Source organism: Guyanagaster necrorhizus (assembly GCF_019112545.1).
Source record: "Guyanagaster necrorhizus MCA 3950 unplaced genomic scaffold BT62scaffold_21, whole genome shotgun sequence".
Classification (NCBI taxonomy): domain Eukaryota; kingdom Fungi; phylum Basidiomycota; class Agaricomycetes; order Agaricales; family Physalacriaceae; genus Guyanagaster; species Guyanagaster necrorhizus.
The window spans coordinates 225178-294243 of NW_025064900.1; the positions used below are offsets into that span (position 1 = coordinate 225178).

The window sequence follows — 69066 nt, forward strand, 5'->3', positions numbered from 1 at the left end:
GTGGACTTCATTTTAGCATACTTGAATAGTGTGACAAAAGAAGACATCTATATGCATCAGCTCTCAGGGTACATAGTCGAAGGACAAGAGGATAAGGTGTGCAAACTTGTCCATACTATTTATAGAACTATGCAGGATACCCATGATTGGTTCGAGACACTTGGAAAAACCTATGAAGATCTTGGATACTATGCATTGAAGGCAGACCCATGTGTATGCACTATTAGCAAGCCTGGAGATGAGTATACCATCACAGATACTTACACTGATGATGTGTGGGGAGCATCATTGACTACAGAGGAGGTGAGCTGACAGAAGAAGAAATTAGAGGAGAAATGAGAGCTCACCGATATAGGGGAGAACTGTTACTTTCTGGAGATGAAGATTGAACAAGATCTTGAGGCTGACACTATCACCTTCTCATAGCATCCATATTGGGAGAATATATTTTTGGACTTCAACCTTGGATACATACAATCACAGACCACCCCTCTACCTATTAGAATTGTACTCAATATGTCACAGTCTCTGAATACCCAAGCAGAAAAGGACACTATAGAAAGATTCCCATACCAATGACTGCTAGACCATGTTATATAGGGACAGCTTGCAACTCATCCTGACTTGTGCTTTCCTGTGAGCCTGCTCACTCACTTCCAGTCTAATCCAGAGATAGAGCACTAGAAAGCATTAATACATGTCCTTGGATATATAAAGGAGACAATGGACCTTGGTATCTCCTTCTCACATGAGCAGCCATTAACACCTGTTGGATTTGTAGATGTGGACTATAAGAGTTATAGAGACACAACTCATTCGATGTCCAGCTATGTTTTCACTATGGCAGGTGGTCTGATTTGCTGGAGCTGAAAGCATCAGGCTACTATTGCCCTGTCCACTGTTGAGGCTGAATACATTTCTCTTACTCGTGCGGTGCAACAGATGATGTGGATATTGTCTTGGATGGATGAGGTCCAACTACCTCAGCCTCACTCTGATATATTATACAGTGACAACCAGGGTGCTGTAGCATTAACAACAAACACATGGTTTCATCAGAAAGTCAAGCATATCTGCATTTGAGAGCATTTCATTAGGAAGCTCATGAAGGATGGTGAATTATGTGTCGAGTTTGTTCGAGGGAATGCAAACCCTGCAGATATGTTCACTAAGCCCTTGCCTTATGATATGCACAATGGTTACCTTGAGATGCTCAATGTTATCCCAGTAGATTGAATGGATATGGGGAAGTGTTGGAGAATATCCATATGTTTCATTTTATCTTACTTTTTGATCACTCACTCTATTTGCCTTATATATACTTACATCTCCTGTCATTTCCTGATCACCTATATAGTTCAGCCATTCCTATCTGTATGCCTCAGTCACTTCACCCATATTGTGTCCGACTGAGGTATGTATATCCCTACTGTGCTTATGACTATGATATTTACACTTGTTTATAGATACTCACATATATTCTTCTGTCAATAACTTAGGCTCAACAATTAGCTCAAAGCTCTCAGCTTCCCTTTCCTTATGTATAATAAGCACAAAGAAAACTAAATGCCACCTGCTCAGACAACAATCTCTGATCTAACAGATGACTTCTTTAAACTCTTAGCAGCCATTATTGATACACTTCTAGGGCTTCTAGTGATCATCCAGCTTTGTTGCAGATGCCAATCAGTTATAGCTCAGATAGTCAGACACTATCAGGTATTCCAACAAATTCAACAGATTTTACAAAATGTCATCCTAGACCTCCCCTTCCATAACACTCCAGCCTCTGCCTGAGTCTTCTTCCAGTCTCTGAATGGACCTCTACCTGAAGCTGAGCCTAGCAGCTCACATTCAGCTCACATTCAGAAAGAGGAGAAACACTGATACCCTCCTCAATCCTGTCAATCTGACAGCAGAAACAGAAACCATCACCTCACTGGCTTTAGAAACCCATAGATCCTGCCTCCCATCTCTAATCATAAGGACAAGGATCTCTCTAAGGACTTCTTTGATGACTTGCCATCCTCTAACCCTTTTACCACTCTAAGAGAGTCTGATATTGGAGACCACACTTGGGACTCCCTTGATGCCTCTAGGGTTCAGAATATGACTCTCTCTATACTATGCCAGCCAGAAGTCTCACTTTGTCAGTTCACATCAACTATAGTAGTCATGGGGCCATCAGTCTCTGAAGCAATGATGAAGAGCCACATGAGCCATGCAGTGAAAGGATCATGGCCAGACTTGATGAGAGTGGAAGGCTTTATGCCCAGCCTGCTCTGAGTGGAAGCCCTGAAAGTATTAACATTGACATACCAGAAAGCTATGTATCCCCTGCCACTCAAGCAGAGTGGGTCAGAGCAGAAGAAGAAGAATGAGAGCAGGCTTGAGAGGCCACCAAGAAAGTAGCTGATCAAGCTTTTACTCAGCATGAAGAAGAGCAGCATCTCTGTGAAGCTGCCATCTGGGGATCTGCCTCTCTGACTTGGTACAGTCTTGGAACCCCAGACTCTTCATTCCAGGAGCCCAGCACTCCCACTCAGAGTGAAACTGATCCCTAAGCAGGATCAGCCAAAGCAGTCACCACCAGTGAAGCCACCAGATGCACCCATTATTCCTCTCATCCCTGAACTGACAGTATTGCTAATACTGATACCATCCTCTCCCACACTGAATATGTGCTCAATGCCTATAGACTATGAGTCTCCAGTAATGCTTATATCTCTGACTACATCCTCTGGTAGTTCTTGGGAGAAAGAGTTGCAGCACTCTTTTTCAATCTCTGCTACTATCAAAACTTCTGTATCTATTGCTGAGAACTAGAGGAACACAGAGTGCATGGCAGCCACCATAGAAATATTGAAGTTGATGCTGACTGATCTATTGACCATTCTTCTTCTCACTCTATCAGCAATGAGGCTGGATCTAGTACTCAAGTCAATAACCAGTTCACTGGCCACCATCAAAGCCTCTGCCCAGTCAATCTATGACCAGCCAGAGAGCTTCCTCATCAAAAACAGTAAAGTTGAGAAGAGTGATAGGGATAAGAATGAGACAGACAATGAGAAAGGCCCCTATAGGCTGGAGGATTTCATGAAGTATGCAAATGACAAAACAGATGAAGAAGCACTGGAGGAGAAAATGCAAAGGGCCAGAGAGGGAGAGTATCAGGACTTATACAAAGAAGGAGTAATATTTTTATGTCAAGATGCTAAGTGGCTAGCATTGAGCATGAGATAAAGATATATTAATGCAGAACCATTGGAACAGTGAAGAGAATCTGAGTGCATGCAAGATGAAAATGGATACAGCAGAGTGCTATCCACTGACCACACTCACACCAACACACACATAAAACTCTTAGTTCATGGGAAGATTATAATGTGATAAAAGTAGTAATCAACAAATATAATTGTCTTTTTCAATGAATCCACAGTGCATGAACAGCAATAGTGCATGTACAACAGTCCTAGATCTCTCTAAGTCTCAAAGCTTTTATTTTATCAAAACAAGAGATGGCAACAGGTGTTGCTGGACCTCAAGGCAAAGAGTACTGCAGCTCAATACAATATATCAAAACACTCCCACAAAACTCTCAAAAGATCCTAAGCACAGCTCAGATCAACTCAAAATCCCTAACACACATAATACATGACTCAAAGCTTTACACTCTAAGCAAAAACCAATCACAAACATGTCCACAAGTGCCAAAGAGCACAGATTTCTGTTCACAAGTTTCCAAACTGATCATAGACCCACAGGATTCAAACCTATATGATCCAGAGACATAAAACAGAATAAAATGCTGTCTGACAGACCAAAGAGTTTGAATCTCTGCCAATCTGCAGAAATAACACAAAAAGCGCACACTAATCAAGCCAAAGGATTTGAATCTCTGCTACCTGTAGTGTCACATATCACAAATACCTCAAAAACTCAAGATAATGCCCTTCAGATACTGCTCTCTTATTCTCAGGTTAGAATGCAATTCAAAACCTCTTATCAAATCAGGATCAAGTCTTTTGCAAGTTTTGATGTCTTGCTCAGTTCTCAAAGCTCTCTCAATGATATTCAATAATGAGTTTATTCTCTTGCCCAAAGTTACAAACACAAACCCAGAGCTAGAGTGCAAGGCTTTCTGTGCCTAATACACTGCAACTGTGAGGGTTGGAAAACTTGCTTTTCTACTCATATAATGTGGTATTTGAATGCTCTATTGTGGTACTTACTAATACAATCTTACTATAGTATCTTCAAAGCATGAGACTTCATGTCAGATCCTGCAGGTATTATTTGCATGCATATCACAGTTGCCATGCTTATTCTCTTCTGGACCAGGACTGCCCACTGTTTTCTCACTAACTGATATTGGCTAGCTGGTCTAGCCAGGTCTGCTCACTTTCTTATTTCTCCAGTGACATATCCCTGACAGCAGTAAACTGTTCCAGACCTCTGAGGTTATCTCTCATGTCTGGAGTCAGCCACAATGGTTATGTTCTCTTTTCCAGTGTCTCAACATTTCATCCAGCTCACAATATGCACTGCTTCTGGCCTGACATGCATCAATTAACCCACCCAATAGGTATGTGTCATACTTTGGTATGATGTAGAGTCTCTTACTGTGTTATATGCACTAAGGTACTATAGGTATGCATGCAAGTCTCTGAGCAGTACATATGCTATTCATCCCTGAGGGTAGTATTTCTCTATCTATTCCTTTGTTGCTATCATTTCATTTCTCTGTTCAACACTCAATTATTCAGATACCTTTCTTTGGGTCTCAGTTCTCTGTTCTAAAGCATGTTCCATCAGTGCATCAATGGCTGTGCATTCTTGATCAATGTGATCAGAATTGCCAATCATATTTTGATCATATTCTTTTTATTTTTAGCATGTCTCCTTGTAATGGTATTGGTGCATTTAGGGCCAAGTGCTGGAATCTCATATGCAGTCTAACCCCTCTGGTATTAGTCTGCTACTAGGCCATGCACTCTGCTCATTGTTACTTCAGTTTAGCCTTATGATGGCTAGGTTTCTGTGTGCTCTTATCCTATTCTCAGTTACATGCTTACTGGACTGAGATGCAGTCCATGTATTTACAATTTTTGCAAATTTACACACTTGAACATGGAGAAGATGTGTCAATGGCAGGATATTTTACAATATCCTGCCACTAAACATGTTATTACTGTTTATAATGGAAGACACTCTGAGGATCAACTTAATGACTTGCCAAAATACCAATCAAAGTTCAATATACAGCTGATGCCATGGACTCCATCCACTGCTCTGAAGCAAGCTGTCTATACAGCTCCATCAATCTGAACCATCAGGAGCTGATACTCCTACTCAATGCCATTAATTCAATCCTCAGCAACTCAGTTCTCCTGCTCCTGATCTCAGCTGACCACTCAGCCCACTGGATTCTGCAATCCTTGGACTGGTAAAGAAAGTCAGCTTCTTGGTGAGCAACCACCACCAGATGAGGCTGAAGGCAGTGAAAAGGAACTGATCAAGAATGACTCAGAAGCCATCAAACTTGGCTTTACAATCTAAAATGGAGTAATCATGTCTAAGAAAGCCATGCCCATAGGAGGCCCCATCACCAATAATGATTTCCTCCACTCATTCTCTGCTCTGCCAATTGAATGGTGGTGACTGCCCTTCAACCAGTGGCCCAATCCTATGGGCACACTACTGGAAAATGCCACCATCCTTCAGTGCAAACCCAACCTGCTCCACAAGCCACATTCCTTTAAGAGCACATCAGATAATATCAATTGGTTCCTAATCAATTGCAAAACAGTACTTTAAAGTATATATTGCCTACCTAGGGACCAACATGAATAAGATAGTATTTGTCTCTTCCTATCTCAAGAATAAGACCAAGACTTGGTGAATACTCATTTCTCCAAACTTTTACTTGACCATCTGACAGCACCATTGACTGCTATTGTGGCCTATCTTCAAGTAGATGCTCAATGATAAATTTATTGATCTAGCTGTACAAGAAGTACATAAAGCAAAGATTAAGAAATTCAAAATGGGTGACAAGGTGGCTATAGAGTACTTCGACAAGCTAGAACAGCTCACCAAGCTTGCTGAGATATGGGATGATACTGCCAATGATGGAAGAATGGTGGAAGCACTCAAATGAGAGACTCCACCTTCTTACATTAAGATGATCTCAGATATCAGCAAGTTCATCCTGAAGAGATATGATGAATGGAAGAAACATGTTATCAAAATATACAAGGAGAGGCAATGATGGAAGGCAGAGAAAGCCAATCTACAGGAGTACCAGAAGCTGAATCAGTCCTTGAATCAGAAGACTGGCAGTCAGATCAGTGCTTCTAAGACAGAAACTTCATCAATGACTAGCACTCCTGTGTATAGAACTCAGAAGATGGGGACAGACACAATATACACTAGGTCTGAGAAGCTCATAGACATTGATCAACTCAAGAAGGAGGAGAAATGCTTTAATTTCAGTCAGAAAGAACACATATTGCAGGATTGTCTGAAGAAGAAGTGGATCTGCAAAGATAGCTGGGCACAAATTGCTGAACTGCAGAAGAAGATTGAGAAACTTGGTGCAGAAACAAAAATTGAAGAGATAAAAGACAGAGCCAACCAGTGAGCAATTCCACTGGATCAGCCAAGAAGAACAGTATGTCATCAGTAGCCATGAGATAGACTAATAGTACTTTTGTAGGTACTCCTATATCTAAATTATATGTGCATTTGAATATACCTGACTCCACTACCACCACACACATATATGAATCACCAGAAGAAAAAGCTCAACTGCCTATAGGCCAAACAGAGAGAAAGACCCTCATCAAATGGCTCAAGCTATTCAACACCAAATGAATCTGGTGAGCCATCAAAGAAGCATCAACAGAAGAAGCAGTGAAGGCAGTACTTAAGAATTGGATACACAAGTTCTGAGCCAAGGAGGTCATCAATGACATGATTGAGAGGATGAGGAAGGCTGAATGATGTTGAGCCTTAGAATGGCCTGATGAACTACATGAGCCCCAATGATATATCTGTCAGACCAAAACCCTAAGCTAAGATCTGACAACTAAAGTCTAAATTGAAACTCTCACAAACCACTTGATGTATGCAGTAACTGCTCTAATCAATAGTGGCTGCATTAGCAGTTTAATCAATTGTGCTTTTATTGACAAGCACCAATTACTGACTCAGGCCACAGTGGTTTCTATACTGGTATATAATGCTGATAGCACTAAAAATCAAGCTGGCTCAATCACCAAATTCATCAAGCTGCAGCTCATCATTGGAGACCACTCTGAATGAATTGACTTAGCTGTCACTGATCTAGAAACAAAAGAAGTGTTTCTCAGCCATGACTGGCTCATACATTACAACCTACTAGTTAACTGGAAGACCAGAAAGATCACATTTGCATGATGCAAATATTGGAAGATCTCCTTTGAATTGTCTGATGAGGACTCAGAAGATCAGTGGGATGAGAAAATAGAAGATGAGGAAATGATTCTCACTATAGACTTCCAGCAGGCCCTGCACATTCAAGCTATGCATCATGCCAGAAGAGAGGAGAAGTTGTTTGAGGAAATGATCTCTGAATGAGCACAGGACTATCATGATCTATTCAATAAGGAGAGTTTCAATGATTTGCCAGAGCCTAAGCCCTGAGACTATATAATCAAATTAATTTCCAATGCTAATGCCAATCTCAATTGCAAAACCTATCTATTCAGCAATCACAAACAACAGAAACTCAACAAGTTTCTGAATGAGAACCTTTCCAGCAGATAAATCTGACTATTGAAGTCCTCTATGGCATCATCATTCTTCTTCATCAAAAAGAAGGATGGTAAACTCTGACTGGTCTAAGACTATCAGAAGCTAAATAAAATGACAATCAAGAACTGCTATCCCTTTCCTTTAATCTCTGAATTGATGGATAAACTCAGAGGTGCCAGATACTACACTAAATTGGATGTCTGATGGGGATATAATAATGTGTGCATTAAAGAAGGTGATGAGTGAAAAGCAGCCTTCCAAATTAATCAAGGGCTCTTTGAACCCATGGTGATGTTCTTTAGCCTCACAAATTCCCTCACCACCTTCCAATAGATGATGAATGACATCTTTAAGGATCTCATCACCACCAGAAAGATAACAATATACTTAGACAATATTCTAATAATATCCAAAGACCAAAAGGAATATTAACAATTGGTTTAAAAGATGTTAAAATTAATGAGAAAGCACAAGCTGTTTCTCAAGGCAGAGAAGTGCAAGTTTGAGATGTTAGAGACAGAGTACCTCAGCATCATTATCAGCAAAGGAAGTATCTGCATAGACCCTATTAAGATAGCCAGAGTAACTGAATGGCCAGTACCAACCAAAAAGAAGGAAATTCAATCCTTCTTAGAGTTTACCAACTTCTATTGCTGATTTATTTGAGATTATAGCAAGATCATCAAGCCCATGACACAATTAACAGAAAACACTCCATGGAACTGGAGACACTCCCAACAACAAGCCTTCAATGATCTGAAGTGATGACTCACAGAGGACATTGTTCTCATCATCCTAACTTAGAAAGAAAGGTTTAGAATCAAGGCCAATTCTAGTGAGAGAGCAATCAGAGTGGTACTCTCTCAGGAGTAAGACAGAAGGTGATGACTGGTGGCCTTCCTTTCAAAGGCTTTAACTGTAATAGGATACAACTATGAGATATATGATAAGGAGTTGCTTGCAATAATGCTTGTCTTGGAAGAATGGCAGCATTATCTGATAGATGCAGTTCAGACCTTCAAGATCTGGATAGATCATCAAAATCTGTGATACTTCTGATAACCACAGAAGCTCAATCAACAACAGGCCTGCTTGGTGACTAAACTGAGCTAGTATGAGTATATCCTTCATCACAAGGCCAGAGCAGCAAATAAGAAGGCTAATCTTTTCAGCTAATGCACAGGCCACAACCAGGAAGGAAATAATAACAAGGGAGTGACATTATTAAAGCTCAAACATTTTCAGGCAATGATAATGCCAATGGAGAAAGAGATCCACAAGCAGATCAAGAGTGCAACCAGAGACAGTGATAAATGGAATCAGCACATGATCCTATCCCTCAATCATGAGCAAGAAATGATGAAGGAGGATGGAATAATCCAATATGATGGCAGAATCTACATTCCAAGAGACCAGCAGCTTTGTGGTGAGATCATCACTGCCCATTATGACCATGCAATGATAAGACACTCTGGCATTACAAAGACCAAGGAACTTGTTCTTCACAAATACTAATGGCTAAAATTGAGACAAGACATGAAATATTATGTGAAGGGATATGAAATCTGTCAATAGAGAAAGTTTATGACACAGCCAAAGACAGCTCCCTTTTATTCAAATGAAGTGCCTCACTTATCCTGGATGCATATTTTGGTGGATATGATTACTCATTTATCAGAATGCAATAGCTATAATGCCATTATAGTCATTGTTGATTGATTCTCAAAGGTGATCATTCTGATTGCCTGTTTGACAGAATTGACATTAGAAGGATGGGCAAAAATCTTATGTGATGAAGTCTATGCCAAATATAGTATACCTCAAGTCATCATCTCAGACTGAGGACCACAATTTATCTCCAAGTTTCTCAATGATGTTTACTGCCTCCTCAGCATTCAATGAAACACTTCAACAGCATACCATCCACAGACTGATAGCCAGATGGAGCAGGTTAATCAAGAAGTCAAAAAGTATCTCCAACTCTTTATTAACTACCAACAAGATGACTGGATAGAGTGGCTTGCACTCACAGCATTCCAACACAACAACAAATATTGTGCTCCTGCCCACACATACAACATTAATGACAGAGTCTGATTGGATATGACCAACCTCCATCTTTCTTGCTCAAAGCAGAAACTTGCTGATAAATACACCAGACTCTTTCCAATACTCATCAAAGTAGGAGCTTCTGCTTATTGACTCTATCTCCCCTCAAACTGAAAGGTCCATAATATGTTCAATGAATCACTTTTAACTCCCTTCATTATATCTGCCTTTTCAAATCAAGAGTGACTGTCTCCTCCATCATCTGACTGTTAAGCCCAAACTCCACATGACTGACAACACGTGATAGACTAACAGAACCTCACACTTTGGGTTATACTGTTAGAATTCACTGATGCACTATCAGCTTTGTGTGATCAAGGCATTAAGTAGTTGGCTCAAGATAGGATGGTAGAGAATAAACTTTAGTTTGAGACTGGGGTATTACAGCGAGAACTAAAGCTACTTAAATACTGTTCTGTTATCTGGCTATTAATAACTGTTCACAAAAGATATTGTCTGTCATAGAGCTATTACCCCTGCTGTTGCCAGGCTCTCCACAAAAGCTGTTGTCTTGCTGTTGTGCTGTTGTTGTTGCACTGCAAGTTGGAGACAAAAGAAGTACTGTCTCTCTCTTCATAGCACACAGCAGTGCAATAGGAGAATGACTGACTGGATTGCTGAGCTAAGCATTTCCATGATCCTAAGCACTAGTCTAAGCACTCTGACTAAGCAAAGATAGGGATCATTTCTGAGGAAAAAGAAAAGAAAATAGGAAAAATCATAACATTACCCCCTCCTTAAGACCATCGTCCTGATGGTTAAGTTAGGGTAAGTCTTTCTTGCCGGAAGGAGGTGGCCAATCTGCTGGACCTCTCATCACTTCAGCTGCAGGCTTCAAATGAGTTGAAGGGGTGGTACATTGCTCTTCACTGTATGTCCCCACCATTTTTAGCTCATCCATCGATACATGTCCTCTGCTGTCGGCAGATTGGTTGATGTATATCTGGCTAGATATAATCTTCCTTCCTGTTGTCACTGCATCTGTCTTTGCAGATATAATGTTGAATATGACCCCCTTCATGTCCAATTTATTGATTTTGTGTTCATAGTCCCGAATGGTGTTTTCTACATTCATGTGTTTTTCATTGACCCATTGGTTTGATTCTGGTCCATATCCTTTCCAGCTGACTAAGTAGTCAATAGTTGTTTTCATGCCTCTGCCTCATGCTTTGACCCTTCAGGTTCTGTGGTTTAGCACTTTATCAATTTCATAGTGTTCTTCATCGTTGATGAGTTCTGGAGGAGGTGGAGGTGGTCATTTCTGGTTTGGGAAGGCTGGTGCCATGTATGGTGTCAGTAATATTTCGTTAAAAACATTATGAATTTTCCAAGTTGCAGAGATTTGCAACTTGTATGCAGAGTTTCCAATTTTGTGTAGGACTTTGAATGGTCCTGTTCATTTGTCTGCAAGTTTCTGTTTTGGTCTTGGTAGGTGCAGGTTTGTCATATCCAACCAAACCTTATTGTTTGTTGAATACTGATGTGCTGCTCATTGGTGTTTGTCATACTGCTTCTTCATTGTTGAAGCAGCTTTTTCGAAGGCAGTCTTGGTCTCCTCATAGATCTTTGCCATTGTTGATGCAAAGTCTATTGATGCCAGCATTGTTGTGCAAACCTGTTTTATTTGTGCTACTAGTGGGTTCTGTCTGTAATTCACAAAAAACGGTGTTTTGCCCATTGCAGAGTGAATTCTATTGTTGTGTTGGAATGCTGCTAGTGCTAGCCATTCTATCCAGTCATCCTGTCAGTAACTGATGAAAAGTCATAAGTACTCTTCTATTTCCTGATTGGCCTATTCCATTTGGCTATCTGTCTGTAGGTGATATGCTGTTGAGGCATTTCATTTGATGTTGAGGAGTCGATACAGATTGTCTAAAAATTTGGAGATGAACTGTGGCCCTCTGTCTGAAATTACCACTTGGGGCATGCCATATTTTGCATAGACTTTATCCTATAGGATTTTAGCCCATCCTTCAGATGTCAATTCTGTTGAACATGTGATTAGGATGATTGCCTTCGAGAAGCAGTCTACTATGATGATGATGACATCATAGCCATCACTTTCAGAAAGTCCAGTTATTATATCCACCAAGATATGGGTCCATGATGATGAAGAGATTTTATTCAGGTGCAGTGGGGCTGCTCTGGGTTGTGTTGAAGTCTTGCCTCATTGGCAAACTTCACAAGCATTGACATATTGGGTAATATCATGGTCTATCTTTGGCTACCAATACTCTCTTAAGACTAATTCCTTAGTTTTAGCAATCTCAGGGTGTCCAGTGGTCACATGATCATGACATGTAGTGATAATATCACCCTACAGTCCTTGATCCCTCAGGATATAGATCTGCCTGTCATAGCAGATTAATCCCCCTTTCTTTTTCAGTCCTCACTCATGATTGAGTGATGGTGCGATTCTTTGATCCCACTTGTGGGGGCTCCGAGTGGCGCTTTTGATGCACTCATGCATCTCCTCTTCTGTTGGCATAATCATTGCCCAGAAGTGCTCTGGCTGCAATAATATGACCTCTTTGTTGTTGTTTCCTCCTTGATTATGATCTGCTCTGCGGCTGAGGAAATTGGCTTTCTTGTTTGCTGCCTCAGCCTTGTGATGCAGTGTGTAGTCGTATTCAGATAATTCTGTAACCCATCTAGCCTGTCTGCGATTAAGCTTTTGGGGTTGTTGGAAGTATCATAAGTTTTGATGATCGGTCCAAATTTCAAATGTCTGATGAGCTCCAATGAGGTAATGTCACCATTCAGCAAGGGTGAGCATTATGGCTAGAAGTTCCTTGTCATAGATTTCATAGTTGCACTCAGTTACTGTGAGGGCTTTTGATATAAAGGTGACAGGTCACCATTTGTCATCTTGTTCCTGTGAGAGTACGGCTCTGATTGTGCCTTCACTAGAGTCGGCTTCCATCTGGAACTTCCCTTCTTGGCTAGGGATTGTTAGGATGATGTCTTTGGCTAATTGGCATTTAAGGTCATTGAATGCTGCCCATTGGGAAATTCCCCAGCTCCATGGGGAATTTCTGGTTAATTGCATCATTGGTCAAACAACTTTGCTGTAATCTCAGATAAATCATCGGTAGAAGTTAGTGAATCCAAGAAATGACTGCAATTTCTTCTTCTTTGTTGGTTCCAGCCATCCAGTTACTCCTGCAACCTTGATAGGGTCCATTCTGATGCTCCCTTCACTGATAATGACTCTGAGGTATTCTGTTTCCAATATCTTGAATTTGCACTTCTCAGCCTTGAGGAAGAGTTGGTGCTTCCTCATTAAGGATAGTACTTGTCATACTATCCTTCAGTGCTCCTCCTTGGTTTTGGACATGATAAGAATATCATCTAGGTAGATCATCACCTTTCCTGTGGCAATGAGATCTTTGAAGATATCATTCATCATCCACTGAAAGGTGGCTGGTGAATTGGTGAGCCTGAAGAACATAACCATCGGTTCGAACAAACCATGGTTAGTTCGAAAAGCAGCCTTCTATTCATCACCTTCTTTGATGTGCATGTTGTTGTACCTCCACCGAATGTTGAGTTTGGTGTAATACTTTGCACTCTGGAGTTTGTCCATTAGTTTCACAATCAATGGAAGTGGGTAGCGGTTCTTGATTGTCATTTTATTGAGCTTCTGATAATCTTATACTGGTCGGAGTTTCTCATCCTTCTTTTTAATGAAAAAGAAGGGGGACACTATTGGTGACTTTGATGGTCAGATCCTTCTGCTAGATAAGTTCTCTTCGAGAAACTTGTCTAGCTCTTGTTGTTTATTATTGCCTAGTAGATAACACTTGCAATCCAGATTGGCATTAGCATTAAGAGTTAGTTTGATGGCATGGTCCCAGGGTTTCACATCAGGTAGTTCATCAAAACTTTCTTTTTTGAATAAATTCTGATAGTCACATGTCTATTCAAGTACCATTTCTTTGAATGTCCTTTCCTCTTTTCTGGCATTGGCTTTTGCTGCTAGGTCATTAGCATGATGTACTGCCTGAATGTTAATGGCCCTTTGTAGATTGACGGCAAGAATGGTTTCACCATCTTCCATTTCTTCATCCCATCAGTCCTCAGGATCTTCATCCAGTAGTTCGAATGGAATCTTCCAGCATTGACATCAAGTGAAAATAATACATCTGGTCTTCCAGTTGATTAGCGGGTTGTGTCTGATCAGCCAATCATGACCAAGGAATATCCCTTTTATTCCTAGATCAGTTACTGCTAAATCAATTCATTCTGAATGATCACCGATGGTGAGCCTAAGCTCTATGTATTCAGTAATCGATCTGGCTTGGTTCTTTGTCCTATCTGCATTATAGACTGGGATGGGTGCCGCTGTTGCCCAAGTGGGCAATTGATGCTGGTTGATGAAAGCCTGGTTGATGCTATTTCCTGTGCAGCCACTGTCAATCAAAGCAGTGACTGCATGGGTTGATCGAGATGTTAACATCTTGATCTGTGCCTTGGCAAGTAAATCTTTTTCTGGAGATTTGGCTTGTCGGATGAATTTTCATGGCCCATGTAATTCATCGAGCCATTCTAGAGTGCAGCACCATTCCGCAACTCTCATTCCAGCAATCATATCATCGATTACTTCCTCGGCTCAGGATTTGTGTACCCAGTTTTTGAGTACAGCTTTTGCTGCTTCTTCATCTTTGGCCTCCTTGATGGCTCGCCAGGTCTATTCAGTATCAAATGGCTTTAGCTAAGCAATGGGGCTCTCTATCCCTGTTTGGCCCAAAGGTGATTGAGTCTGTTTTATAGTTTTAGTTTGATGAACTTTTGATGATAACACACCTTTGGGGCTCTCTGCCCCTCTTTGGCTCTTCATCAGCACTTGAGTTATTGAAGTTGGTTCCTTAGATGATTCTGAATGGTGGATAATAGGGTTGGGTATATTTGAATGCATGCATAATTTAGACATAGAGAGTGATACTACAGAGAGTAAAATATCAGTCTGTCCAGCAGCTTGTAACCTATTATCTTTTTTCTTGGCCAAGTCAGTGGAATCGCTCACTGCTCAGCCTCGCCTTTTCCCTTCTCGAGCTTGTCATCCTGCCTGAGGTCTTTGTTTTCCTTCATTAATTAGGCAATCTGTGCCCAAATATCTTCTTGTGTGTGCTTGTTCTTCTTCTGGAGGCAGTTTCATGCCATGTGGCCCTTCTGGCCACAATTGAAACACTTCCCCTCCTTCTTGAGCCAATCCACATCCATTGGCTAACCCATTCCAGTAAATGTTGTGCCCATACTAGTTTGCTTTATGCCATAAGAAGTTGGAGTCGAGCCACTAGGCTTGGTGGACATGGTCACACTGGGAGTGAAGGGTTTCAGGCCCTGTCCCTGACTTTGATGGCCATATGCCAAAGTAGTTGCTTCTGCCTTCTGTCGTTGCTATTCCTTATACATGATAATAATTCAGCTCTTCTATTTATCATAGCTGCTCGGGATGTCTCAGCTGATATCTGAGATGGTTATAAGATAATGGGATGATAGTCCCATTTTCATATATTTGACCATCTGTCCAGTGTCGGCAACATCCTCCCGGACCCCTGCAAGAGTGCCAAGTCACTCCAGTTCATCGAAATATTTGGTGGCCAGTTTTTCAGCCATCTTGAACTCCTTCATTTTTTGTTTATGGACCTCTTGTACAGTGGAGTCTATGAATTTGTCTCTGATCATCTGTTTGAAGACTAGCTATGTGGGGTATCAGTGATGGTCTCTAGTAGTGGACCAGAATGTAGGAGCGATCAAAACCCACTATGTTTTGGCTTTGTCCGCCATGTGGGTGATGGCAAAGGTCACCTTATACATATTAGCGAGAAAGTATGGCACGAACATTTGGAAATATTGGTTGCAGTCAACCAGAAAGCAGTTAATATCATCAGATGCCTCTTGGAAGGGGTGGGGTTCAGCACAGAGGATCGGTTTTACTTGGAGGATCTGGGCATTGGCATCAAGGGTGAGCATCGGGTTTGAGAGTCTGCCATGAGGCAGCTGTGCCCATCTGCTTGAGGGTCCTGAGAATAAATGAAGAGATCTATCATCGGCGATAGGGCTTCCCAGTTTCAGGGCTTCCTTTCATACAATTCTCCTGTTCCTAATGGTCCAGCTCTGGGCAAGTGCTTCAGGGTCATCTTCTGTTAGGAGAGGTGCCTTGGGCAGATTTTCTCCACTGCCTTCAGCTTCATCTGAGAGCAGCTGTCCGGCAAATGGTTTCGGAAAAGGTGGTAGTCTCCACAAGCCAAGGTGTTGCCAGTCGGCCTGTGGTCAGCTTCTGGCAAGCTGAGATGCCATGCTGCAGATGGCTGACATAGTGAGTGAGTATCAGGAAGATGCTGTTCGGATTGATGATGCCATGTTTGCCATTTTGGATAGCATTATACTCGGCATCCACATTCTGGGTGCCATTCTCCTGCCATATTTCAGCTTGTATAGTGGTAACGGTTCCATCTGATAATGTGAATATCTTTGATTAAAGTTAAAAATGGCCTGCTCAGTGGCCGCATACTGTAAAATTTCCCCTTTTTCAATAAAGTCAGCAAAAGTATACCTTTGTCCTAAGGATGATCTTAACCAAAGATCATCCTTTCACAATTCAGCTACCTGCTCCTGGTACAGCTGAAGGAAATCCTCTTTTTGCATCTTGCGTGTCTCTCATTGCAATTCTTTTTCTGTTGATGGTTTAAATGCTTCCTTCCAGCTAGAGAGCAGAGCCCCACCCTTTCTGCTGGGGTCCGCCTCCTTGGCCTCATCGTCCATGTCGGTTGCCTCCTCACTCTCGAGGGGGGAACTGATGCATGGGTCGTAAACTATCAGCACCATCAGGCTGGGGCTGCATGCTGGGTCCGGCATTATTAGGTCTGGGGTGAGGAGTAGGCTGTTGCTCAGACTGCTCTGGTGGCTCCTCGACACTTGTTGTTGCTCCTAGCACTATTGCTCTGCAATACCAGTGGAAGTTTCTGTAAAACTTCAGGTTGAGGAAAAGGGCTGCAAAAGCCCCATCGAGAAACTTCTTGAGATCACTGGTGGGGTCGATACCCTCATCGTCTCCCCTGATGGTGCCTCTCTCAGCTGGGATTCCATCTCTCTGGACTGAGATGTCCTCCATCTCTGCAATGGTATCGGTCCCGTAAGATAACGGGTGGTTGTCATCGAGGTGGGGCTAGGTCTCTTCCTGGTAGTCTGCCCAGGGGTCAGACTCAGTGGCAGGAGTGGTAGGTTCCCTGAAAGGCAAGTCGGAGGTGGCAGTTCTGATATAGGTTGTGGTCTGGCTATCTCCCTTGCCTCTTCTGTGCTCTTCTGCTGCCCATGTCTGAAGGTACCTCCCAAAGAGGGCATTCTCTCTTGTAATCTTGTTGTCGATATGTGCCTGGTCCTGCCAGTACTGGGGAAGGTCTTGGGTACATCATATTGGGTTCTCTCTTGAGAGACCTGGGATGACAGGGCTGGTTGGTTGCATTCTGCTTAGTACTGCTCATATGCTTTCTGCTTGGCTAGTATTACCACCAACTGGATGGTGCTCCATCCTGTCAGCCTCAGCGGCAGCGGCTCACCACCAGTGGTGCTCATTGCTGTCATTATTCTAATAGGAGTCATCTCAGTCATCAGTACTTCAGTTTCATACTGATGGGGTGTGTCGAGACCTACTGCTCCTGAGACTTCCAGTCTCTCAAGCTATCCATGAGGCATCCAAGGAGTCTCTAGTATGGTGCCCAATGCCAGTGCTAGAGATGGGGGTTGTTATCCTGGTTGGAGCGACACTGTGCTGGGAGGACAGGATGGGGGTGTCAGGTCTGGATCGTCGAAACCCTGCAGCCCAAGGGTTTTCAGAGTTTCAGACGACTGCTGTCAGGGGTTGTGGGGGGTATATGTGCTGCTGCTGATGCTGCTCCTCTTCTTCTTCCCTAGAATGCCCTTAAGCCAAGCTCCCAGGGATGCTTTCAGGGTCTGTTCCTTCTGCAGCTCAGAAGGATTGTTGGGCAGAGGCAGGAATGTCATAGAGGGGGAGGTCTGGTATGATATTTCTGAGGATAGTTCAAATGCATTGGAATTCGTGATAGTGTCTGATTGTCCAAGCTATGATCGATTGGCATCTATGGCACAGCTGTATGATCACCAATAGACCGATCAAGATTCCTATAATAGAAGCCAAGAGTTCAAAGAACTCGTGGGTAAAGTTTGGATCAGAAGGGTTAAGGGCGGGGGGCATTCAGTTCCTCAGCACAATTGGGCTTGAGAAAGGGAATGAGAAGTCTCAAACTAATTGTTAAGCCCAAACTCCACATGGCTGACAACACGTGATAGACTAACAGAACCTCACACTTTGGGTTATACTGTTAGAATTCACTGATGCACTATCAGCTTTGTGTGATCAAGGCATTAAGTAGTTGGCTCAAGATAGGATGGTAGAGAATAAACTTTAGTTTGAGACTGGAGTATTACAGCGAGAACTAAAGCTACTTAAATACTGTTCTGTTATCTGGCTATTAATAACTGTTCACAAAAGATATTGTCTGTCATAGAGCTATTACTCCTGCTGTTGCCAGGCTCTCCACAAAAGCTGTTGTCTTGCTGTTGTGCTGTTGTTGTTGCACTGCAAGTTGGAGACAAAAGAAGTACTGTCTCTCCCTTTACAGCACACAACAGCGCAATAGGAGAATGATCGACTGGATTGCTGAGCTAAGCATTCCCATGGTCCTAAGTGCTAGTCTAAGTGCTCTGACTAAGCAAAGATAGGGGTTATTTCTGAGGAAAAAGAAAAGAAAATAGAAAAAATCGTAACACTGACTTGATCAATGATAAAAAGTATTATGAAATTGATCAGATCTTAAACTATAAATTACACAAGATCAAGGTCAGAGATGGCAGGACAACTATGACAGTTGATTATCTGGTTAGTTGGAAGGGCTACAGCTCAGAATCTAACCAGTGAGTAAATAAAAAACAGATGAATGCTGCAGATACTATATGAGACTATGAATTATCTCTTAATTAAGCTATCAGGACAATAGTCTTAAGAAGGAGGTAATATTATGATTTTTCTATTTCTTTCTTCAATTAACTCTTATTTATGCTTAGTCAGAGTATCTATATTAGCACTTAGGACTGTGAGACTGGCTTAGTCATCACAACAAGCCAAGTCTGTCATTGTCTTTTGATGTGATAATAATGCTCAATGATACACAACAGCCCTATTGTAGATAGTAGTGATGTTTAAGGACAACAAACACAATGACTTAGACAGACATAATAAGTAGTAGTATATTTATTCTGATAGACTTGTAGTATATAAGTAGGACAGCTCTTGCTGATACAACCTCAGCTTCAAGCTAAAGTTTATTCATCTACCATTCTATCTTGAGCCTAACTTATAATAGCCTTGAGACACAAAGCCATACAAATGCATATAGTGAACTCAGATGTGACTGTACAAAGATGATACAGTATCTGTTTATTATGTATTCAGGTCATGTGTTGCTTAGGCTTAACAGTTGAATAGTCTTAGTATTACTTGTCCTTCTCTTTGTGTGTTATCTTGTACACTACTTATACTATCCTTTTACTAATACTAAGTATGCTACATTTAAACAGCATTTGTAACTATAGTACTAGCTTAGTGAGCCTAGCAAAGTTTTTATTATGCAAAGCCTTAAAGGCTGTGAGGCTTTTAGTAAACATTGCATATTTAAAAGTTCATGTAGCCAATAGTATGCTAGTCCTTCTAATATTCCTTATATATCTAACCAAACACAGAGTTAGTCCTCTGCAGCCTATTACTTTTTCACATGCTGGCTGTGAAAAGCTTAGACATCTACAGCCAGTTTTGTATATGCATTACAATGGACCTTGTGAGCCACCTTAGAGTGCTACATGTATACTAATAATGATGTATGTCTGATCAGTTATTGTAGTGCTGACTGTGCCTATGGTGCTTATTATAGCATAGAAAGTTTGTGCATTATATGGTTGATGAGAAAAGTTTGCAGACAAATAGAAAGTTCATATATAACATATAATCTTCATGCACAAAGAAATATCTACAAGTAATGAATAGTTCTTGATGAAACTACTGCTGTTGAACCTAAAATGATTGGTTTATTGAAAGCCCATTTAAAGGCAGAAGTCAAAAATAATTATTGAGGCCTGTGATTTCAGAGTGCACAGAGCCTAGCAGCTCATCAGCATTTAATCATGCTAGCTTGGCTTCTTGAGCCACCATCATCCTTTATGTCACTACTCATGTCTCAAAGCAATTTCCCTGTAGAGATTGTGAATATAATTATCAACAATGTTTATTATTTTCCTTACTCTGGTGACAGCAATGACAGTGATGACAGTGATCTTGCAGAGCTCACAGATAAACACTGGTCAGCTTTATTATCTTGTTCCTTGGCTTCTAGGACATGGCTGCCATACAGCCAATACTATCTTTGCCAAACCATGACTGCTTCCTTTGTTAATCATGCAACCTTTATAGACATTATTGCCAGTCCATACTGCTCTTTCCTTGACTTTATCCATATCTTAATTCTCAGAGAACTCAAAGAACTAAACAATGACAGTGGTTCTAACATGATTGTCTTGGCCTGCAATTTAGTGAACCTTTTTCTTCTTGAGACTCCTTCAATGTTATGATTTTTCTATAATTTTTTCTTTTTTCCTTTCTTGATTAACCCCTATTTGCACTTAGTCAGGGCATTTAGCAGAGCACTTAGGACCATGAGACCTGCTTAGTCACTATAATAGACAGAGTTGGCTATTGTCCTTCAACAGCAACAATACTCTCAACAATAGACAATACTCCTTTGTGGACAGTAACAACACTCAAAGACAAAGAGCACAGTAGCATAAGAACATACAATTAGTAGATATATTTTTACACAGACTCCTGGACAGTATATAAGTAGCATAGCTCTCACTGTAGATACCCAGCTTCAAGCTAAAGTTTATTCTTCACCACTTCATCTTGAGCTGACTGTTTTTGGCCTTGAAGCACTAGATCAACAGACACATATAGTGAACTCTGACATGACTGTACAAACTCAATACAGCATCAGTTTATCATGTGTTTAGATCATGTGTGACTTGGGCTTAACATTCAACTGCCATACCTTCCATATTCTCCAACCTCAAGAAGCTACATATAGACAATGCATCATTCTCTCTCATTTCAGAGGAGAACTTGGTGACTTTTCTCCTTTTCTGTTCAGTTTCACTGGAATGACACACTTAGCTCTTGAATCATGCATTTTCCTTATTCTGGACCACATAATCCATATTCTGTCATTGTATAGACTTTTACCATCTGCATATTTGGACTATAACCTGTGTGATAAAAGCTCACCTCCAGAAGAAACAACTCTGTTCTATCTTGATGGACTCTCTGCTTCTTTATCATCTTTGCTGTTTACTGTTGGCTATGAAAACTGTCTCATTCTATAAATTATTCCAATCACTGGTCTATTGCTGAAGCATTTAAGTATATCTTTGATTCTTCTTTGTATAATGCACAATAGTACATATTATAATGATCTTGATTAAATTGCACTGATGTTTGTCTTTTTCATTGACTAGATGCAGCCTCACTCTCTCACAATGCAAACCTCAAGTACAGCACAAACCTTGAATCTATCATATTCTGATTTGTTTCTATATGCAATGACTTTAATACTGTGGCTGCCTGCACTCAATATATTCCTGAAATACTTTGAAAAATCACATCTTCATCCATCAATAAAATAATTTTAGTAGTCTGGATGTCATTTGTCACTGATTTTGATAATCTTGATTGGGAATCCATCATTGAAACTCTGAGTCAGGAGAACTACAAGAATCTCAGGTGGTTCTTAGTTCTACAAGTGAGAAACAATATGAAGGACAAGTCAAAGGAATGGATCACTCAAGAGCTGAAGCCAGTGATGAACAAGAATCCATCAATTGAGATTGAAATCCATAGTGGGAAGCCTAGCCAGGTTGTGGAAGCATGCTTTGGATAGTGATTTTGACTGCTGGGTTACCTATTAATGAGATGGTATTATATCTGTTCTATTATTGTGCAGCCTGTAAATTTTCTCCATTACACAGCAGGATGTCTTCACAAGTGTCATGCCTCCTGAAGTTTTCACCTGTTCAAATTTGATGGATTTTTTTTTCTCTGGCACTGAAATGTTGTATAAAAGTTGCAGTATGTTATGTGAAAAGATACTTGTGGTATAATGGATTTCTTGCTTGTATGATCCAGATGGCTTTGAACATCTCTTGTCAGAGTGCATAAGACTATGGTGTAATTACTGTAAAGCTACTTAATAATAAATACATATTTCAATGGGCTCTCCACCTGCTTCAGTTTCCTAGTCATCTGCTCTTTCACCCATCCAAGAAACTCATGTTTCAAGTCCACCCACATGACCTTTCTCAGCCTTGAGTGGTTTTTCCACTATCAAAGGACTTGAGCACAGCATCCCATTTTTTCCTCTTAGACCATATGCTGAAAATGATATCAAGTGACTGGATCATGGGAAACATGAAAAGTGAAGGAAGCACTTCATGTACAAGTCAGTCAGTTCTTCCTTGGCTGAATCGTTGTGAGGCAGGGCACCATGCCCTCTCGATCAATGCCTTGCAGAAAAGCCGGATCTGAGGCATGTGAACAAAGGCTGATTGCGAGACTCCAATAATGAGCTGACTAAAGAGATGACATCAGATAGGGGGAATCCATGGTTTGTGCACCAAAGAGTATGCTATAAGATCGGAGTGCCATTTCTCCTTTGGAAGGAACTGCTCATGAACTGTGTTAATGATAATATCAATAAAGACCAACTGCCATCAGTTTCAGATAAGAGTCAGAGGGGAAGCAGTGAATCAAGAGAAAGGCAGCTTGGGGCTTGCCAGTGGAGTTCAAGCCCAAGTCTCAGACCTCCAATTCTAGAACACTTTCAGTATCCGATTTGAGATGGCTCTGTAAGCCAGTAAGGGACAGATCAACAGTTGCTTTAGTGCACACAGTGCCTTCATGTCACTAGGCAGATGAAGCAGTGAGTCTGGAACCAGGCAAATTGGCAGAGGAAACTAGAGATCACCTGAGGTAGACTGTGAGAATAAGCAACCATTCTCATCCCAAGAAAGTGGGAGCACGAAGCCGCATAGATATCTGTACCTGGAGGAAACGGTTGACGCCCGGACCGAACAACCGCCAAAACTTCGGAGTCAATTATCCCACCATGAGACAAAAGATTCGTATGTAATGTAGTACCCAACACCTCGACTCTACCTCAGAAATCTCATACGACACCTTCAGGTCTAAAGGATATTCAGCAAAGCAAATAATTACACATGAACGATTACTTACATCGAATTGTTCTCTGAGCTCAGCACCTCCGCCTTCTCACGACAACATGACATGTCTTCCCCCTCCTCTGTCTCGCCCCACAGCACAAGAATCCAGTTCAACATCGCCGAAATGACCAAGGTCGAGGTGACCGTGAGACCGAGGAGCAGGATGGGGGTGAGATGTGCTAAGCAAAGGTGCTGCTCGACGAGGAAGAAAAGGATTGGGTAGGCGATGAGGATGATCAAGACGCACTCGCTCACGAAGTGAAGCATGGCAAGTTGAAACGAACGGGGTTGGGTTAGCGAGCAGTAGCTGGCTTCGCAAAGGATGCCGTACTTATATATATAGCCAGAGACACAGGCCCGGCCGGCATCATGAGATCGATTTTTTGGTGTCTTGGCAGTTTCGGGTCCCTGCCGAGTCTAAGATCCTTTCGATTTCCTTTCGTACTGGAAATTATGCCGCATCAATACTTGGAGAGACACCGGAGAATGAGAAGGGTCCCCCCCTACATTCAATAATGATGATTTGCATTAATCATGGATAGTCCAAGCGCACACCGAGGCATCTACAAGCGAATATCAATGACAATCTAGAAACTTGGCGAAAAGATGTACGTCTGCAGCAAGCTTTCCGGCAGAAGTTATGCCACCATCCCAAGGTTTCGCTGGAGAGGACATAAGATCAGAACGGTTCTCTGCGGACGAGGACTACGTTCCACCACGAAGCCTGTAGCGCAAAGTTTCTCCCTTCCGGGGGTAAAGAAAGACTCCAGGTAATAAACCATGTTGTCGTGGGTAAATATAACCCTAGGAGTTATAAAGTTGCGGGCATGTTGCAGCTCCACTCAAACCGCGACAAAAGGTCACATGACTGGCATTGGAAAGGAAAACGAATTGTATTGATGAGCTTGGACGACATTGCACAGTTCTGGCTCAAGTTGATGCACCTAGCCCTATCACAACTAACATAGTCTTCTCCAAAACTCAGCAAATGAAAGAGAATGCCGGGGAAAACACGAACTTACAGCTAGGGGGAAATATACCCCAATGTCCGGGGAAACATGGCGTGTTGGAAACTATCCCGGTTCTCGACCGCGAAAAGGGTCTGTCAAAAACACCGAAAGTAACTCGTCAGCACAAGCAAAATTTATGACAGTTGACCTTGACAAAGCAACCGAAGCCTGTCCTCTTCGTACGTCGTCCCTAAGAACAGAGATCGTAACTACACATGCTTGTTGAGATTGGCCAAGCCGTGACTCGGAACGACCGTTCCGCTGTCGGGCATGCAAGTGCAGGGCGATTAGCAGGAAAAACTGCACGTGCGAGGAACGAGTAAGCACCGACCAACGCCATCACACTAGGCTTAGCTGATGCAGCCGCAGGCCGGAAAGCTGCCGGTTAACTCGTGGCTACCAGCGGCGAGATCCATATAGGCTACTGACAAAGCAGATGAAAGCTGGCTGCGTCATGAACATATATCCACATATCTTTTCTGACGCCGAAAGAATGAAGTCCTACAAAGCAGCACAAGCCGAAACGTTGACCTTACCCCTTCATTCCATGGGCTGTCATCCACTGAACTTTCCAGAACAGGAAGCGCGATGAGAGCGAGGACAGCATAACGAGGGTCCCTCCAGCACCGACCGCACCATCGAACCCTGAAGAGACTAATGCCGTGGGAACTATCAGCGGGTCTGCTTTAGTGGAGAGATCCAAAACGCCGTCTTCAATCTTGCGCCTATAGATAGATTGGCACCTGAAGAACCCCTTGCGGGGAAGAACAGAATAAGGTACCTACGTGCGAATATTAGCGATGAAACCGAAGGTCGGCAAAAATGCGGGCCCACATGAACGTCAAGTAAGGGAAACCAAAGAATCGCCGTCAGTTCGCGGATACCACACGAATTTGCACACAAAGGGCATAGAATTACAATCTCTCTCTACGAACCGGATTCACCACTTGGTTGCTGGAAGTCTTGTTTCTGAAAAATGTTGCAGTCCACGAATACAAAGAATCAAATTGATAGACAAAGAATACATGACTTATTTATTCTTCAATGAAGATACATAGCACCAACCCAATCCCCTGTTCAACAAATAAGAATACGAAAGAAACACGATTTAGACAAGAACCTGTAATTAACGTGAATATATGCGCAAATATTTGCAGCGGGAACATGATGAATCTGGAACATATACAGACGACAAGAAAATCTACTAACAATGAGTAGGAAAAAAGCTATATGAACGTTAGATACGCACAGGTAAACCTGGCTGATGTAATAAAAACTCGCGAAGAGTCGAAAAGTGAAAAATTGGCCACCATGCAAAGTCATGGAGCTCGTCGTCCTCGTACGCCTAACCAGCACCGAAAAGCAACGTCTTCACCCGGCTATCCCACAAGCTTGTCGAGGTGGGCCAGACCCTCGACCCAGAGAACTTCCGGTCCGCACGAGGGCATGCAGGTAGAAGGAAATGCTCCAGGTATACAAGCTAGGGTGTAGGCAGGAGATGGTGTCCCTCGAGGCCGACGAAGCCAACGTACTTCATGTAACAGAGGCAGCTGGGATCGTCGCATCTTTGAGAACTGCAACCTAGGCCTACGACGAGAACTAGAGGCGGCAGACTCACGACCAGATCCCCTGTCAGCGACTGACGAAACAAATGGTGCTGGCAGTCACCAGTGTCGTCCACGCAAGGGGCCGACATATGACACACAGGCTGTGAGGCAATTGCTGCGCTCTCAGAATCTGTATCTGCACCTCTCTTGAGAAGATACGCGGCGCCGATAGACTACAGAGCTTCAAAGCAGGACAAGGCAGGGACGAGGACCTCACCTGCTCAGCCTATCTTCACGACGCACCGCCCTCTCCGTTGAGAACCCTTCAGCCAACATCTTCGAGGACGATGAGTGCGACGGGAACGAAGATAAATGCCGAGGTGTGCAGGAGACGACCAAGACGCTGTCCTTGCACCAGAAAGATGGTGGTAAGAAAGAAACACGAGTAGAAGCCGCGGGCTCAAATTTTCATTTATTTGTTTGGCAACAGCCTTTGCCTTTTGCTTCGGTCCGAATGCTTCCAAAGGACCGAACTTGCTCCGATCTCTGTCACCCGGTACCATCCCCGCTGAATTTACTCGCACCTGACGAGCTGGATTGTGATTCCTAACTCCAGATGACTTGAATTGTATTCTAACTAAAATTTTATCCTTCTCTTGGTTTCTCTAATCCTTGGCTATGCAATGTTTCATGGGTTGTTTCAACTGAATTGCATTTACTCAGCCTCTTTCCTTCATTCTGCCGAGACCCCCGCGTCATATTTTCCTGCTCTTCGTCAGAGGCCGATGCCTCAGTTTTAATCTTAAAGACTGGCTATTGAGCTGTTAGAACATCGTCTAACCTTCTTATCTATGAAAGAGCTCACTGAATCTCGTACATGAAGTCTCCACCTGCGGATGTCCTTCTGGACGGTACAAATATGTCGGCCGTGGTATCTCTCATACCTTGAGTCAGAACAGTACATGTCTTACGATTTCCTCCGCCTTCCAGTCGATGGAAACCTCACAACGATATATCTGCTTTTCATTTTTGGCGCTGTCTTTTGCTTGTTGGTTCTACCACCTTTATATTAAGCTAGCATGCTAACTTCGAACCAGAAATCGTTATTGTCTCTGACTTCGTCGCTCCAATATAAGACACGATGGTGATTTGGAGAGTGCGGTTGTCTATGACAGTCATGACTTTTGCAATTACAATACGGCAGTCCTCGGTGACGCGGTGCAAAAAATATGTCCAATAACCACGTTCACGTCGAGGACCCCGTCCGAAAGTTAAGCAATTTATATCTGTGAAATGTGCTGATTATATGACCAGCTATTTTCGAACGATATCAATACCGCTGCAGGGATTGACATCATTTCAATGCTACTCTTGAACAAGAATAGCGTGATCCGTACGAATACTCTCTTCGTACGTTTCAGTTTTAATGCCAAGAATTTCTCACAAAAATATCCGTTTGGGTCCCAGACGTCCACAAAGAATTCATACCTGAAACGAGAAGCCAGAGATGGATTCGACTGATGTAAGTGGCGTCCATAAAGTTCGATATTTTTGCGTTGTCGAGGGGATGTTTGAGCCTAAATATATATCAGCAGTTTCATAATTTCTGACCAGGGTCCTTTTCTGCTACAGCTGTTGACGTGGTCTATAAAGCAGTGGAAAACTCAGTGCGCGCCTCCCCGACGATGCTGTGGGCGAGTGCCCCGTATCCTGTGCCAATAGGATGGCTGTACGTCGCCGAAACATTTCTCCAGGACCTAATACGGATCACGAATCAAAATGTCATAATCGCAATTCTCACGCATGAGGCATTAAAGTAAACTGATGCTGCTTCGAACAGCCTATTACGCATTCCATCCTCCTGCCACGATGTTTAACTTACTACTCCTCACACTCACCGTCGTCCTTCCCGTCTGGTCTCGAGATACTGTTGTCTCAGAGGTACCCATTTCTATCAACGATTTCTCTTTCCAATGCTGACTTTAAACATATGAAGGCCGTCGTCGTCTTAAGCGGACCAAGTCCAGTCAACGGCACCGTCATATTCCAGCAGTCCAGCTATGATGGACCCGTTCATGTAACGGGACGCATTGTAGGGCTAGATCCTTCAGCCTTACGAGGTTTCCATGTCCAGTACGTCCAGTATTTCTTTTGCCTTCGCCGTTCTAACCGCCCCATAGCACCTCCGGGAACCTCACAGACGGCTGCACATCAGCGGGAGAACATTATAACCCATTCAACACCACACACGGTGGTCCCACCGATCCCATAACCAAAAGGCACGTAGGCGATCTCGGAAATATCCAATCGGATGCCAGCGGTGTTGCGGTGCTGGATATTACTGATGAGATTATTTCGCTGAATGGGCCACTGAGCATTATCGGGTACGTTTTCTTTTCGTGAGATTTTTATGAAGGTATTGACTTGATTTCCTAGACGTTCCATGGTCGTTCATACTGGGACAGATGATCTAGGGAAGGGCGGAACGAACCTGTCGTTGACGACTGGAAATTCTGGGGCAAGAGCCGCGTGTGGAGTTATTGGTACGTGTTCTTGTAGGTGTTTTCGTGATACGTCTCTGATACAGAGAATTTTTCTAGGATTGTCATAGTGCCGAGATTTGAATTGGACCTTTTTGGCTGTGTGAATATGTTGCTGTTCCCCTACACTCCCGGCAGAGTATCGTTGTTATGGACATCACTTGATCACTGTTCTACCACCCTAATACCAATGAAGTCGACTGTTTTTGTTCGGATCACCATTTTTGAGGGCACTGTTTCAGATTCAAGGTCAACATGACGCAAGATGGCTTCTTTCCTTTTAAAACCGACCTTCTTTTCCGTTCATCACAGCTTCCACCTTTCCTCGTGTTCTCTATGAACAGACTCAGGAATTATCCAAAGAGCGCCAGAGTCAAGACCCGAATCGTCAAGGAGATTCCGGCGCCCATCCTGCCTCTTACCTCGACGCAGCCTATTCCGTACGAAGAAGAATCAAGACTAGATGCCTCATATCCCAAACAAATCACCAGACACACGTTGCGCCCTTGTCTCTGTGGAATGTAGGTCTGGGGGGGTGCAAGTGGCATTTCTTCTACCCGTTCCAGATGATCCTCGCCATCCACGAAATTCTTCCGTTCCAGGAGGCCTTTGGACGGTCTCTGTACGTTAGCACTGTCCTAACTGGCGCTGGCATTCTAATACCTTTTCAAGCATCAACGGCATTCTCGGGCCACCCACCCCTTCGCTCGCGGAACCAAATCCCATATCGCTCACGGACTCGCGGAAGGAGACATTCCTCATGACGACTTCGCGCACGAACAAGGATCCAATGTTTGCTATCATCAAGACGTTCACATTCGCGTTCTCGCCTCCGTCGCGCGAGGACGACATAGGACCTTGGGCTAGAGCCAAGACGGCAGGCTCGTTTGTTCCGGATGTCGGTGCGGATATGACTCGACTTTGGGTGGACCATCGTGATTCCTGCTCGGGAATAGAAGACGCGATTTTGAGGTCTGTGGTTGATGTATGGGAGATCGAGGCGAGGATGAAGGCGCTCTCATAATATCACAACATGGCGTGTCATTATCTCAAATAGATTTTTATATTCTACACACGGTGCGGCCAAGCAGGTCAGGTGTGCCCAAGACGCGTCTTTATCGCGTTGTTGACCGCGACCACGTGATTTTATTTGTTTTGAAATTGAAATTCATTGCCCCTTTTTCATCAAGGATGCACTATCTTTCCTCCATCCTGTCAGTGGTTCAGGTTCACTGATAGGCAACGCTTTATTTCATTCTGAAATCCCAAAAAGCATTGGTTCGGAAGATTTTAAAGCGCCGTTGCAAATTTCTTACAACTGTCACTCCAGACGGAATCCACCGGCGCTCGTACGTGTAACAGTGTTCTAGGTACTATGCAGTGTTGATCTTAATCCTTTAAAGCCCCACCAGAATCGCTGTCATCTCGCATCAAGGACCTCTTGCATTGCAATGACCCGCTCCTGGATGCCGAAAAAGCCGATTTACGTACATTAGTCGATGAATCACCCTCTACTCTAGCAAATCTGGACAAACAGCTCATCGAAGCTGTAAGGAATGAATGAGGTTTATGTGCATCATTCTTCCATTTGTTATCTTATGCTCCTCAATATGCCGGAGGTTTACTGCTTCTTACCTGACGTACCCCGCTCTCAGTTGGATGGTGGCGTCTGCAATATAATGGAATTTCTTCTTAGGCTGTCCTATCAAGAGACCTGGGACGACCATGGAACCTATATTCGATTCCTACGATGGATCGGCACCAAAACAAAATTCTTCGGTAGGACCTGCGCCATATATCAGAGGAATGATGGGACATTATGATGCGGTATGTTTCTGGATCCTGTAACACTCTGCTGAGCCCCCATTCCTTTCAGAAATGTGCATCATAGACTGAAAAAGGTGTACATTTTCGAGTAGCATCAAGAAGATTTTTAATGGCATGTTTTTCTTTCTCTTCGATGTTCTAACTAATGCTTAGCAGTCTGTTTTTAAGGTTTTTATTGATAACATCTGCGAGTAGCTCAGAGAAGTCGGAGATGCTTGTGCTAGCCCAGGATGACTTCTAGCTGGGATACGCCGCTTTTTTGTTCGCTTCTCAAGCCCTTTGCAAGTTGTATCCCGAGGCTAATGAACATAAGGTGCATCGGACCCCAACGGTGGACAGAAGCAAAAGTAAAGTCCTGGATAGCAGATAAATACCTCGTGCACTCAGATTTTTCAGGTTCTGAGCCTTCGACATTGCAAGGCCATCGTGGGAGAGGACGCCTCATTCGTGCCACCGTTTCTAGCTCCATTTCAAGCGGCCTTTGAACCCATCGCTGGCACCTCCGCGTATGAATGAATGACTCCTTGGAGCGTGTCGCTGGGCTTCAGAAAAGGAGAAGGGACAAATTGGTCTCGCCATAGGACCTGGTCCTCACTGAGTGTCAGCGATTATCCCACAAAACAGGAATAGTGTTCAGGGTTACCTTCTTTAGCGCATTCGGCTCTGCATCTACGCATCGCATGGGAGCGCTGCTGTACGGCACCGTGGCGTACCCAACGAGAGTAGGTCTGGCCGGGTAACACGGCGAGTTCGGAGTCCTTATCTTTGACATTTGTTCCTCAACATAATGTTCATAGTTCTGTAGACGTTCCAGAGGTGGAATAAACTATTGAGGAGCCCCTTGGAGCGGGACTCCTCCCTGGCGAGGAGCACCGGTGTGGCGGCTTTCCCGGACAGTTGCTGCATGTGATGGGATCATGGAATTTGTCCTACAGGATTATCGTACTGATACAGCATCTACCGAGCATTCAAGTTCTGCAGACTAGGGCAGTTAGGATGGGTATGGCCTTGAATCCGGCAAGTGTCCAGATACCATTGCATTCTCAGAAGCCACTGCATATGGATCTCAACATGGTGCACCTCCACCTCCATGAGGATGACCTTCCAGAGCACCTGTGAGCCACTGAGTACATGGACGACTAACTGGATTGAGAGCTGGTGGATCTTGTAGTCTGTTTTGCCTTGATTGCTGGATATCTTGCCACCTAGATAGACAGTGAGTAAATCCTAATGTAAGATGAGCAGTTAGGACCTAGGTACCTGATATCATGCAGCCGTTCCAATGAATCGTCGAGCTGTTCCTAAGTTTAAATACCCTGCAAAAGGGGCTTAATGGCAGCATGTGATGCATGGAACACAGTGCGAGCAGGCACTACATCATTACTAAACCGAATATGTGCTGATGTTTTTAGGTGGAGTGCATGCAAAGGATTTGACCGTGCTGTTGACGGTATTGAGGTAAGAATTTGGTACGATCAATGATGCTGCATGATTCTCGATTTCAACAACAGCAAAGTGGATAGGAAACAGTAAGCAAGGAGTGGAACACATATGAAATTACGACATCAGAAAGAACTGCTCTGTGCGAGAGCTCAGTACAAACTATATTGATTTCTCGGGCAGACTACTTCAACTATAGGTTCTGGCGGCCGTGTCCGATGAGCGGGCGGGAGGGCATGACATCATGACGGTCGTCATAGCGTCCGGCTTGGATCGGTCCCCCGACCGAAGCAAAGCCTTGAGAAATCCTAGGGCTCCGGCAGAACCCCGGAGGAGCCCTTGGGAGCGGGGCTCCTCAATAGTTTTCTCCGTTGACGCATTCTGGTAGTAAGGTCAAATTCGAAATCAAAGTGGCAGGCTTAAAAGGCGAAGTCGAGCCGCAATAAACGGAAATCCCATTTTGTCTCGTGACGTCACAAGTTTCTAGGAACAGTCAAACAAGCATTTGAGGTGTCGCTGCATTCAACATTTGTCCTTCTCTTTGCTACAGAGCGGGTTTTTAGAACACTACCACAGCCTCCACCAGGATCTAGGAGAGGTAAAACTTCGGTACGAATTCTCCTCGCAATCTCAGCGCTCAGTTTGAGAGTCTAGGATGTTTGCGAAAACGCGGTATGTGTGTCGTAAGATGGTTGTCAGTTTGATCATTCTTTCTAGACTTTCTCCACCGATCGCGATAAAATTTCCTTCTCGTGTGCCTAGATGAATCGCCCGCCACTGTCCATTGGAAAATATCAGTATGCGGTAGGTTTGTGCAACAATTACCTGACCATGTGCGCAGATGTAGAAACTCCGGTGTTCTCTTGTCAATGCGATGATGCCTCGCTCAACGAAATGCATTGTCCTTGTGCATCCGAGCACCGTTGACTTGACGGCAACCTATGACCATGTGCTTTTCGGCACCGAAATGTTCATTGGACGCGTGTCTTATCGTGCCAATGATACCCGAACTACAAGATAGTTCTATGGAAGTCATTGCTACGCTGAGAGCTCCAATTTGTTTGTATGTCGTTTTCTTATTTTCCAAGCTAGATCCTGAACATGATTAGCATATGCGCATATATGTACAAGACATCTCATGCTCCTGATTCCGTCGGAATAATTTTCTCCTGAACAAGAATGACATGGAATGCTGAGAAGTGCAAAGCGAGAACTCGGACCTTGTTCGGAACCTATTCTCTCGTAACGCTATTTTCCCCCTCGATGCTTTTATTTGACTCTGATACGAATCATACAGCGAAATGGAGAGAACTAGTCGTCTTATCCTCATACCGATGTTGAGAACCCTCTAAAGTCATGATATGATCATCACAACGTCGCCGCTGTCTGCCGGTCTCGCTGTCTGCTTGTTGTAGTGGTGGGCTGCGTCCGTCGTAAGCCTCAGCTAATCTCACAGTCTAGCCCGACTTCGGCAAGCAGGGCCAGATAACATTACATTGCCGGTGACACGGGCATGTTGAGGGGGCCTGGCAGTCATGGAAACTGCTGCTGCTGCAAAGGTGCCACAGTTTTCCCTGGGTTCCTCCACCTTACGGAATGTTAAGAAGCCTTAAAAGCGCGTTCTTCACCACCCACTACTCATTGGGTTAGCTCAGACTTCCCTGTCTTTTATAAAACTCCTGCCTCTCGCTCCCAACACAATAATGTCCAAGCTCTTCTGGTGGCCGTTCATCATCGCCTGTGCCTCTTCGGTCGTGTCGGGGCAGATCGCCTCCGACGCACCGTGAGTTTCCACATTATTATCTTTGTGCGCCAATCTGTCGCTAACCAGTCTCCAGCAGTGCTCATACTGTTGCGGTATTTGTTTAGGTACCTGCGTTGCCATGGCAGTCCACGGCGTATGGAGAGGCGGCCCCATGTGCGCCCATTCTTTGCCTGAAGGTAAGTGCTGTTCGTGAGTACGGTCCAGGGACTGACGCTGTACACAGTCCTTACCCCCATTTTACCTTCTACGTATTTCTTCGGTTATGTTTAATCCATATTTCTCAAAGTCTAATTATTATATCATAATGCACAAACTATCTCCATTCCTCTTCTTTAGTTACCCTTATATACCAGATGGACTACCAGATGGACACTTTGGACTAATTATGCGCTCTTCTGCTCGCCATTCGCAGTAACTATGACTGAACAATCACGTTTTCATTGGAATTATCTGCAAGGACCGTGCGCTCTTTTTTAAAAAACTTTGATTGGTGCGGTGCATATACCAACATTATCGATACTTAAAAGTGTTTAGTAGCCTCCGAAACGATAAGCAACATCTACAATGACATCGAAGCGATCATTCGCCAGAATCTGCAATACCATACGGCGCCACGGTTCGAGTTGACGACGAAACTCATGGAGCATAACTTGAACATGACTATATGTCCTAGACCACTTTGTCCATGCCACGATCGTCACTCTCTTCAACTTCGGTCGTCGTGACAGCGCCAGCGCCAACCACTCCCATTCGCCTCTTTCGTTTATGATAAACTCGAATGGAAGTTTTATGGTTAGCTCTTCCAATTCGGTATCAGACACATTTAGGAGAGCGTTGAGGGATGTAAGTCCTGGATGCAATGAACGGAACGAGATGTTCAATTGTTTGACAGTTGGGAGCTCGAGAGGTTCTGTTAGGTTAAATAGGTAATCAAACATCATTATATATAAGGGACACGGAGATACCCACCATTGTTGGATTCCAAGGGAGGATCCTCCATTATCAGCTTGACAAGACGAGGGCTGAGATGGCCGATTTTTTTAATGATGTGTGAACTGGCACCTCTGGTTTCTGCTACCTGCAAATGCAAAAATTCGACGGGAGAATCGTTTCGTAGAAGGAGCTCCAGAACTAGAGCGGAGGTGAGACGAAGCCTCTCTACTTTGACCCACTTGCGAGTGCAGGGAATTGGATTGCTGTCCGTCGTGGATAAGAACTCGACATCTCCAATCCTTACATCTTTAACCGTGCCCGACAGACTTCTAAAAAGCTCGAAAAAGTCAGCTAAACTCTGGAAGATAATCCTATCAAGTTTGACAATTCTGAGTTCCCGGAGTCCCGATAGAAGTCGCACGTATGGCCTTGGTTTGGACACGGACCAGATCTCGAGGTCTTGGGCTGCGGCGCACCACTCCAACAGCAAATGTGGTTTGATATTCGGGTCGACATCGTGAAAGGAAAGTTTTCGGATGCAGGGAACGGGGCGCAGGCGGCGCATGGCGGTCTGAAAATCGTGCGGGGCCTTGTCGGCATGGAAAGATACGTCTTGGAAGATAAACGGGATGCATATGCGACGGAGGTTAGACGAGGCCAAGCCGATTTGCTTGATGCTGGGGACTCTGAGGTGCGAGAGAATTTCGAAGATCAGTTCGATGGGAAACTGCTCGAGGCGGGAGCATCCCCTACGCAATGATCCAGGAGACATGGTGTATCCAGTGAATGATGGAAATAAAGGCAAGGTGTTCTTATATATAACAAGCTGCCACTGGCATTATTACTTTGCTTGGATTTCAGCAAAGACAATGTTGAATGATTGCATTGTCAAAGCTTCAGGCGCACGAAGACATTAATCCAAGACCGGACAAGCAAGGCGGCCATGTTAGTTGGACTGCTATCACAAGAATTGTCTTTTCTTTGTCATCTCAAGATTCAGCTTGTTTTGAAGCAGTATCTTCGGCCCTTAACAAAACAACTTCAGACATAACAAACGAACTAGGTGTGAAGCCGTTGGAGGATGCATCGGAGTGCATCGGTGAGTCTTCAGAGTGACTGACGGAGTCTGGGCTTGGTTCAGGTATCTTAGGTAAATTTCGACGCGTTCGATCACGTGGGAATTAGGGCCGGCCATTTGGTGTACTCAGAGAACTACTCTTAATTTGCTCTTGAGACGCGCCAAATTACTAGGAATTAAGGCTGGCAAGAATGACTTGCTTTTGCATTAATGGATGCATAGCATTTACTGCCGACAAATTTTAGGTGGTGCAACCCCTCAATTTTGCAAACTCATGGCGACTCCTAGTTTCCGCGAGCCCTCAGGACCCTGGGATATTCTAGATGCAACTTCAGCCCCCGACAGATATATTGGAAGTTCTGTAGAGAGACGTAGTCAGGGAAATGTAGCTCCGAACCATTTGACAGCCATGAGAGAGAAAAACAAGAATCAATAGGGTATATATATAAGCATATCAAGACAATGAACAACTACGGTTAAAGACCAGACCCATAAAACAAAAGGAAGTCCAAGAAGTCAAAAAATACAAAATAACCCTTGACACCGGCTGCAGGAAGCATCTTAAAGATCTTCATCGGGCGTAGCATTGTATATGGGGCAGAGTTGATCCCATTGGTCTACGGGTGGGAAGTCAGCATGATACACGCCAACGAAGAGGAAAGAAGTATATGAGATACCGGTGGGATCAATGGTAGAGTTCCAATTTTCCACACTTTCGGCAAAAACAATGGCAAATCCACTAACAAAAGAGTCTTCAGTAAGTCAGCCAAGCAGACAGGATGAGAGGACGCACGCCTGCAAGTGCCAATCAATGTGACTACAGAGAGACGTTAGCTCACTCTCAATCCAAAGTAGTGGAAGCCAACTGACCAGTGAAGGAACCAAGGTCCAGGATTATCGGTGGTGAACCGGATCGTAACATTGTCTCCCGTGGTGCCGATATTAACAACGTCCCGCCTCACAGGATTCACATAGTTGTACACGGTACTACCAGCACTTCGGACGACGTCGAAGTTGTGCTAATGGTAGCAAATTCTTGAGAACAAATAGTCAACGAGAACGAACGAGAATATACCCCATGCAGATGGAACGGATGCTGGTATTAACAAGATGAGCATGGGATAACATAGCGCACAATGTATAAAGGGATTCACCCCTCCACCAATGACACCGCCTGGCAGAGAAATTTCGATTGTAGAATTCAGCGGCAGATTGTAGATAGAGCCCTCGGGAAGAAGATCGTTAGCATTCTCCGCACCACTTAAAATCTGCAAAAGGACTGGAGTTGTCGGGGGAATAAATTGGACGCCATTGATTGTGAACGTTCCGGCGCTCGTCTGTTTGGCCAGAAGTCAGAGAAGATGGTGAGATGAAAAGAAGGGAAGGCGTACGAAAGCGAGGTCGAGGTTAAGCGCGACGTCGACGCCTCCGATTTCAGGCGATCCGGGCTACATCCGGGTTAAAGCCATGGATCAGGTCAGGACATTAGACTTACGGCTCCTGGATTCTCGAGGGTCTTTCAGAAGTCATTCGTTAGTCTCGGTGAAAATCGTATGCAAATTTAGAGACGTACCACCAACTGAGTCTCATTCATTTTCAACACACTAGTGAAATTCACAGTATTGGGTTCCACATCATCGGCACCATTGTATCGGAGGATGGCAGAGTTGATACCGCCTTCGAAACCTTGCGTACCAACACTGGGATTAGCATGGATCCCTTAAGAAGTCAGCGTCAAGGAATGCTTTGTGAAGGGGAGAAAAGATAGATGTACAGTAGTTACCAATTGACTGGTTCGCGTTTAACTGGTGCATCTATCAGTAATTCTGTGACACCGGAGAGAAACTGAAACGGACGACAAACGAGTATCGTTGAGCTAGATAGGAAGAAGAAAAATATTTGTTAGCTCGTCTTCATGTTCAGAAGATGACGATGAGGAACATACCAGCAAAGATCTGGATTTCATCTACGGTGTACGGAACGATGTTTACACCATCAACTTCGATAATTGTCCTGCGTATCACAGGTGAATAAAAGAACTACTGAAGAGGAAAAAAACAATACATCAGGTGGCTGTCGATAGAGACGGTATATGCTGCGTCACATCCGACGTTGATCATCCGAATGCGGTACCTTCATTATACTCGTTAGAGACACCTACAGACAGAGAGAGAATGTGTACCGTGTTCCCTGCGTGACGTTCACGACAGCTAAATCATGTGTGGGGTCCTCGCTCCATCTAAGTCACCAATTAATATCCTCTGCTAGATTCCGAACGTGAAGTTAGCGTACCGTCCCACGCCATTGATAAGTATAGCATCTGGAGTGCTACATGTTGATCATTAGCCAGTGTCTGCATAATACGTGAAAATATACTTACGGGAAAGTCAACTGTTTGGCAGGTGTGTGGTACCAGTCTGACAGCGTCAAGATACTAGTACTGTCTGTGGAAAAGTCATGTTACAATACAAACCAGAAGGCATGTCAGCATACCGTCATCTACATCATATAGATCAGCATGTGGATCGTTGGGGTCGTAGATGATCAAAGGCCCGCGAAGCCCGTCACAGTATTGAGTGGCTAGAATGATTAGCATCATCTTCCAGAGCCGGCGGAATAACTAGCAGAAATTTCTAACCCAAATGAGAGTGATACCAGAACGTTCCAGCTTGTTCGGCAGAATCAAAAGTGTAGAGAAACGAGTCGCCTTTCACGATAGGGCACTGGTTCACAAACGCAGGCCCATCAGCCCAACCAGTACCTTTCTGAAAAAGACCATGCCAGTGCTTGAGGAAGGCATGAGAGGCGGAAATCGTCTAGTAGAGAAAACTTACGATAGACGTGCTCTGAAGAATCGTGTTGTTGTCGAGCTGGTTGATAACATTGATTTGGAATGTATCTCCCTGCGCAGAACAATCGTAAATGTCATTGTGGATGGGAGGCTGAGAAGCCAACCTTGTTTCCTGTGATGAGCGCGCCATCTATCTGCGAGTTCGCCAATGCAGCGAGGCGTTCAAAGCCATCGGGATTGACATTTCCATTGGAGACGACGAGGTCCCCCACAGGGCCGATAGTTCCCTGTCGTTGGCCGCGAGAGCTAGCGAGAAAGAGAGTCAGAGTGAGCAGATAAAAGAGGGGGGAAGCCATGTCAACTTGGAGAACAAGACAGCCCTTTGGACTCCGTTTATATCTGCATTGAAATATGTGAGAGCGCCGAGACTCGGATGAGAGCTTCACACACAATCTATTGAACATGCTAGGACGTGATGTTCATGACGCTAGCGCTAGGCATATTTAGAGATTGGTTAGTAAAGATAAAAAACAATGCCGCCGCACCTCCCAGGACCTCGTAGACAAAATTTTTCGTGTAAAAATGCCTCAAGTGGATCACGACGAGACGCGGTGATCCGAGATAATTATATTGCACATGGATTAATTAAGACGCGTTGGTGCTAGAGACATTGGTGTCATCGGGTCATCTAAAAGGTACAGAGCCATGAGATGATGCCCGTACCTGTTTCCCGGAGACCTGGATTGCGCTTATTGTGCTTTCAACACCCCTTTTCTTCGGTAAAAATGAGAGTAACACGAGAAAAATTCCATGGAGGCGAGGGAGAGAACTCGCTAACGTCGTTATCAGAGCCAAATTAGCATCATGAATATTGGTAATTATCGAGCCTGTTACTGCCAGAATCATAATCTGAAAAATGTGAACAAGCCATCATTAGGAATAGTAAATTGATATCTGAACATACACGCTACCCCACGGTCTTCGCCTTCCCGCACTGAGGTTAAACATGCCATCAGGTTGTTGACTCCCAGGCGGGCTTCGGATCACCGACTGCATTGCCGGGAACACAGGTTTATCGCTCCGACGACTAAAGTATCGGATTACACAAGAGAAATCAAGAAACAGGATCGCGGATGAGCGCTTACGCCGTTGTTCTGGATGTGATAGCATGATACAAGCATTCCAGACAATTCGACAAGAAGAATAATGGGGCATCAATTCAGATATTACTATAATTAAGTCCGAAATGTTCAATGTTGCGCATGCACGTTGAACACGCCGGTCAGGAGAAGCCTGAGTATCGTCCAAGTGCATGTAGAGGATTTTCGGGCTGCATCGTTCCTGATGGAAAGTTTGGGAGCTCTTTCCGGTTGGGGTAGCTGAAGAGTCCCACGGACACCGACATAATGAAAACCTATGCCTTGCCCTGTTAGCAGGTCAGTGGACACATCTTTAAAATGGGCGTACATGAATTTATTATAAAGAAATAAAATCTTCTCAAAGAAAAAGAATTGCACCACCTCAGCTACAGTTGAACGTCCTGAACTTTTAGGCTTTCCGACAGTTCTTCATCGAAGCCGTTGCCCCAGGTTTGGGTTCAAGTAAAAAGGCTGAGTCTAGACTTAGACCATCACCAGGTCATTGAGCTAGTGGACCCGGTTAGGCGTAACAAATGAGTAATACTCGGACTCGGTTAGGGAAACGTGGATGGAGTCCACGATGGCAGTGGCGGACCAATGGCCATAGTGATCGGTCATTTCTATGGACGTAAAGCAGTGGGAAAACTATTTCTTATTTTGAAAAAGAAAATGATACGAACCTCATGATGAAATATAATGGGTTGTAACTTGTAAGGGCTGATGGGAGGACGCGCGTCGCCGCCGTCGTGTATGAAGACAGGAAGAAGGCGTTGTTTGTTCCTGTTTCATGATCGCTTCGGACGCGTCACTTATCGTTCCCAATCATTCGTCGGTCCGCCAATGGACGTGCTTCAAGTGTCTGTTTCTGCATGACCGCCAAAGGGAGATCTCTACCCGATTGATATCAGTCAGGAAGATTGAAGACGGCGAATATCCTCCGCTGACAGAACGAGATTAGTAGGATACGGAGTATTGTATCTGTCTGTCTTCCAAACGGGACAAGAAGACGGGCAAGAATTTCATGTGGCCACCTGGGTGGTCGTGTGGCATGCTTGCGTGCTAAATTTCTAATGCTTCAATAAGACGGATAAGCCTTTTATTCACTTTGCCGATATCAGGCGACTGGGTACTTCGGGCATGTACAAAGGTACATCCATCCGAAGTCGCACGTCTGATGATCTAGAAGGTCATGGGTAAGGAACACTTTCATTCACGGAGCTTTTCTCTTTTAAAATTTGCGGCTGTGCATCAAGAACTTCTTACAGTCAGCTCTGCGCTTGGGAAACACGACGTTCGCATGTCTGTTATTGATACCCTTTTCGGAATGATGCCTTCCTTCATCATCTCCATCTGTGAACTGTAAGCATTTTCGTCTCTTCTTAGCGACTCTTTCTGATACTTACGTCGCTAAAATTGTTGCATGAATAGTATTCGTAATCATACCTCCCACATACACTGTCTTTTTCTATCCAGCCCAACCGAACAGAATTACAACGGAAGGACAGTGGTGATGAGGGAAAGCATCCCTCACGTTGTCGGTTATCTTTTGTAAAACACTACGTAGGTGTCGATCAATGTCGACTATTTTTTTTGCGAACAGATGAGGCAGATATACCTTCCGCATATCAAGGCAAGCTACAGTCAGCTATATTTCATACAGCAGCTAACGGTATGCCCTTCGACACCAGAGACTTGATGTGGCGACACACTCCGAACCCAAATGCATAGAATGTCTATGGACGTGCCGGTGGTGGGTCCATATAACTATTTGGCGCTTGATTCTGATATGCACAGACAGGGATCAGCCATCGCTGCATTTCGAATCATTTTATTTCTTCCCTTTACAGGAGGAAGTGAGATCATTTATCGTATTTTCATCGCTTGTACTAACTGTGCTCCACAGACAAACCCTGTCCCAATGGGTGAACAAGCAGTAAAACGAATAGATTCCTGTCAACACAGAGGAACGTAGAGGCTGGTCGGGTCTTGAGCACACGTACGGCAGGAGGCATACCATTCTGTTGTCCTGTCATCATTGATGATAATGACCAGTCAGGCGGGGCAGGTCATTCCCGAAGTCCTGCAGTCTCGCTTGTAAACTCTTCATTCGCTAAAATAGACAGCATCTCATGAGAGACATCAGAATTGGATCAATTTCCAGAGTAAATAATGTCTTGTACTACGTCGTTCCTCGCGCCGCGTTTCCACTTCAGGGGAGGATTTTGACAAAACCCTCAGTATCGTATTCAGCGTCACAAGCCTCAGGCATTTGGAACTTGATTCTTGTGCCTTACCCACTCTGGGCCATTTAGTCCGTGTTTTGTCCTCACGCGGAGCACCGGAGTCTACGATTTTGAGGTTCATCGTGCTCATGGAGAGTCCGTCTCTAGCATCGGTGACACCTTCCCGAGCCGCTGTGCTTCCTCCGTCTCTGTCATCGCTGATGATTGACATCGACGACTGGTCCGACTCCATTCTCCAAGTCATACCTATATTCGGCACATTGTTGAAGAAATTGAGCATATGTTAGGTTCCTGCTAATATGTCGCACGGTGGTATGTACTACGAAAGTCATTGAAGTAAACGACGCTGACGTCTTGTTTGGTGGAATCGTATTGCTAGGTCCAAGAGAGGGAATCGGGAATAGCTAGTGATAGTCTCCGTTATCCCTACGGGAATCTACGGCAATGCAACACGTGATCGCGGAGGAACCGGACCGTGCCAACACTCCCATCGGTACCAGTCGACAGACTTTGCCGCATGGCGAACTCTGATTACAATGCAAACGTCGAGTCTATCACTTTCGACGGTCTCGTACTAAGTCATTTTCTCCCAAGCCGGAATGACGCCGCCAGACATATTCACCTTATTCTCCAAAAGATCACCTCTTCTTCTATCAGAGAAGTTGTGTTAACGATCTCTGCGATCCCGATACCGTCGATTTGCTGTCAAGGTTTGGTTCGTCGGCACTGCACATAAGGTCACTCCCTTCCCCAGGCTTGGATTTGAGCACGGCTGTATGATCAGTTGTAAGATCTTTGACTGTGGCCGCCATTGATAAACTCGAAAAAAAATCTGCTGGACAATCGAAGGTAGTAATGTTCGCATTCTCACTGACTATGCAGAGTCCGGCATAAACGTGCAAAAGTATAATCTCGGCGAGGATGTGTTCGATGTCGTGAATACTACTACCTGTACTGTCTCATCATGCAAATCTGCGCATATAGTTTGATATTCGATTCAGCACTTTGAAGGGAAAGTTTTTACACACATGGAAGGGGCATCAACGGTACATTGCATCAAGAATGATGTTGGATCTTTGAATAATGTTAAGGCTTGGAAGATATCGAGCTTATAGATCTTCCGAAGAGAAGACGAGACGCCCCCGACTTCTATGGCACTGATAGTAAAAGTCGAGATACAAGAAAATTTCAAGGCATTTCGAGGATGAGCTGTGCGGAAAGCTCCTCGAAGCGTGAGCCTCTCTTGGGACCCGTCGCTTGAGGATCTATAGCATCTACCCTTTTCAGCTTCGATTGGCGTGACAGGCGAGAATGTTGAGGATGAACTATGCGAAAGGCTGCTCAAGATGTGGGCATCATTTGTCCCTGAGTCTGATGATTCAGGAGACATTGAGTAGTCAGGTTCTTCAAGCACTGTCACTTGGCATCACGCATTGTTGAATATCCTTTTATTCAAACAATAGAAACTTTTGGGGCATCTACTGTTATCTTAACATAGGTTTCTGGGAACAAAGAAAGGCATGAATTGTGATGCTGATCATGTGTAGTGGTATGCCCCTGCAGCTTTCTTGAAGCTCATTACTACCCACTCTGCTCCTTCATCCATTCCATACTGTCCTTTGGTCCATGTGCCAAAAAGATGACTGTTTACATGTCTGAAGATGGACTGCTACCTTATGCAGTGGATGTGGAGGAGCTTTGGCTACACAGAGTTCTTCCTACTCTTGATCTCTCCATGTTCCTGAATATCAAGAAGCTGGATATCCCTGATGCTAGATTTGACTTTATGTCTGAGGAGGACTTTAAGAAGTCCCTTGTAGGTACAAGGTTATCATTGGCAGCAGAAGAGAGTGATATTTATGAGGAAGGGCGAGAGATGTCACTAGTCCATGTCCTGTAGCTACTTATATACTAGTAGTCTAATGGGTGGCATAAGTAAGTGAGACAAATAACAAAGGTAGTAATGGTAAGGACAACTAAAAGACAAGCTATTGATGCAGACAATATAGTAGTTACAGACTGAGACCTCCATGCAAGACAATGGGTGCATGCAGTGGCATGAAATCCTCTACACTCTCATCCAGTTATCCATCTTCACCATGATAACACATTTGGCTTTCCACTCTTGCATTTTCTCTACCTTTGATCAATTGATCCAGACCCTGCACTCATGTAGAGCATTGCTTTCCATGTTTCCAGATGCCCCCATGTTCTTAAAAGACCTGCTGCATGAAGAGATCTTAGTTTGATTTCAAAATGCTACACTCTCTGCATCTTTGTCATCACTGATGAATCCACATTAACAACACTTGTGCCCTTGGTTGGATGGTGAAAATTATATCCATGGCTGGATCATTGCTCAAATGCTTGAGCATATCAATAAGTTTCATGATTGTTGCAGATGATAAGGATGATGGCAGTATATATAACTGTTTACAATATTATGGTTTAGAAGTGAACTGAGCTAATCTTCTACCTACTAGTTGCCAAGTTCTACTGTGCCATCAACCTTGACTACCATCTGAATCTTGAGTCTATCACATTCAATTGGCTCTATACAGATAAGTTTCCATCTTCAGGGCAGAAAGGCAAGAGGTATATTCCTGTAATCCTCTGGAAAATCAGTAGGTCATCTATCAGAGAGGTCATTCTGACCCTTGGCAGTTGCTATTCAATTGTGCAGGATCTGGCAATCTGGATACCATTGATTGGGCATTGATAAGTGATATCCTTAGCTAGGATGACTATTTGAACCTGGAGATAGTTACTGTGCTCAAAGTAGATCACTGTCTACATGAGCAGACAATGCATATAATTATGGATAGGATAAAAGAATTAATGGAGAAAGATTGATTGATGAACCTTATGCTTAGGAACAGAAGAGACTCATACATGGTACTACATTTTGGATAATAGTTCACCATCTTCCAGGATGTTGGCTGAAGGGCAAACCAGTAGAGGGGGCTGCATGTCATGAGGATAAGGACCTCATCCCTGCTTGTGCTGCTTTGAAGGTCTCGATTCTTTCGATGTCGTTCGTTTTCTCAAAAGAATTGCAAATGTATTTTACCGATTAGGCATTCGTACAGGATCCTCGAATTTGTTGTTACGTTATATAGACGATGCCGTCGGCTTTCCATTTGCTTCATCAGTGTCTGACCATGGGATTATCGCGAGTCTATTTCTGCTAGCCACAGCGCCATTCAATCATGCGACGATCCCCACGACGCGTTTGCTATGTCTAGTACATTGGTTACGGTCGGTGCCCAAGAGCGCTTTTCGTGCCCACTGTTGCGCTTGTAGACTATATGAACCATCTTGTATGTGCATGCCCTAGCCCGGAATGATCGTTTTGTGGGTTAGATGGTCTGGCTGACCTCAGCAAGCCTGCGGGTTGTGGACCGCGCGCTTGTGCTTGGAGCTGGTGTGTCGGTGTACGAGGATGACAGGCTTCATTACTCCATTAAGTGGTTAATTTCTTTGCTCTCTGACCCTTCGCCGGTTATTCTTGGGCTGTGTGTTACTTCCGGTGTTTATGGTGTGTCCTCAACGTCTAGAAATTCTTCAGCGCATTGTTAACACATCTTTTTCGTTGTCCAGAATCTGGGACGGTCTCTAGCATGCCGTGCTTCGTTGGCTGGCCTCAACATGTCTTCTTCAAGAGTATGGTGTATATATCCATGTTAGCTGCAAATTTGTATATTTAACTCGGATGGACATCTGTATTTGCGGTAGTTCTATGATTAGGTACATTGAGTAACACTAAGGATCGAAACAGGATAATGCGGCAGTTCGGTTCTCTTATCTTGCTGATGCTAGTGATTTTCTGCCTCGGTTTGAGTCATACTCGCAAACTTATATATTTTCCCATGACAATATGAGTTATTAACACGAATCTCGTGTTCCCTTGGAAGGGAAAATTAGTCAGTATTTCTGATCTACAGGGAATTGTTCTGATTTCATGACCGTCATTTCTCTTCGGCCAAGGGTGTTCTAATGACGGTGCGATTTCTACTGTTTCTGCAGCAAGACTTGCTGGATGAGATTGTACACAGTTTCGCTGACTTTCGAGTTTCTGACTGATATGCTCATGCAGACAGCTTGTACTCATAGAGCTTTTCAGGCATCAGGAAGTTTCGCAGCCTGTGCCGATTTGCTGATAATCTTGTAGGTGTGCATCTTTTTCGCTGATTCTCGTCTGTCGCTTGTGGACACTTCGATGTGTGCTTCAGGTACCAGCACGTCCGCGATTCTCTGCGTAAGACATCTTTATTGAAAGAGGGCCTTCTCATTTCTCCGGGTGTCTCTCCAGACATCGATGCGGCGCGGATCCCGCACTAAAGGGGATCGAAGGGTGTTGGACTCGGCAGGAACCAAGACTGCCAAGCCTCCAAGAATTGACCTCATGATACGGGTCGTACCTGCTTCTCTCCTCTATATAAGTAACGACACTCTCTTTGCGAAGCCTTTTCCTTTTCGCCACTGCTCGCTGTCCGTTCGATTAACCTGCCATGCTTCAGTTCGTGAGCGAGTGCGTCTTGGTCATCTTCATCGCCTACCCGATCCTTTTCGTCCTCGTTGAGTCGCACCCTCGCTTAGCGCATATCACGCCTATCTTGCTCCTCGGTCTCACGGTTGCTTCGACCTTGATCATTTCGGCGACGTTGAACTTGATCCTTGAGTTGTGGGGTGAGGCAGAGGAGGAAAAAGAAATGTCATGCTGTCGTGGGAAGGCAGAGCTGCTGGGCTCGGAGAATAAGCCGACGTGAGTATCGTTCGTGCATGATTGCTTTCCTCCCTAAATAGCCTGTAGTGCTGAATGTCTCGTGTGATGGGCGTGTCGAGAGATCTTTTCTGGGCGTTGGGTTTAAGTTGGGTGCTACATTACATATCGGTCTTTTTTGTGCTGTTTGGTTCCGAACCGTCGGAGTTTAATCGATCCGAATCGTCAGAAAGTATCAACTGACTTGAACGCATCTTCGTCATTCTTCTTCGAGCCTTTCGTGCCGTCGGTCATGTGGATCCGATGAAAGAGCACGGTGGAAGGAGGAAATCGGCCGACGGTTTGCAGCAACCAGGCCGACGGATGCAACTATCTATAGCTTTCCGTCTGGTACGGCGAGCGCTGAGTATGCTTTCCCTGGACCCACTGTGACTCGCGAATCACGGGTTAGCTCTATGGATGCGTACTCTCAAAGTTCCTTTTGCCCTTGCCGGCATCTAATCATCGCCTCCTCCGTCGAGGTATTTAAGCATCAAGAGACGACGCTCAGGCCTTCCATCTGTTTTCATGTCCGTCTTGTCTTCCAGAGGAAGCACGTCCGCTGAAGACACGACAGTAACTTTGTCGTCCTTGTCGTCTGATGTAGAAGTTGCGGGAGGCAGCAGCAAGCAAGTAGATGCGTCTTTTGAACGAAAAACGGTGTATGTCGCTTTTTTTTTGGTGTCCCTCCCAGTGGGATTTGCGCAAATTTTTTTTACAGGCGCCGCGTTGATATGCGGCTCCTACCCTTACTTGGGGCTCTCTACGCGTTGGCTCTCATTGATAGGACGAACATGGGCGTGGCGCGCCTTTCAAGCATGAGCGCAGATCTCGTACGTATGCATGCATGCTTCGCTGTGGTTACCACTCATGTGCTCCATTGTCAGGGACTGGATGTCGGGGGCCGCTACAGCGTCGTATCATGTATCTATTTCGTACCGTATACCCTTCTGTTCGTCTTCTAGCCTCATTTAAAATCCCTTTGACGCGCTGATTGATTACCCATTATGTTTTGTAGCGAACTCCCCAGCAATGTGTGCTTGCGCGCAATCGGAGCCCGGAATCTCCTGAGCGGTGCTGTGCAACTGGGAATGGGCTTCGTTCCGACTTGGGGATACTTAGCACTCTGCAGGACCCTTCTAGGCGTTCTCGAGATAGGGGGGATATTGCTATCCGCATCATCATCCCGGTAACTTATCTTTTTGTATCAGGCGGGGTTTTTCCCAGCATTGGTGTTTATCGTGACTACTTGGTGAGCGCCTCGATTATTTGCGTATTTTTTCACCCTCGCATTCATTGGCGCTAGGTACAAACGCGATGAAGTTCAGAAGAAGTATGAGTATCCGGGATGTACAGACTATTATTACCATTTTGCTGATCCCTCCTGATTGATGCAGGTTGGCTGGGCTGTACATGACGTCGATCCTCGCTGGTGGATTCAGCGCCATCTTGGCTTACGCACTGAGCCTTCTTGATGGCAAAGGAGGCCTCGAGGGATGGTCCTGGATCTTTGTGAGGAACTTTTACCTTGAAGATCCTCGACGGGTGTTCCTGATTCTTTTGCAGATCATCGATGGCGCGGCCACCATGGTTTTTGGGATCGCGTCTTGGATATTCATCCCAGACTTTCCCGACAGGAATAGATTCCTTACCGCTGAACAGACTGCCCTGGTGTTGCGGCGTATTGAAGAGGACCGCGGTGATTCGTTGCCTGATTCATTGAGGGGAAAGGTGCTGCTGCATCTCAGTGATTGGAAAGTCTGGATATTTGGTGAGCATCTCGACTTTTATCTCCGTGACTTTGTTGTTCATAATAAATGTAGCCTTGATGTATCTGTGTGCAACGGTCCCAGCGTACGCGATCGGGTTCGTCTTCTGGCTTTTTCTTTAATAATCCCTTGACTGACTGTTTGTCGTAGGTTCTTCGTGACTTCAATTTTGAGTGGGATGGGTTGGGGTTTGCAGATGTCTCTGTTGCTTTTGAGTTGTTCTGATTGATTAGTCATGGCTTTGCTAATGGATCTATCCTACATCAACGGGACAGACTGCTCCTCCATACGTTTTCGCGGTATGTAGTCGAACACTTGTTTCAAATCGGACTGGCAGCTTATATATTTTGTTCCTGCAGGCTATTAGTGTCATATCCTTTGTGTGGTTGTCGGACAGATATCGCATGAGAGCTTTGTTCCTCGCTATACAAGCACTGATGACTATAATCGGACTGGTGTTGACGACGTACGCAAGTCGTGCTGGCTGGTGTTACACTGGTGAGTCCGGAGCTGCATTCGTTCCTTTTACTGATGATCTCTCTTAACAGGAATATTTTTGGCTAACGCAGGCTGTTCGGCAAGTATCCCCGGGATTCTAGCATATGTATGTCTTTTTTTTTTAAGTCTTTCCCGCACTTCAATGCTCTGCTCATTTCTCACGGTCCCCCCGGTCAGGCATCGAACAACATCGTCTCTCACTCTAAACGGGCAGTCACGACGGCGGTCTGTTGCGGGACGACACAAGTACCTGATGTCAACCTTATATAAGCATAGACAGTTTTGTCCTGAGTCGATGGTCAATTGCCTTTGAGCAATTGACCGTCATACTCAGGTAAGTAGTAGTCATACGTACCTCTGCCAATAAGCAATTGACCGTCGTACTCAGTCTGGCCTATTATCCACTGCGTAAAAGTAACCTGCCTGCAACAGGTTATGGGCCCCGCACTTTAAGGCCTATTTTGAGTTTTTTTCTTGGCATCTTGCTTGTGCCCTGCTATCTCTCCACCAGTCATTTCACTACTGAAACGATATCACCACATACATCATGCCATCCTTCGACACAATCAAAAAAGGCTTTGACAATCTACCTCTGCCTTGATGAATCCCAGAAGGCTCATGTCAAGAGCTGTCTTGATAATCTGGAGAGGATGTGGGACACATTAAAGGCACACCATCCGCAAAGAAAACCAGTGACTCAATTTGTAGCCTACAACAGCTTCTTCAATCTCAAGAAGAAGACAGAAGAATCACTTCCAGACCTTGCCAGTCAGGGCACTCAAATCATGAGTCATATCTGTGCTCTGTGTCCTGCTCATTTTGGCCTCCAGCAGTTAGAAGAAGAGCTTCTCATTATGGCCCTGATTTGCACACTCCCTCAGCCTGAATTTGGAAACTTCATCACATCGCTATTCCTTCTCTCCAATAAACTCACTCTTGAAGGACTCTGCACTGCATTTCACAATGAAGAAAACAATCAGAAGCTGTGTGCTGGTGATTCAGCAGTCTCCGTTGCTCTCAAAGCCACACCTTTCCATTCAGCCATGAATCAGGCTACCAATGCTGCTGCAAAATGTGGATGGTGCCTTCATGAGAATCATGCAGAAGAAGAATGTATAATCAAGAAGCTCTCACTTAAATGGGACTGTGAATGTGCTGCTGACTGTACTGCTGGGAAGAATCATCACAAGAGGGCTGGAAAGAAGGATTTGGAAGCTGCTAACTCTGCTGAGACAAAGGAGAAGACCACTAGCCAGGCAAGTACTGATTTATCATCACTTGCTGTGTCTTATTGGAATACCAATACAGGTGCTTCTCATCATATGACCCCTCACTGACAATGGTTCTGACTCTATGCTCCACATGTTGTTCCCATTCATCTTGCAGACAACTCAGTCATTTATTCAGCAGGGATTGGGTCAGTAGTATTGGAGCCAGAGATTCAGGGGGAGAAAGGCTCAGCAGTGGAACTTCTTGACACATTACATGTATCAGCATTGAAAAGTAATCTCTTATCACCCTATCATCTTACACAGAAAAAGGGATTTAAGATCTTCATTGCTGGATCAGATATCACTTTCAGCCAGGGTGAAAAGATCTGATTCACAGCAACTGTAAACAAGAGCAATATTGGCTATGTCAATGCTACCACACATTCATTCTCAAAATTGACCACTATCATTGCAAACTCAAGCTCTACAAGTACCTGCCAGATGGACAACACACTTTAGCACAGATGTTGCTGTCATCAAAACATGGACACTATATAGCACATGCATACAAAGCAGCTAGTAACTGGAATGAAGCAAGAGTCAGACCCCCCAACTGATCCTATCTGCATACCATGTCTTGCTGGCAAACAGCATCACCACAATGTTCCTCATGGCCCCTCAGAGCAAAAGAAACACCTTCTTGAGCAAGTATACAGTGATATCAAAGGTCCAATGCCTGTTGCAACTCCAGAGGGCTATCACTACTGGATAACATTCATCTGCAGTGCATCTGACACTTGGGCTGTTGCACCTCTGAAGTATAAAAGTGATGCTTTTAATGCCTTCAAGCAGTTCAAAGCATATGCAGAGAATACCCACCCAGGACTCAAAATCATTGAGTTTCAGGAAGATAAAGATGGTGAATATATGGGAAAGGAGTTTGTCAACTTCTGTACTGAGCATGAGATCAAAAGGCAACATACTGAATCTGATGAACCATATCAGAATGGCACAGCAGAACAAACCAACCACACAATTGCAGAGGCCATCACTGTCATGCTAAATGAGTCACATCTCCCACTATCATTTTGGAACCTTGCTCTCTGAGTATTCATTCATATCCAAAATTGCATCCCCACAGATCCTCTTCCAAACACCACACCCTTCACAGAATGGGACCCAAATCACTGAAAACCAGATATATTCCACTTTCATGTGTTTGGATGCCTTGCATATGTGCTAGTATGAAAAAAGAGACATTAAGCATTAGAGTCACATACCCAAAAATGTATCTTTGTTGGATATTCAGAGAGAGTAAAAGGCTGGCTATTCTGGAACTCTTCTATACAGTGGTTCATCACCTCCAGCCATGCTGTATTCAATGAGCATGTATTTCCTGAAAATCACAAAAATATTATAAATCCTCTTGGTGATGATATATCTCCCACAAACAGATATAACAGCACAGATACTGCTATACCTGATGTGATGATGCCTCATCAAGGGGGAAAGAACATACCTACTGATAAGCCATCTCCACCATCTGAGCAACTCCTATCATTATCATCCTCACTATTCTTGCCAGCTCTGTCCACTCTATCAAATATACAAACATCTCCAGGATCATCTCTTACTCCACTATCAAGTCTTCTGACATCTCCTACACCCTCTTCACCACTTTCATGTCTTTGGACATGCTTCAAGCTATAATACAACTCTAAAGGTCTTATAATTCCATCTCCAAACACTGGACATAGTTTTCACCATAAACATTCTGGCACCAATGCAATGAACTCATCAGACTCAGATGAACCCATTGATGAAACCACTGCTGAGCCAGAACTTACTGAGACAGATGTTGTCACAGGAATGACTTTTGTATTGCATGATGATGACTATATCACATATACAGAAGCTCTTGAGCTTGCATTTCAGACAGCAGTAGAGATGGCAAACCAAGCATCTGCATCCAATGATGAACCAAAGACACTTGCAGAGGCAATGACTCAGCCAGGAGAGGAAAGTGAAAAATGGTATGAGGCAGCTCAGCAGGAATTAAATGCACTGCAGGAGAGTGGCACCTTTGAGCTTGTGAAGCTTCCTCCAGAGCAAAAGGCTATAGGTGGAAAATAGGTCTTCAAAGTGAAGTGTAACCCTGATGGATCCATTGAATGCTATAAGGCACACTATGTTGCAAAAGAGTACTCACAGCAGCCAGGTTTTGACTACACTGAAACCTTCTCTTCTACTCCAAAATAGGCAGCTATCCAAACAGTCCTCGCTCTTGCTGCACTTGAGAACCTAGAGCTCTGGAGTGTGGACATCTCATCAGCATTTCTGAATGGTGATCTAAAAGAGGAGATATACCTTCAACAACCAGAGGGATTTGAGACAAAGGACAAGAGCTGGGTGCTTCATCTCTTCAAGTCCATCTATGGACTGAAGCAGGCTGGGCATGAATAGCACAAAAAGCTCCACAGCACTATGACCAAGATGGGCTTTGACAGAGTACACTGTGAACACAGCATATGGGTGTACAAGAGAGATGATGCTTGGATTATTGTTCTGGTGTTTGTTGACAATGTAACAATTGCCATAAAGTCCATGGAGTCTGCACAACATGTTGTCAATGATCTCAAGAAGCACTTCAAACTTCATGATCTAGGTCCAACTTCATTCCTCCTTGGTGTTGAAATACACAGAGACCATCTAAACTAAACACTCACACTCTCTCAACCACAGTACATTCAAAAAATCCTAGAACATACTGGAATGTGTTACGATTTATTCCTGTTTTCTTTCCTTTTACCCCTATTTATGCTAAGTCAGAAGGCACAAGACCGTGGGAAGCTTAGTCAGCACAACTAAACCCTCCCATCGTTACACTATGACGGTCACGCTCGACGACATACAATCACCCTTTTATGTACGGTAGCGACGCTCAAGGACAACGAGCACAATGGATGCAGACACACACAATAGGCAGTAGTATAATTAGCAGATGACGACACAGTATTTAAGGACCGTAGCTCTCGCTGGGATACCCCAGCTTCGAGCTAAAGTTTATTCACACCATTCTACCTCGAGTCTACTTCTGACCTTGAGTCACACCGTTCAGATATACATATAAGTGAACTCAGGTGATTCCTCGAAGTGCAAAGGAACATCTGTTTATCACGTGTATCAGTCCACGTGACGCTTGGGCTTAACAATTAGCTCGAAGCTTACGCCTTCCCTTTCTCAAGCCCAATTGTGCTGAGAAACCGAATGCCACCAGTAACCACCGCCGACCTGAATCACGACTTCTTCGAGCTTATTGCTTCCATCATCGGAACATTGCTCGGGCTTCTTGCCATCATTACCCTTTGTCGCGGACGACAATCAGTAGCAGCTTGGATAGTCAGGCACTATCAAGCTTTCCAGCACATTCAGCAAATACTACGCAACGTAACCCCGGATCTCCCCTTCCATGACATCCCCCCCTCCGCCAGAACGTCCTTCTTCCCGCAAGGGGGACCCGTACCAGAAGCCGGGAATCGCAACTCGGATTCGGGGAGCCTTCACGAGGAAGAAGGACCCCAACGCCCCATCCGACGAAACAGCGGAGACCGCCACCCTGCTCTCACAGGGTTCTGGAACCCATGGATGACGAACATCACTCAGGAGCCTGCCGAGGTCTCCAACTACGTCACTCCAGCCAACTCCCCCGAGCATTCCGCCTCCCCAGTTCCCTCAGGGATTGGAAACCATGCTCGGGACTCCCTTGATGCCGCTCGGGTGGCTACGGGACCCCGCGAAAGTCCTGACGCCCCCCAGAACCCCCCCGAGACTCCCACCGAACCAAATTCCGGCTCCAGCCCGTCCGTCAGCAGGCTGGGGGTCGACAACCCACGAGGAAGGGACATCCACCCCGACTACGACAATGCGGATATTGCCATCTCCGCAGCAGGGGACCCGTATCGACACCTCCACGTGGGGAGCGAGCCCGAGGTTGGAACCGCCAGCGAGAGGGGAAGGGCTGCCACGAGGAGAATTATACAAAGGATATTCCCGGATTGGGACCTTAGTGTCCCCTTCAACTACGATGAGGCGGTCAGACAGCAGCAGCAAAACCAGGAGCGAGAAGAGGCAATCAGGCGAACCCAGGAGGAGCTCGCCGACTACGTCCAAGAAGAAGCTCGAGAGCGGTACGAAGCCGCAGAGTATGACCAGCAAGGACGAGCACAGAGAAGGAGAGAAGAGATCGAACAAATGGGGTCAGCTTCCCCTAGGGAGTATGAGCCTCGTACCGAGTCTGGATCCCCCTTCAGGGAGCCCGACTCAGAAGACGACCCATGGACCGGACCCGCCAGCATCATCAGCTGGGACGAGGCTATCCGATGTAGAAGAATGGGAGAATCCCAGACCGTCGACCTTGAATACCCCACCCGCACCGATACCATTTCATCAGACGCCGACTCCGTCCTCGGAGCCTACGGGCTCCGAGTACCCGAGAATGCCCATGTCTCCGACAGGGCTCTCCAGCGATTCCTGGGCAGCAGGGTCGCTCGACAGTTCCTCAATCCTGAGTTCCAGCGACTCTTCAGCCGCTATAGCCGAGAACTGGAGGAGACGAGAGCGCGAGGAGGAACGCGCTACAGTTGACTTAGGAGCCCTCCCATCGCCCGGACCAGCAGCCGAGGAGACGATGGGCCCAGTACCCAAGTCAATGGAAGGGTCCCCGATGACCCTTCGTCCTCCCGTACCATCCATCTACGACCAGCCCGTCAGTTCCCTCCTTGAGGAAGAGGACAGCGGGGACGAGGGTGACGAGGAGGACGACATGGACAGTGATGACCCATATCAACAACGACTGGAACGCGCAGGAGAGGATACAGACGAAGAAGCACTGCGGGAGGAAATTGAGAGGGCTAGGAGCAAGGAATATCAAGAGTTGTACGAGCAGGGCAGGAATTACTTATGGCAGGACATGCGCTGGCAAGCGACGTCCTTAGGACTGGAGTATAAGTATGCGACAGGTACTGAAAAAGAAAAGATTTTACAGTATGCCGCAACAGAGTACGCATGGAGGGAATACGGGCGACGGCACCCGGAAGACCCTCTCATGCCGATACCCCCGTATCGGCCTGACGACAAGCTGAGAGTACCGGCACCAATGCCGCGAACCCCCCCCATCCCACCAAAGCGAGCCGTCTACGTGGCCCCCTCTATCCGAAGCTGGGCCGACGACGACCCGTCAATCCGAAGCACGGCCTCACGGCTCATTCGCACAAGGAATTGACCAGCATGGCAAGCCGCTCAGCCCTGAAACCCTTGGACCGGCAAAGGAAGTCGGCTCCTCGGCGGACAACCCCCCCTGGACCAGGCAGAGTCGAGTGGGAAGGACCCCATTCGGGACGACCCCGAGGCGGTCCGCCTCGGATTCACAGTACGAGACGGGGTGATCGTTCGGGTAACCGACCCAAAGGGAAGCCCAATCGCCGACGATAACTCTCTACACTCATTCCCCGGACCACCCACGGAATGGAAGCAACCACCATTCGACGGATGGCCCAACCCGATGGGAGCACTCCCGCACAATGCCAACGTATTACAGTGCCACCCTGACCTCCTCCGAAAACCGCGCCCCTTCAAAGGGGTCTCCGACGACATTGACCGATTCCTGGTGGACTGCGAGCAGTATTTCGAAGTCTACGTCGGGTATATTGGGACCAACATGAACAAAGTCGCCTTCGCCACCTCCTACCTAGAGGACAAGGCCAAAACATGGTGGATCCTCATTTCCCCGAACTTCCGGTCCACCACTAGGGAACACTATCGGTATCCCTTGTGGCCGGTCTTCAAACGCATGCTGAACGACAAATTTATTGATCCCGCCGTTCAGGAGGTACACAAACAGAAGATCAAGGAGTATAAAATGGGGGATAAAGCGGCCACAGACTACTTCGACGAGCTAGAATGGCTTGCTAAACTCGCGGGAATCAGAGAAGACATCGCAAACGACGGAAGAATGGTGGAAGCTCTCAAACGGGGAGTCCCCTCCTCGTACCTCACGATGATCTCCGCCATGGGCGTCAAAATGTTGATGCCCGTGGGATACGACGAATGGAAGGAGAGGATCGTCGAAATGTACAAGGAAAGGCAAAGGCAGAAAGCGGAAGCATCGACCTTGCAGGAATACGGCAAGAAATCGACACTGCCAACCCCGAACAAGTCAGGGCAAACTGCTGGGAAACCATCGGGGACCCCCACGACCGCAAACTACGGCACTCAGAAGACTGGAACGGGAACCACTTATACCGGTGCCGGGAAGCCGATGGACATCGATCGAATGAAGAAAGAGGGGAAGTGCTTTAACTGCGGGCTGAAGGGCCACATGGCCAAAGACTGCCCAAAGAAGAAGCGAACCCGCGAAGACATACGGGCGCAAATCGCCGAGTTGCAGAAAGAGGATGAAGAACTCGGCAAGGAAACCAAGATAGAGGAGGTAAAAGGAGGGGCCGACTAGTGCGCAATTCCACTAGGTCGGCCGTGCAAGTTCACGGTGTGCCAATCCCAGCCGCTAGCCGGACTGATAGTGTTTCTGTAGTTACTCCTATGTACAAAACGCATTCGAATATACCCACAGTTGACCAGCACACCGAAGAATTGCAAGAACAGACTCAAATGCCCACGGGCCGAACAGGGGCAGCGAGCCCCAAAGCATGGCTCAAACCGTTCGACACTGAATGGACCTGAAGGGCCATCAAAGAAGCCAAGGACGAAGCAGCGGCGAAAGCCGCGCTCAGGAGTTGGATACATCGAACCAGAACCGAAGAAGTGGTAGATGAAGTAATCGAAGGGATAAGAAAGGCAGAAAGGTGCCGAGCCTTGGAATGGCTCGACGAGCTCCGGGGACCTCGACGATTCGTCTGACGAACAAAAACCTCGGGACGAGATCTCATTGTTAAAGCCAGGATCGAAACACTGACCAATCGAGCCTCGCACGAAGTAACCATGCTTGTGGACAGCGGATGTACCGGAAGCTCGATCAATCGAGCCTTCGTAGAAAAAAACCATATCCCAACCCACGCCACAGCTGCCCCCATCCCGGTCTTCAATGCGGATGGAACAAAAAATCAAGCTGGGTCCATTACCGAATTCGTCGAACTCCGATTAACCATCGGAGACCATGCCGAACGAATTGACCTTGCGGTCACGGATCTCGGATCCAAGGAAGTCTTCCTTGGACACGACTGGTTGATAAGGCACAACCCGCTTATCAACTGGAAAACCGGACGAATTACGTTCGCCAGGTGTAGGTGTCGGAAGATCCCGTACGAATTGCCCGACGAAGATCCAGAAGATAGGTGGGACGAGGAGATGGAGGACGGAGAAACCATCCTGGCCGTCGACTTGCAGAAGGAGATCCACATTCGGGCAGTACATCATGCCAACAACCTAGCAGCAAAGGCAAACGAAGGGAAGGAGGAAAAGACGTTCGAAGAGATGGTGCCAGAGTGGGCACGGGACTTCCGAGACCTCTTCGAAAAAGAGAGTTTCGACGAGCTCCCAGATCCGAAACCTTGGGATCATGCCATCGAACTAATCCCTAATGCCAATGCTAACCTGGATTGCAAAACCTATCCCCTCGGCAACCAGGAACAACAGGAACTCGACAAGTTTCTTGATGAGAATCTCTCCTCCAGACGAATCCGACCATCGAAATCTCCCATGGCCTCGCCCTTCTTCTTCGTAAAGAAAAAGGACGGCAAACTCCGACCCGTCCAAGACTACCGGAAACTCAATGAGATGACGATCAAGAACCGGTACCCCTTACCCTTGATCTCGGAACTAATGGATAAACTCCGAGGGGCCAAGTATTACACCAAGCTTGATGTACGTTGGGGGTACAACAACGTCCGAATCAAGGAGGGAGACAAATGGAAGGCGGCATTCAGGACTAACCGAGGGCTCTTTGAACCCACGGTGATGTTCTTCGGCTTGACTAACTCCCTGGCCACCTTCCAGTGGATGATGAATGACATCTTCAAAGACCTCATTGCCACTGGGAAGGTCACCATTTACTTGGATGATATTCTCATCATGTCCAAGACGAAAGAGGAACACCGGAGCCTAGTCCGACGAGTACTCGCCCTCATGAGGAAACACAAGCTATTCCTCAAGGTGGAAAAATGCGAATTTGAGGTACTGGAAACCGAGTACCTCGGGGTGATCATCAGTGAAGGGAGCATTCGCATGGACCCGATAAAGGTCGCAGGGGTAGTAGATTGGCCGACCCCAACCAAGAAAAAGGAGTTACAATCTTTTCTTGGTTTCACCAACTTCTATCGGCGGTTCATACGGGACTACAGCAGGATCGTCCGTCCTATGACACAACTCACCGGCAACGCCCCATGGGGATGGGGCGCCCCTCAACAGTACGCGTTCGAAGACTTAAAACGACGACTGGCGGAGGATGTAATCCTCGCCATTCCGTCCCAAGAAGGCAGGTTCCGTGTCGAAGCCGATTCAAGTGAGGGAGCTATCGGCGCCGTCTTATCACAGGAACAGGATGGGAAGTGGCGACCTGTCGCTTTCCTCTCAAAGGCATTGACAGTAACGGAAAGGAATTACGAGATATACGACAAGGAGTTGCTCGCCATAATGCTCGCCCTCGAAGAATGGCGTCACTACCTGATCGGGGCGGCAGAAACCTTCGAGATCTGGACTGATCACCAGAATCTCAGGTACTTCAGACAACCTCAAAAGTTAAACCGACGGCAAGCCCGATGGGTCACGGAACTTGCTCAATATGAGTACACGCTTCACCACAAGGCAGGGGTCGCAAACAAGAAAGCAGACCTCCTTTCCCGTCGGGCAGACCACGATCAAGGAGGGGACGACAATCAGGGAGTCGTTATCCTTCGCCCCGAACACTTTCGGGCAATGATAATGCCCACGGAGGAAGAGATACACGAACAAATCAAAAGTGCGACTCGAGACCCACACCAATGGGACCAACGAATCGCCGCCTCGCTCAACCATGAACGAGGACTAATAAAGAAGGAGGGGATGATCCACTATAACAGACGGATCTACATTCCACGCATCCAAAGCCTTCGTGGCGACATTATCACCATGCACCACGACCATGCCATGGCAGGACACCCAGGCATTGCCAAGACGAAAGAACTCGTCCTGCAAAATTACTGGTGGCCTAAACTCACCAATGACGTTACAGCATACGTCAAAGCCTGCGAGACCTGCCAAAGGGGGAAGGCGTCCACACAACCGAAAGCAGCTCCGCTACACCCTAATGAAGTACCAGTACAACCATGGACCCATATATCCGTGGACATGATCACAGGCTTACCTGACTGCAACGGCTATGACACGATCATCGTCATAGTCGATCGCTTCTCCAAGGCAATCATTCCGATAGCGTGCTCGACGGAATTGAATTCGGAAGGGTGGGCAAAACTCCTATGAGATGAGGTGTACGCAAAATATGGGATGCCACAAGTCGTCATCTCGGACCACGGACCACAATTCGTTTCCAAATTCCTTACCGACCTATACAAGTTATTAAACATAAAACCCAACGCATCCACAGCATACCATCCACAGACGGATGGGCAGACCGAACGCGCAAATCAGGAAGTTGAAAAATACCTCCGACTATTTATCAACCACAGGCAGGACGATTGGGTCGAATGGCTCGCGCTCGCGGCCTTCCAACACAACAACAGAGTCCACTCCGCCACGGGCCTTACCCCCTTCTTTATAAACCACGGCAGACATCCTTACCTGACGCAGACAAGTCGCTACAAAACGACGACTCCAGCCTCCACGAACTTCGCCGCGACTATGGAAAAAATACACGCAGAGACAAAGAAGGCGCTCGATAAAGCGGCGACAACCATGAAACAACAGTACGATAAACACCGACGCCCTGCATGCGAGTACCACACCCATGACAAGGTGTGACTAGATACAACAAACCTTCACCTGCCACGGCCTAAACGAAAACTGGCCGACAAGCGCACCGGACCCTTTCCAATCCTTGCGAAAGTTGGCGAATCAGCCTACAAACTGCGTTTACCAACCACATGGAAAATTCACGACGTATTCAACGAGTCTTTATTAACACCATACATCGCGCCGGCCTTCCCCAACCAAGAACGACCTCCTCCACCACCCCCCGAACTGATCGATGACGAAGAGCACTACGAAATCGACCAAGTACTAAACCATAAACTACGAAAAGTAAAAGCCCGCGGGGGCGGCACAACAACAACGGTCGATTACCTTGTCAGCTGGAAGGGCTATGGACCGGAATCCAATCAATGGATCAACGAAAAATACATGAACGCCGACACAGCAATACACGACTATGAACTGTCCCTTAATTAAGCCATCGGGACGATGGTCTTAAGCGGGGGGTAATGTTACGATTTATTCCTGTTTTCTTTCCTTTTACCCCTATTTATGCTAAGTCAGAAGGCACAAGACCGTGGGAAGCTTAGTCAGCACAACTAAACCCTCCCATCGTTACACTATGATGGTCGCGCTCAACGACATACAATCACCCTTTTATGTACAGTAGCGACGCTCAAGGACAATGAGCACAATGGACGCAGACACACACAATAGGCAGTAGTATAATTAGCAGATGACGACACAGTATTTAAGGACCATAGCTCTCGCTGGGATACCCCAGCTTCGAGCTAAAGTTTATTCACACCATTCTACCTCGAGTCTACTTCTGACCTTGAGTCACACCGTTCGGATATACATATAAGTGAACTCAGGTGATTCCTCGAAGTGCGAAGGAACATCTGTTTATCACGTGTATCAGTCCATGTGACGCTTGGGCTTAACAGAATGTCTGACTGTAACAGTGTCAGTACTCCTCTTGATCCACACACTAAGCTATCCAGCTCAATGTCCCCTGCTACTCCAGAGGAATAGGAAACCATGTGGCATATCCCATATCTCCAGATCCTTGGCTCTGTAGCATACCTGGCCATCGCCACTCATCCTGACATAGCTTTTGCAGTCAGTGTCCTATCATGTTTCAGCAAAAACCCTGGATTGAGGCATTGGGAGACCCTGAAACGCCTCCTCAGATACATAAAGGGAACAATCGACCTAAAATTGACATATTCACCTGATGCCACAAACCCAGACCTGTTCAAAACATACACAGATGCAGATCATGGTGGAAACCTAGACAATGAGCACTTGACCTCAGGATATGTTGTCAAGATGGGCACAGGTGCAGTCAGCTGGATGAGCCAGCTACAATCTATAGTAACCTTATCAACCACAGAGGCCGAATATGTGGCTGCTGTCTCTGCTGGACAGGAAATTCTGTGGCTGCAAAATCTGTTCACAGAATTTGGCTTCCATCATCTGTCACCATCCCCACTGCTGATTGACAACCAGTCTGCTCTCTCTGTCACTCACAATCCTGATCATCACAGTCATGTCAAACATCTTGACCTCCACTTCTACTGGTTACAAGACAAGGTTGAGCAGGAGCACATGCACATTGAACATCTTCACACAGAAGACATGCCTGCTGACATCTTCACAAAGGCCTTAGGGAAGGAGAAGATGACTCACATGATCAGGCTGTTGGGTCTTGAACTCTGAGAAGTATTGTGTCAAGGGGGAGTGTTGCAGGATGACACAAGTACCTGATGTCAACCTTATATAAGCATAGACAGTTTTGTCCTGAGTCGATGGTCAATTGCCTTTAAGCAATTGACCATCATACTCAGTCTGGCCTATTATCCACTGCATAAAAGTAACCTGCCTGCAACATGGTCATGGTCAGTTTCGGGGGGGTGGGTGGGATTATGGCGACTACTATCTATCGCCAACAGGACTTCCCAAGATACGTTCCGGGGATCATGGCAACGATCTCCCTACAGGTGTTTCTGTTGTTTTTGCTCGGTGGAATGACGCTGCACTTTTGGTATGAGAATAAGAGGGCGAAGCGGAGGGAAGACAGTTGGGTTGGGGTATTTTTATACGTGCTGTGATTGTGTGGATCGGAAGGCGCGATGTCGGACTTAATCTTACAAGTAAAGTAAAGTAAAAATAATGTTTAGTACTCTAGACTCTACATTGTGGAGATGGGAGTCACCATGAGTGGTATCCCCGTTTTTATAATCTAGGGAGCCTCGTCTTCGCCGAGCTTTCCGAGTGTGGGGAGCTCGCTGACAAGCCACTGAAGGAGGGGCTCGAGGAAGGTGTCGGAAGGTGAATCAGCTGCCCATGATCACCCCTGGGATCAAGGCATTCGCTCGCGCGCTCGAAAAGGGATTTGCGTTCAGTGTTACAGCCGAAAGATGTCGCCTGTTCGTAGGTTGCATAAATCGTGTGGTTGATAATATTGTAGCACCCATACAGGTGAATTGGATTTCTTCCTTGGATGGGTGGCTCTAAGGCGCGTAACTGTACAGCTGTGGTGGAACATCAGTTCAGTAGATGCTCATAGACACTCGGCACTCGGTACTCGGGTCTTTGCGAAATGGGTCTGAACGTCGAAAGACGACAATGCATGAAAAACGATTCAAGGGACGGGTGGGCTTGTCTTCATAATGAATTTGGCTACACATTTTAAAGTGCTACGGAACAGAGCGTAGGCATCTGCGATGGTACTGCACGAGAACGGAATTATGTTTCTATAGCCTTCACCTAAGGAATAATTTAAGGTAGCCGAAGAAATGTTGAAACTGCAGCATACTGTTACCCTACTACACCCGAAGATGTAATCAACACTTCTGTCCTAGGCTGGCCGCTTGGTGTACCCTGCTTCTCAATCTCCTTCACCAAATCTATGCCTTCAACAACCTCTCCGAAAACAACGTGACGACCATCCAACTACAGAAGAATCAGCCTCATAACAATGTAGACAGAGGACAGATGACAGACCCAAGGTGTTTTTACGGTCGTGACAAAGAACTGTACGGATGATTAGAAAATACCGCAGAACTGACGAGTCATGGCATGCCTGGGATCCATTGGTATGAGCACCAGCGTTGGCCATTGACAGAAGGCCGGGCTTTGTATGCTTCAACTGGAAGTTCTCATCTGCATTCTCAATTAGATTGCGTGGGCTACATGAGAGCAACGAAGAAACGGCGCACCCTTGAACTTGGCTCCGTAAATCGACTTTCCACCGGTCCCGTTATGTGCCGTGAAGTCGCCGCCTTGAATCATGAACTACAGCACGCGAGCATGAGAAAGAGCACCGCAAGCAGAGAGAAAATGCTGGCTCACATCAGGAATTATCCGATGGAATCCACACCCAGCATATCCAAATCCGTGCTCGCCCGTCGCCAGCTCCCTGAAATTCTTCGCAGTCTTTGGAACAACGTCATCATAGAGCTTGAAAATGATCCGTCCTGCGGGCTTGGGACCGATAGAGATGTCGAACTTGGCCATATTAGCGTCAGATTGTTCGCTGCTCGATTGTACACCGCTCACTCACGAAGACGTTCGCCCTACGAAAACAAGGTAAAATATCAGCAGGGCACTACCGATAGGTAGTAATACATACAGAGACTTTCCGGCGCTCGCTGTGGACATGAATCGACGCAAGTAGGACATGATGTTGAAGCAAAAGGAAAAGCGGCAGTGGCAGTGATAGTAATACACTCAGGCAAAAAAAAGACGGAAGCACGTGATGCGATAACGCCGCGTTGATCGCGTCTGTGGCGTGGGAGTGACTTGCCACGCCAAGCCTCAGGCCTGCGAGCGCACGTCCTTAAGACTTGATAGGTCCTCAAGCTCAAATAGCGTTACGAGCCATTGCATGAACTCACACTAGCTCCAGTAGAATGTTACTACCAAGCATGCTGCCATTGTGCCTTCATTTGGATGAAATTATAGAATGCCACATACAATAGCACCTTCGCGTTTCGCTGCAGTGGCACGCTCGTAGCTCTCCATCAGTGATCTGATTGGCTAACGCGGAACAGTCTATACATCTCGTTGGATGAAGATGCGCATGAGATGCATGAGTTTGACCCTGGGAGAACATGAAAGTGTATTCTTTCGAAGGCTGCTTGTGAGAATTTACAGCTTCAGCGCACCAGATAGTACGATTGAAGCATGTGGCCACAACACAGAGATCAGTAGTACACTCTATCACCCAGACATCAGAATGCCTCGTCCTCTATTTTCACTGTCTTATATCCCAGGAAAGAAGCCACGATTTCGTTCCCTCCTGACATCCATGAGCCGTGCTTGTACACTGGGATGTTGGTCAGGTCTTGCGTCGTCTCCTGCTTAAGGGCTGTGCGACGTCACCGTATTGTACGGTTGTTGGTAACCTTTATACGGAAGACGGACTGAAGCCGAACGTGCCCTAATTCTCCTGATGTTACAGTTGAACAACACGTTTATATCTCCTCTGAGAAACTGATCTGTCCTTTCCTCAGAAGGTCTCTTCCCGTGCTTGTACAGCTATTCATGTAGGTGCGTCCTTTCGCTTGGGCTTCCTGCATCAGTTAAATAGTCTCGTACAAATGAATGATTTGACAAGGTTCATGGATACCGGCCGCTTTCGACTGCCGACACAGATAAACCTCCGATTGAAGCCAGAACTGGATCCCCATTACGTCTTCGGCAGTTTCCATTATACCAGAGCTGAGTCGTTATTCCATCATTGCGACTAGAGTTGATTACCTTCATGGCCCTACCTCATATCTTCATCGACTCTAGCCCCTTTGACTGACCTGTCCGGTATTTGATGATTATTTCTCTTTCACTAGGTTTGCTGCAGATTTGCTCGGCGCAGGCTCAGTATGTTTTACATCCGATACTCGTGACCAACCAGCCGTGCTTCAATAAATGACATCAGCGTTGAACATTCCGCTATACATTGCGCTTCGAGTCGTAAAAAAGACTTCGACTAAGGATATCAATTATATGGATTAAGTGTCTCAGTACGTTCAAGTCTTGCTGCAATATTGTGCTCTCACAGAGATCGCAGATTCCTCGATGTCGATCCCAGATGACAAATTCATATTGAAACAAGCCTCTCGAGGCGGATTTGATCAATATAATCAGCCTTCGTCCCTTTCATGTATCTGCGGCCGATGTATCCACTCATAAGTCAAACCACAAGCCTCGTGAGTCTCATAATAATCTGGCAAGCAAGGATTTCTTTTCTCGACAGATTATAGTCATTGGCCAATATTTGATATCGAACGCATAGCGGTAGCAGCAGCCACGCGTGCCCAACGAAGCTGTGGACGTACCTGTATCCTGTTAGAGTGAGGGGCGTCAAAACTCTCCGCCAAGGCTCAGATACGGCGAATTTAACCGGTGTTGATCACGACCCATGTGTGTGTCAGGACCGCGATTCTCACGTATAAAGTATATAAAGCGTATCCTGGCTCGCTCCCCTCGCTACTGCGTCTCATCCAACATGTTCAAGTATTTGTTACTCGCACTTGCAATCTCCCTCCCCGTCTTTTCTAAGGCTTTGGATGATTCCTGCCCGTGTGCCTTAGCCCGGGTACTCAGTCCAAAGTTCTCATTCTCTTTCAATATTAACCACAAATATCCGTAGGCTGTCGCCGTCTTAAAAGGACCATCTATAGTAACTGGAACTGTCATATTCACCCAATGCGCATGCGACAAGGACGGCTCCGAGCCAGTTCATGTGGAGGGGCGTATCCAAGGCCTCACTCCTAATGCACTGCGAGGGTTCCATGTCCAGTACGCTCATCGTCTCCTTTCCTCTCTTGTACTGATAATGCCGTAGCCAATATGGGAACCTCACAGATGGCTGCACGTCTGCAGGAGAACATTGGAATCCCTTCAACGCCACGCATGGAGGTCTCAAGGCTCCCATAAATAAGAGACACGCAGGCGACCTCGGAAATATTGAGTCTAATGGAAACGGTGTAGCGGTTTTCGACATAGCTAATGATCTCATGACACTCAAAGGACCACTGAGCATCGTTGGGTACGTTCCACTGCACGAGCTCGGCAGATGGATTATTGACTTATTTGCGCAGCCGTACCATTGTCGTTCATGCGGGTACGGATGACTTGGGCAAAGGCAATGCTACGTCGCTTATAAATGGCAATTCGGGTGCCAGATCCGCATGCGGGGTCATTGCTATTGGTACAAAGGATTGACATTTTCTGATAAAGAGAACCCTTTCAGGATGGGCGTAGTCTTCTTATTTACAAATGGACATGGACCTTTTTTTTTGTACGAATACGCCATTGTTACACGCGTTCTCTGGACTGTGCCTAAAATAACTCATACACGAATTTATGGGTCCTTTGCCTAGCAGCCACGTTAACGCCAACAACAAGTGTTACTTTGTTTCGATTCAGAACAATGTTGATGATGACAGGTCGCAACGTGAGGGGCCCAAGTAATCTTTATTTAAGGTGGGGTTCTCTCTCTGCCCATCTCTCATATTCGCCCCTCATGAGGAATCATCCAAAGAGACTCCGAGGGAAGCCTGCAGTCGGCAAGGAGTTTCCAATACCCATTCCACATCTTACTTCCCCACAAACTTTCCTTTGCAAGGATACACTGGAAAACCAAATTATCAGACATGGCTCACATCCTTGTCTCTGCAGTGTGTATGGTTCTGGAGGGTGCAAGTGGCATTTCTTCTATCCATACCAGATGATCATTGCCATGCACCAAGTTCTTCCATTCCAGGACTTTTGTGAACTGTCATTATGAGCATTATCAGTCTTGATTTCTCCTGTTATACTGATGAATTTTCTACTAGTGGCAGTGGCACATGTTTGCTCTCAGAACCAAATCCCAAAACACTCACAGACTCACAGAGGGAGACTTTCTTTGTGAAGCCTTTGCACACAAATGAAGACCTCACATTTGCTATTATCAAAATGCTCACTTTCTCATCTCCAGCATCCCAAGGACCTTGGGCTGAGAACCAAGGAGACAGAATTGTTTGTTTAGGGTGTGGATGTCGAAGTGACCTGGGTACTTAGCCAGAACATCATGATTCTTGTTCAGGTATAGAAGATGCAATCTTGAGATCTGTTGTTGATGTATGGGAAATTGAGGCACAGAAGGTGAAGTCTTAAGCTTGGGCCATAACACAGTGGCTGTTGGAATAGAAATATACTGTGCAAAATTAAGAGAGTACTCCAAGGATTGATTGGCTTGCATAGCTAGTCAGATGTGCTCAAGACTTCATGTTATGCATCGTGACCAGTTGTGTTACTGACAAATCATGATCACATGCTTTTGTCATAGTGGCACTACAATCACATATCTATTCAAGCCCTGTCCTTTACAGTGAATTGCAACTGTCATTGAGTTAATGTTGGAGCTCACACATCATGGGAGTGAAAGCAAATAAAGTACTCATGTTTCAGAAAGAAATAAGAGATATTCAACCATATTACTCTAAGAAAGTGATGCACATTTGTAGCACTTAGTAGAATACACCATTAGATATAACATAGACCTTACACAGCATAGCAATAAGTGGAAACATGGTGAACAATCACTGTATCTAGTAGAATACACTGCTAGATATAATGTAGACTACAGGATATTGGTCAGTGAGATATATGAAGTAATACAAGTAGATACTCACTCTCACACAGTGTAATGATAAGCAGAAATGCAGTGAGAGTGCTCAACAGATGGCAGTCAGTATATATTGTCCATCCTGACATAAAGGAGTATTGAGCTTAGCCAGCAGGATATGACAGAGCTTCTGCTTACTAATCTAACACTCTATCTCAAACAGAGTGAAGTCCAAGCTCAGTAGCAAAGTGCTTCACCTTGGCTGAAGGTAAAGGCTTGGTGGGAGCATCAGCAACCATGTCCTCAGTAGGACAATAAACAAGATGAAGAGAGCCTTCACTGATGACTCAGTGAATATCAATGTGCTTGATTTGAGCATGATATTGATGATCTTTTGAGAGTGCAATGGTGGAATGATTGTCAGAGAATGAAGTTGTAGCCTCAGTAATCAGTGAGAAAACTTGAGAGAGCAGACTGTGAAGTCAGAGTACCTCCTTTGATGCATGTGTTACAGCTACATGTTCAGACTCCATAGTTGAAAGTGAGACAATCTTCTGCTTTTAGATGATCACAAAACAGCTCTACCATTCAGCATAAAGGTGTATCCAGTAATGGCATGCCTGTTCTTGGCCATACTCTCATCAGCATCCACATATCCATGCAAAACTCTTCCATTTCCTTCAAATGTCAACCAGTAATCCCTCATGCTCTTCAGATAGTGAAAGATGTTCTTTACAGCTCTCCAATGGGCCTCTGCAGCAGCTGTTAAGTATTTTGAGACTGTTGTCATGGCAAATGTGATGTCAGAGCATGTCCTGAGCATAACCCAGATTAAAGAGCCAACAGATTCCCTGTAAGAGACATCTCTTATGGCTGCAATTTCTCAGATAGAGGCTGGTGCAGGAAAGAAAGACAAGCAGAGATTAACATCCACTGGTATAGAGATTAGCTTAAAATCTTCAAAGCTATAGCAATGAACAATGGTGTTGGTGTATGAGCATTGAGAGAGGGAAATAGAGTATGATCTTGATGCTGAGAATCCAGTGCAGCTCCTCCAAGTCCATGACTTCCATGTATTTTGCCATTCCCTCCTTTACCTCTTGTATTAGATGCAATAATGATGCTGTGATAGTGCAGTCATCAACATGGACAGCAATGACAGTCAAGTTTTTGCCCTCCTGCTTGTAAAACACAGCTTGATCAATGTCACACTGCTTGAATCCTAGCTTCACCACCAAAATATCAATGAGACATTGATACCAGTGATGCTCACTCTGATTTAAATCATACAGAGTCTTTATGAGATGACAGACTTGACCAGGATGAAAGCCAGACTCAAGATAACTAGGAGGTTGATGCATATAAATGATTTCTTCATTGGTGAGCTTTCTATTCAAGTATGCACCCTTGATATCAACTTGATAGAGCTCTAGGTCAAGTGCTGCTGCCATAGCAAGGATAGAATGGATTGATGCTAGTCTTGCAACAGGAGCATAAGTGTTAAAGTAGTTGATGCCAGGTACTTGTGAGAACCCTTGTGCTACCAAACAAGCTTTGAACTTGACTATGCCTCTCTCAGCATCCTTCTTGATTTAAAAGACCCACTTAGAGCCCACAACATTTGCTCCAACTGGTTTGTCAACAATCTCCCAAGTCTCTGCAGTCTTCAGTATTGCAAGCTCTTCCTGTATTGCACCTTCCCACAAAGGCCAATCAGACTGATGCTT

The 69066-nt window shown here is 45.4% G+C and overlaps 17 protein-coding genes across 17 annotated transcripts; 10 read left to right on the forward strand and 7 right to left on the reverse strand.

Annotated features, from left to right (window-relative positions):
* Positions 1-23195: 23195 nt before the first annotated feature.
* On the reverse strand, positions 23196-24032 carry BT62DRAFT_1008782 (uncharacterized protein; the record flags this gene model as incomplete). The annotated part of the gene is made up of 6 exons (XM_043177484.1): positions 23196-23214; positions 23264-23667; positions 23719-23753; positions 23804-23813; positions 23863-23912; positions 23951-24032. The coding sequence occupies 6 exons, from the start codon at positions 24030-24032 to the stop codon at positions 23196-23198; spliced, it is 600 nt and encodes a 199-aa protein (XP_043037221.1).
* Positions 24033-24294: 262 nt separating this feature from the next.
* BT62DRAFT_995790 (uncharacterized protein) lies at positions 24295-24991 on the forward strand (the record flags this gene model as incomplete). The annotated part of the gene is made up of 3 exons (XM_043190544.1): positions 24295-24439; positions 24498-24579; positions 24841-24991. The coding sequence occupies 3 exons, from the start codon at positions 24295-24297 to the stop codon at positions 24989-24991; spliced, it is 378 nt and encodes a 125-aa protein (XP_043037222.1).
* Positions 24992-25519: 528 nt separating this feature from the next.
* Positions 25520-25927, forward strand: BT62DRAFT_934676 (uncharacterized protein). The gene is given in 3 exon segments (XM_043186768.1): positions 25520-25826; positions 25841-25842; positions 25891-25927. The coding sequence occupies 1 exon segment, from the start codon at positions 25572-25574 to the stop codon at positions 25749-25751; it is 180 nt and encodes a 59-aa protein (XP_043037223.1). The 5' UTR covers positions 25520-25571; the 3' UTR covers positions 25752-25826; positions 25841-25842; positions 25891-25927.
* A 1846-nt stretch (positions 25928-27773) lies between these two features.
* BT62DRAFT_902035 (copper/zinc binding superoxide dismutase) lies at positions 27774-28418 on the forward strand (the record flags this gene model as incomplete). Its single annotated transcript, XM_043183479.1, has 3 exons — positions 27774-27940; positions 27988-28191; positions 28244-28418. Coding segments are annotated over 3 exons (546 nt in total), but the record flags the coding sequence as incomplete, so codon positions are not given.
* Positions 28419-28516: 98 nt separating this feature from the next.
* Positions 28517-28868, forward strand: BT62DRAFT_934678 (uncharacterized protein; the record flags this gene model as incomplete). Its single annotated transcript, XM_043186769.1, has 2 exons — positions 28517-28734; positions 28811-28868. Coding segments are annotated over exons 1-2 (190 nt in total), but the record flags the coding sequence as incomplete, so codon positions are not given.
* On the forward strand, positions 28665-29406 carry BT62DRAFT_934679 (uncharacterized protein). The gene is made up of 2 exons (XM_043186770.1): positions 28665-28969; positions 29020-29406. Exons 1-2 carry the CDS (start codon positions 28914-28916, stop codon positions 29369-29371), a joined length of 408 nt encoding a protein of 135 aa, XP_043037226.1. The 5' UTR covers positions 28665-28913; the 3' UTR covers positions 29372-29406.
* Positions 29407-30656: 1250 nt separating this feature from the next.
* On the reverse strand, positions 30657-31086 carry BT62DRAFT_934680 (uncharacterized protein). Its single transcript, XM_043186771.1, has 2 exons — positions 30972-31086; positions 30657-30918 (listed from the first exon to the last, which is right to left on the reverse strand). The coding sequence occupies exons 1-2, from the start codon at positions 31078-31080 to the stop codon at positions 30776-30778; spliced, it is 252 nt and encodes an 83-aa protein (XP_043037227.1). The 5' UTR covers positions 31081-31086; the 3' UTR covers positions 30657-30775.
* On the reverse strand, positions 31039-31628 carry BT62DRAFT_312201 (uncharacterized protein). Its single transcript, XM_043180469.1, has 2 exons — positions 31435-31628; positions 31039-31379 (listed from the first exon to the last, which is right to left on the reverse strand). The coding sequence occupies exons 1-2, from the start codon at positions 31523-31525 to the stop codon at positions 31132-31134; spliced, it is 339 nt and encodes a 112-aa protein (XP_043037228.1). The 5' UTR covers positions 31526-31628; the 3' UTR covers positions 31039-31131.
* A 1689-nt stretch (positions 31629-33317) lies between these two features.
* BT62DRAFT_1008788 (uncharacterized protein) lies at positions 33318-33649 on the forward strand (the record flags this gene model as incomplete). The annotated part of the gene is made up of 3 exons (XM_043177485.1): positions 33318-33397; positions 33446-33555; positions 33603-33649. 3 exons carry the CDS (start codon positions 33318-33320, stop codon positions 33647-33649), a joined length of 237 nt encoding a protein of 78 aa, XP_043037229.1.
* A 260-nt stretch (positions 33650-33909) lies between these two features.
* Positions 33910-35084, reverse strand: BT62DRAFT_1008789 (uncharacterized protein; the record flags this gene model as incomplete). The annotated part of the gene is made up of 2 exons (XM_043177486.1): positions 33910-34289; positions 34349-35084. The coding sequence occupies 2 exons, from the start codon at positions 35082-35084 to the stop codon at positions 33910-33912; spliced, it is 1116 nt and encodes a 371-aa protein (XP_043037230.1).
* Positions 35085-35951: 867 nt separating this feature from the next.
* On the reverse strand, positions 35952-38537 carry BT62DRAFT_902079 (laccase; the record flags this gene model as incomplete). Its single annotated transcript, XM_043183480.1, has 20 exons — positions 35952-36007; positions 36068-36129; positions 36184-36207; positions 36261-36409; positions 36466-36486; positions 36545-36727; positions 36782-36838; positions 36886-36906; positions 36964-37109; positions 37165-37195; positions 37247-37266; positions 37336-37403; positions 37455-37523; positions 37573-37629; positions 37683-37718; positions 37771-37834; positions 37884-37970; positions 38029-38176; positions 38225-38293; positions 38346-38537. 20 exons carry the CDS (start codon positions 38535-38537, stop codon positions 35952-35954), a joined length of 1560 nt encoding a protein of 519 aa, XP_043037231.1.
* Positions 38538-45682: 7145 nt separating this feature from the next.
* BT62DRAFT_1008792 (uncharacterized protein) lies at positions 45683-45970 on the reverse strand (the record flags this gene model as incomplete). Its single annotated transcript, XM_043177487.1, has 2 exons — positions 45683-45817; positions 45878-45970. The coding sequence occupies 2 exons, from the start codon at positions 45968-45970 to the stop codon at positions 45683-45685; spliced, it is 228 nt and encodes a 75-aa protein (XP_043037232.1).
* A 13-nt stretch (positions 45971-45983) lies between these two features.
* BT62DRAFT_1078230 (uncharacterized protein) lies at positions 45984-46787 on the forward strand (the record flags this gene model as incomplete). Its single annotated transcript, XM_043179369.1, has 4 exons — positions 45984-46328; positions 46409-46510; positions 46561-46676; positions 46738-46787. The coding sequence occupies exons 1-4, from the start codon at positions 46075-46077 to the stop codon at positions 46785-46787; spliced, it is 522 nt and encodes a 173-aa protein (XP_043037233.1). The 5' UTR covers positions 45984-46074.
* A 66-nt stretch (positions 46788-46853) lies between these two features.
* On the forward strand, positions 46854-48862 carry BT62DRAFT_1008794 (MFS general substrate transporter; the record flags this gene model as incomplete). The annotated part of the gene is made up of 11 exons (XM_043177488.1): positions 46854-46987; positions 47047-47158; positions 47213-47277; positions 47344-47514; positions 47632-47664; positions 47723-48191; positions 48245-48298; positions 48370-48393; positions 48454-48592; positions 48643-48698; positions 48770-48862. 11 exons carry the CDS (start codon positions 46854-46856, stop codon positions 48860-48862), a joined length of 1350 nt encoding a protein of 449 aa, XP_043037234.1.
* A 12787-nt stretch (positions 48863-61649) lies between these two features.
* Positions 61650-62336, forward strand: BT62DRAFT_1008798 (uncharacterized protein; the record flags this gene model as incomplete). Its single annotated transcript, XM_043177489.1, has 4 exons — positions 61650-61803; positions 61971-62055; positions 62116-62157; positions 62195-62336. The coding sequence occupies 4 exons, from the start codon at positions 61650-61652 to the stop codon at positions 62334-62336; spliced, it is 423 nt and encodes a 140-aa protein (XP_043037235.1).
* Positions 62337-62369: 33 nt separating this feature from the next.
* BT62DRAFT_988114 (uncharacterized protein) lies at positions 62370-63408 on the reverse strand (the record flags this gene model as incomplete). Its single annotated transcript, XM_043190098.1, has 6 exons — positions 62370-62679; positions 62731-62760; positions 62810-62889; positions 62946-63021; positions 63079-63234; positions 63355-63408. The coding sequence occupies 6 exons, from the start codon at positions 63406-63408 to the stop codon at positions 62545-62547; spliced, it is 531 nt and encodes a 176-aa protein (XP_043037236.1). The 3' UTR covers positions 62370-62544.
* Positions 63409-65233: 1825 nt separating this feature from the next.
* BT62DRAFT_921685 (copper/zinc binding superoxide dismutase) lies at positions 65234-65952 on the forward strand (the record flags this gene model as incomplete). The annotated part of the gene is made up of 4 exons (XM_043184337.1): positions 65234-65323; positions 65378-65526; positions 65573-65776; positions 65829-65952. The coding sequence occupies 4 exons, from the start codon at positions 65234-65236 to the stop codon at positions 65950-65952; spliced, it is 567 nt and encodes a 188-aa protein (XP_043037237.1).
* Positions 65953-69066: the final 3114 nt, after the last annotated feature.

Excerpts from the sequence above, each read along its gene's own strand:
- BT62DRAFT_312201 (XM_043180469.1), bottom strand. The coding sequence starts at position 31,525 with ATGCATCACATGCTGCCATTAAGCCCCTTTTGCAGGGTATTTAAACTT. Across the intron at positions 31,380-31,434 it reads GAACGGCTGCATGATATCAG|GTGGCAAGATATCCAGCAAT; the intron begins GTACCTAGGTCC and ends CTGTCTATCTAG.
- BT62DRAFT_934679 (XM_043186770.1), top strand. The coding sequence starts at position 28,914 with ATGATCCTCGCCATCCACGAAATTCTTCCGTTCCAGGAGGCCTTTGGA. Across the intron at positions 28,970-29,019 it reads GAGGCCTTTGGACGGTCTCT|CATCAACGGCATTCTCGGGC; the intron begins GTACGTTAGCAC and ends TACCTTTTCAAG.
- BT62DRAFT_934680 (XM_043186771.1), bottom strand. The coding sequence starts at position 31,080 with ATGCAGCAACTGTCCGGGAAAGCCGCCACACCGGTGCTCCTCGCCAGG. Across the intron at positions 30,919-30,971 it reads CCTCTGGAACGTCTACAGAA|CGTGTTACCCGGCCAGACCT; the intron begins CTATGAACATTA and ends CTCCGAACTCGC.
- BT62DRAFT_934676 (XM_043186768.1), top strand. The coding sequence starts at position 25,572 with ATGCAAAGTCATGGAGCTCGTCGTCCTCGTACGCCTAACCAGCACCGA.